The 59705-nt window shown below is 40.3% G+C and overlaps 2 protein-coding genes across 4 annotated transcripts; one reads left to right on the top strand and one right to left on the bottom strand.

Annotated features, from left to right (window-relative positions):
- Positions 1-12470: 12470 nt before the first annotated feature.
- On the bottom strand, positions 12471-18104 carry SMIM20 (small integral membrane protein 20). Of its 2 annotated transcripts, none has more exons than XM_080344399.1 (3): positions 17972-18104; positions 14287-14343; positions 12471-12983 (listed from the first exon to the last, which is right to left on the bottom strand). In XM_080344399.1, exons 1-3 carry the CDS (start codon positions 18078-18080, stop codon positions 12946-12948), a joined length of 204 nt encoding a protein of 67 aa, XP_080200525.1. In that variant the 5' UTR covers positions 18081-18104; the 3' UTR covers positions 12471-12945. The 2 variants fall into 2 exon arrangements, with proteins under 2 accessions (XP_080200525.1, XP_080200524.1); XM_080344398.1 differs by having other exon boundaries at positions 14287-14370; positions 17972-18097.
- A 261-nt stretch (positions 18105-18365) lies between these two features.
- Positions 18366-55642, top strand: SEL1L3 (SEL1L family member 3). Of its 2 annotated transcripts, XM_080343150.1 has the most exons (24): positions 18366-18856; positions 23339-23906; positions 25495-25621; positions 28445-28566; positions 29917-30032; positions 32740-32795; positions 33777-33909; positions 34505-34637; positions 35246-35392; positions 35807-36018; positions 37582-37761; positions 38877-38996; positions 39636-39776; positions 40856-40918; positions 42964-43140; positions 44749-44876; positions 45516-45599; positions 47327-47417; positions 47524-47608; positions 49688-49797; positions 51030-51157; positions 52787-52889; positions 52985-53057; positions 54357-55642. In XM_080343150.1, the coding sequence occupies exons 1-24, from the start codon at positions 18788-18790 to the stop codon at positions 54521-54523; spliced, it is 3333 nt and encodes a 1110-aa protein (XP_080199276.1). In that variant the 5' UTR covers positions 18366-18787; the 3' UTR covers positions 54524-55642. The 2 variants fall into 2 exon arrangements, with proteins under 2 accessions (XP_080199276.1, XP_080199277.1); XM_080343151.1 differs by lacking the exon at positions 52787-52889.
- The last annotated feature ends 4063 nt before the right edge of the window (positions 55643-59705 follow it).

Genomic DNA, 59705 nt, shown 5'->3' on the forward strand with positions numbered 1-59705 from the left:
ACAGAACACTTGTCACATATGCATTGCAGTTCGGTAAGGTCATTGCAATGTTACCATGGCTTCTCAGAGCTTTTTTAAGAAGTACGTCTTTACTAAGTAGCAAGTCAAATTCCCTAAAGGCCTGTTGACCTTGTATTTTCCATAACTGTATGCAATGCATCCATCTCTCTGAAGTGGCTCTGTTCCTTCAGGGAGCAGGCTTGAATCTGGAGTGAAAATGTGAAGTCTGGGTTGACTTGAAGAGGCCTTTCACCCTACCCCACAGAGAAAGACTTGTCGATGTCTCACTTTGAGCACATCTCTCACTCTCATCCATGTTCTTTGAGGGCAGCACCTCTGTTCATACCGTAACATCCCTCTGCTGCATGACTTCCATGCTGGTTGCAGGTCTGATCAGATGTGCCTAGAGAGAAGCTGCAACCAACAGAAAGGCCACCAAAAAGCCCAGCAGCAAGCTGCCCTCCAGATAACCCAACATATCTGCAAGCTGATTTACCATGAGATCTTACACACAGCCATGCTCTCCCCACCTGAGTCCAGCATGCCTATGACACTTTGCTTAGGCAAACTGGCATATTCGGTATGCAAGTAACTACACTTAATGCGTGACATCCAAGTCAGTTTGGGGGTTGAACTAGATGACCTTTGAAGATCCCTTCCAACCCAAACTATTCTATGATTCTAAGTTTCCTGCTCAAAGGACTGATGTGTCTTGAAAAGCCTAAGCGGAGATGGGAATAAACTATCGGCATGTCTATCCAGGCTCAAGCATGAAAGTTCACAGAGGAATTATTGTCACAGCCACATCAGAGAATGATGAACCTTCATACTCAGCAAACAGAGCCCAACACTGTCTTCAGGCAGCAAGGCACAAGTGTGACCATCTGTCTTAAGAAGTTACCTGGCAAACTCTGTGAGAATAAACCAGAAGAGATGGAGGAGGAGGAACAGCAAACCCACTGAGGCTCATTCATCTCAGGTGATAAACCTGAGAAGCAATTATGACTACTTTAAAAATATATCATTTCTATAACAGGCACAGAAAGAAATCATTGGCAGCAGATTTAGAACTCCTGGTATACAAAGTGACGTGTAGTCCATGAGAGTTCATAAAGCACATGCGCTACTCCTAAGATCATCTTCAAAGGTTTGCTTATCCTCCTCACAGAAATATATTTTGGGCTGAGTTATTTGCCTTAAGGATATGGTCAAATGTTTCTGAAATCGCTAGAGTCCAAGATTCTATAACAGAAAAAGCAATGGATGATTGTGTCTTGGAGCAAATGCTAGCACAGCCTCACGACTCTGCTGAAAGCTGAGATCCAGCATTTCTAGCTGACGTCTCTAGAGTGGTCACAAAAACGGCCAAGAGATTTCTCAGACGAAGCACTTAACAGCCAACACCTCAGTTATCCGGGGACTGAGGTAGAAGAAACACTGTCAGTGTCCAGAAGTGTCTGCAAGGAAAGTCCACTGAAGAAAGGCTGTGAGGGCTCCCTCTCCGAATCCTCTGAGCATCACAAGCCTGCCAGGAGATCCCCTGCAGGCACACAACCTGCTCCAATACTTGCACTAGGCAGCGGGGAAAGCCAACAGGTGCCACCCAGGACGGTGCAGAGGTGAACCACAGGCAGTGTGAGCTGCTTCCTCATGGACCAGTGCTTTGGGAGCCCTGTACCTCAGCACGTCTGGCTCCCTCAGTAATTCCTCAGCTGTGTGGGACCAGTAGCACAACTTAAGAGAGTTCCAAATTAGGGAAAAGGGGACAGAATTTACACCTGAGGAAACATGTGCCAACTGTGCCTGGGCTCATGAATTCACGCACAATTCCTGCACATGAAGACCCATCCAGAGAAATGTATGTGCCAGCAGCTCAGGCTTCCTCCCTCCTGTGAGGAAGCACAGCACTGAGCTCCCCAAGCAGCCACCCCCCGAGCAAAAGCTTCAACCCTGTTGCACTTTGGGGACCCACTGAGCCCAGCCGGTTGGGTGGAAGCTGCTGGAAGAGGAGCCATAACAGGTAGTTGTGAAGGAGGCAACCCTGCTGAAGAAAGACACTGAAAGGATGCCGGCATAGTTTTACTAGCTACAGAATAGTATCGGTCTCAAAAGCAGCCTCCACAGAAAAGGGTCAGACTTCATCAATTCTCTAGTCCCTCACAGCAGACACCTTTGACAGGCCAAGTTAGGCTGGGAAAACCCACTCCGTTCCCTATATGAGGCCAGATTTAGACATCTGACTTATATCATGGGCCCAAAGCTTACTATGTCAATCTGAACTGATAAATAATCCAGAAACTGGCAAAAGCAAATGTTTGGAGAAAGCTTTGAATATAAACCAGACTTGAACTGAAAGCTACAACCACGACTGCAGATAAATCATTCAGTCTTTCTGTTGCCATCAATGTACATGAGACAATCCTCACTGCATAAGTCCCCAATCTCTGCCCTGTTATCCATGTTCAGAAACAATCTTCAAATGCAATTTGCATGGCACTCAACAGATTGAGGACTTTTTTTTTAAACAAGGTGAATCAAACATTCTCGTTCCTAGTTGTGAATAATTCTATAATTAATTATTATAGTTACATACAATACCTTTGAGGGGCAAAAGCTAGCACTATTCTTCTCTGAAATAATTTATTTTCTTGGTTACATAACAGAATTGAATGCAATTTTTCTTCTCTTTTACCTTTTTCCTGGGAAAAAACGTTTGCATTCTTCATCTGTGATCACTCAGGCTACTGGTTAGTGGGGTTTTTTTAAATAATAATGCACAAGAAGAATAGAAAAACAGGGTTCCCTAGAGACTGAACCATGGTTTTATATCAAACAGCAATGTGCTTTCACTGGAAAATAAACAGTACAGAAAATACTAAACCAGAAGTTTCATTTTGCATTCGGACACTTAGGAGTAGGCAATTATCCAGCTGATTAGTCTATGTTTGGGGAGTTCTTCTGGGATCCAGGAATAACAATATTTTTAGTCACAAATATTGTAAAATTCAGAACAAAAGAACAGGCAAAGCAACTAGAATATCACTTCTTGCTAGCACCACAAGCATTAAGAATATTCTTAAACATGCCACTCACCAAGAAACAAACATCAGAAGGAGCTGGAAATTACAGCTTTGCCACCACTCCGCTTTGACACTGTCACTTTCCACCTCCTTGCAGAAGTCCGGCAGCACCTTTCTGAGCACCACCTGCGTCAGGGCACACTGTAACGTCCCACGGGATCAGCCAGCTCGCTCTGACATAAAACTAGGCTCAGGTGCTGGAATCAGCCCAGGGGCAGAGGCCCAGCTGGCAAATCTAAAATGACTTCCAGCCCAAGGGAAATGTGAGAGGAGTGTTCGGAAAGAGCTTGTGTAGAGGGCTTCCAAATGGTAGTACCCCTCCTCCAGAGAAACGAGAGTACCACCTAGGCTGAAGATCAATAGACAGTTTGGACTGTTTGAGGTGTGCTGCAGGGATGGTTCTCTTCTTGTCCTGGACTGGGCTGAGCAGCCACCATCCGTTTGCTTATGAGTAAAAGGAGTTTGCACAAATGTGACTACAGCTCTTGCTTTGCTGCATGGAGAGAGGTGTGATTACCACTTGTGCCCCACTGCACGGCTGCCTTCCAGCTGCCAAAGCTGTCCTGCCAGCGAGGCTTCAAAAGGGAGCACAGCTGGCCATTTTTCCCAGAAGTAGCTCCTCACCCCTCCTGGCAGTGCAAAGCCCGTTCCAGCCATACTCACACCAAGCAGTAACTGCTGGGTACCATCCCCTCACCTGGGGTGGGAAAAGCAAATACAGAGCTCTAGCTTTTCTGTGCACTATGGACACATAATGAGTGTCTTCACTGGCCAGGCCTCTACTCAGATAAAGACTGAGACTTCACCATGATCCTCCACATCCCTAAAAACACTTGCAGGCTGAATGGAGCCTCCTGGCAAGACAGGCTAAATCCAGTCAACAGCAAATGTTCCTGCCCAAGGAATGTCTTGGGTCCTTTCCTACACATAATTTCTCTCCAGAAACTCCTGTCGCTTCCTACAATAGTCAACATATGGAGCAATAGTAATTCCCCAGATACCCAGCCTCTGCAAATTTAAGTGCATGTAACCCTTCCTTGGATACACTATATGAAGTATAACTGTGATGTTTTCTGTGATGATACAAGATGGCAAATACATTAGAATTATGAGGAAGCCTTTCAACACAACAGCAGGCATTCAACTCAGACATATTCATATGAAGCTGACCATAAAAAAAATAGACACAGATAGTTTTAATATACAGATAGTTTCAAGGGTTCTCTTCTGCCATGTTTCTGAGAAAGAAGTTTAATGGTAACAGGATATGCAACACATTAATTAACACAAGAGAACAGAGGGTACAACTTCTGTTCCCACCCAGGTAATACGAGCCAAGCAGACACAAATATTACCATAGTGTTTGTATGCAGTAGAGGTAATATTTCATAAGCTGTTTCGTACACAAAGAAGGCACGTACGCAAAGAAGGAGCACCTCCCTTATGAAGAAAGGCTGAGGGAGCTGGGTCTCTTTAGTTTGGAGAAGAGGAGACTGAGGGGTGACCTTATTAATGTTTATAAATATGGTGAGTGCCATGAGAATGGAGCCAGGCTCTTCTCGGTGGCAAACAATGATAGGACAAGGGGTAATGGGATCAAGCTGGAACACAAGAGGTTCCACTTAAATTTGAGAAAAAACTTCTTCTCAGTAAGGGTGACAGACACTGGAACAGGCTGCCCAGGGGAGTTGTGGAGTCTCCTTCTCTGGAGACATTCAAAACCTGCCTGGACATGTTCCTGTGCAACCTCACCTTGGTGTTCCTGCTCCAGCAGGGGGATTGGACTAGATGACCTTTTGAGGTCCCTTCCAATCCCAAACATGCTATGATACACCCAGAACATGGTCTTGAAAATACCAGAAGATATTTCACCTAGTTGGAATCTGAGAATCCCACTAGGGATCTGTTTCAGGACAGACAGGCCATAAGTGAAGAAGGTCCCTATACCATAAGTAGGAACTACAATATTTCCCTTGATTTATCTCCAAATCTGGAGGAGACACAAAATTACTGAATCCTGAAAGAATTAAATGGTAAGAATCCTCATACCTGTTATAGATATTTGCCCCAAGAGCCAGGTTCCTGGCTACCAGAACACCTAGCATGGACACTTCTACTATTGGAGCTGTCTGCAAATGAATATAGGAAAAATAATCTAGAGGATGAGGAATATTCCATGGATTTAGGGCTAGAATTAGAACCTGGGCTTGAAGATTCATAATAGTCTCAAAAGGGAGTAACATGCAAACTTATTTTATCTTGGAAGACAGAAAATAACAGGAACAAAGTATCTTTCACTCTTCTGTGACTTAGAGATGATCAGAACTACGCCTAGAACATGCCACCATGGGAAGATTCCTCGAAAAGGGTGGGATGAAGTGACTGACTGTAAATAGCGCTGGAAATTAGATAAAGCCATCTTTAGAATTTCTAGAATCCAACAGAGCATACAGATCACTTTCCAGATAGCTCCCAAAAGAAAAGATGTGACAGTTCACAAATGAATCACAAGGAGCCATCAGTATCATTCCACTAAAACCATTAGCAAAATTGAAATATTACATTTTTACCTTTATCTGTTTCTCTTCTATGATTCCAAAGAATTGAAGCAAAGGGAAAATCCTCATCTTCTTGGAAGCAGTCATTATCTGGGTGTCATGCCTGCCTTGTCTGGAGCCTAAGTGTTATGCACACAATGACCTGCAGAAACCAGAACCAGGTATAAATTCCTTTGCACCCCTTGAATAATTTTGTTAACTAATGTAGATATGACAATTCATTTAATAACATTTTGTAAATAAGCTTGCTAACTGCCCTTACTCTTCTGCAAGTTTGATGAGTAATGATTTTTCTGACAAAATAAAGCCAGCCTTGTGTTCCTGCAGTATGTTTACAGCAATTTCCTATTAGCCAGGGCTGGTTCTTAGGAGCCAATTATCAGTGACACAGAGACAGGATGAATATAAACTTCTGAGCTTTTGAAAAGAGCCAACAGCAGCAAACACCTCTCCTTTCTGCCTGGGCTGGAGATGCATGTTGCTCTCATGATGTTTAGGTACAGACCTGGTTTAGACCCAGTTGTTCATTTTATATGCATTATGATGCATCTAGACAGAAAGAGTATGAGGATGTCTGGGTACTTCTGGGACTTCTTTTGGAAAACATCAATCTAGCTGTTATTCTTTCCAGAAGAGCACACAAAAATCATGGCAAACTCTGAAGCAATGAAAAGTGGGGACACAAATGGAAATCTCCAAAGTAGAACATCAGAGTATTCATCTTCCTACTTAAGCACGTAACCAGCTTGTCAACATGACAAAAACTCAGAGATAGATTCCATCTGGATGTTAGCAAAGCATTTGGAATGATATAATGTGGGAAACAATTAGTAGCTGCAAGAATTGTAAAGCAAGTATGGAAGTCACTACAGAGGAAATGACCAACAGGAAATCATTGGCCTGAAGAGATTTTACTGGTGGTGTTGCTCAAAGAACTGTCCTGGGACACATTTAACGTAATTGCCTGGCACAAAATAGCAGTATACTGAATAAATATTTTGTTTAAACAAATTGGGAGGCAACGTAAGTGCACAAGACTAGCTGGAATGGTAGCTACGGGACAACATTTAACTGCGCTAAGTGCAACAGGGAAAAATAACAAGAGTTTTTGCTACGAACAAAAAGCTTGTCTGCTGAAAAACAGCTAGGAGAAATTCTGACACCTGTTATTAGGATTGCTAGAGTTCATGTATGGGAATGCCTCCTTTAGATCCTCACATCTTCTTCCAGGGTCCTTCAGTGAGTGCTGCCTCTGACATCACTGCTTTGATCCAGAAGCAGAGAGAGGTAGGCAGGGAGTAGGCAGCAGAGGCCACAAAATCACGTAACCCATATTAAAAACACACAGAAAATGCAGGGAGAAGTAATACCCCATAACTTCTTAATGTGGGACATGGGATTTTGGACTGAACTATGAGAAATTCTTTGTTAGGTGGGACAACCAGCAAGCCTGTGTTAGCCACACACAGGATGACTGTAAGAAGGACCAGGGGAATGGAGCTCATTTCAGAAGAAGCTACAAGCAGGCAGTGAAGATTCTGTTACTAAGATCACCTGCATTCCAGGCTTCAGAGGGCTCCTAATGGTGCTGTTCAGCCAGTAATGGCATGAGTTGGAGTTCTTGTTCTTATCTGTAGATGGGGGGAGATCTGGATCTACAGCTGGCCTGCTACAATCCCTGGCACCCCAAAAGTCACAGATCATAGACTGAGGAGCAAATGTTTCTGCTTAATATCCACAGTGGTTTCTCTTAATCCAGTGTACAAGAATAAATACATTCCTATACTGTGCCTGAGCCATCCATTTTGGGAGTGAATGGGTGGCTGAGGAGAAGGACTACTCCTACAGAAATTTCTGCTGAAGTAATTAATCTCTGCCCTGATTAGTATTGCTGAAAGTCATTGCACTGGATTACAGGAAGAAGCTGATAGCAAAGAAGGCACCTTTTCCTGTGATCTGAAAGGTACTTTTCAATATGAGGCCCCTTCCAACCCAAGTTATTCTATTATTTCTGACCTCTCAAGGTAAGCTAGAGCAAAGGATAGTTGTATCATTTCTCCTTAGATATCTCTTCTCACTGTAACCTCCTTGACTATGAACTTTCATTAGAAAAGTTTACCTCCAGTCTGCTGGGGAGGAAAGAGGCATCCCAGGTTGTTCTGTGAGCAGCAGAGCTCATGCAGGCTGTATTCCAACAGATTTGCACCCTGTGTCCCTCATGCTCCTGCCCATTCAACTGACCAGTATGCCTTGTCTCCTCTTCATATCCACCACCCTGCCTCCAAGGTGTTTCTCCACTCTTTTCCCTGCAGCACCTCCAGTTCTTCCTCACCTCCTTTAACTGCCACTTGGCTTCCTCTGCTCAGTGCTTGTGCCTCTGTTGGAAGACTTTTAGCTACTTTTTTTTCACATGCAAAGGTCAGAAGGGGGAACTCATTGTTACAGAAGACAAGGGAAGTGGCAAGTCAAAATACTGAAAATTGCTGAGTCTTGTAAAATTCCACCTGAGCCACTAGCAAAAGCTGACCAATTTTCTGCCTTTTTCTGTATAACTGTAGTAACATTCACATTGGGTTGCATTTCAGCTTACATGCAGAAGTTTATACTCAGATTTGGAGATCTTCTAAAAAAATATTTGTATTGTGAAAACCAGGTGAGTTTTGACTCCCCAAATATAAAATTTCCATACCCAGAGCATAATACTTCAGCAGTATAAAGTTCTTGTAAATTTTAGAAGTTGTTTCCTTTTGGAAAAGATTCTTAAAAAACATTTAAAGTTCTTGGAACTAAAATATCTGAATCCTACACAAATCCAGACCTATTTTTCCTGACCATGAAGAAAACTTCTCAGACAAGAATAAAAGATGTTTTCTACAGCATCAAAAAACCCCCAGCCCGTATTTACCTTCATCATGCCTTGCAAGGAAGAGAAGTACTATTATTGCTATTTTACATATGGAACTGAAGCTCAACTGCTAAATTACTTACCTGCTGCCAGACAAAAGCATGGTGGAACAGGGAACTGTCTACAACAGTCCTAATTGCCAAGACAGCATCTTAAACACTGCACCATTTTTCTTGCAAGGCTCACCCAGTCTGCACTACGCACAAATAACACCTCAGACCATAGGTTAATATGTGAAAAAGAAAGCTTTATTATGCTTTGACCTGCACTTTGTTTTTTGCTCTCTCCTGTTATACATTGTCCTCATGGAAACAGCGTATATTCTGCAGCACTTTCTCAGAAGCTGGAAAATCATTTCCTTCCACTAGCAAACACACTATTTAGGCCGTGTGGCACCACAAAAAAAGCCAGTGTAGCTTTTCATTTACTGCTGTGTCTGCATGTTAACGTGAAGAAGGTCAGTAAGAGTGTACACAATACTGAGAAAATGAGTAGTTAATTATTGCTAGACTACAAGAAGGGAAAATACATTATTTATTTTGGTTTAGAAAACTGCAAATCACGAGAACTCCTCCTTTTTCTGGACTGTTTTTTGTGGGAAGGGCGTATGTACAGTAACATTTGTGACAATCAGTTGAGGCTATTCAGTGTGCTTTGAGCATTACAGAAAAAAATCCCCTTATCAGTGGGAATCACATTTTTCATGCTCATGTGTATAATCTGGCAACTTGCCAATACCTTTTGCCATACTTACTCCTCCTAAAGTGTTTGTGCTTGAAGGTTTCACTGCATCACCAACAGTTTCAAAACTAAGCTGCATTTAGACCAAAATGGCAGATTTGCTCTTCATGGTACAAGTTTTAATAATTTCAAAACTTACCAGCATACAACAACAGGCCTAAACTTAGTACAACCAGATCCTTCTGTTGTGATGAGAAAGCACCATTGGAAACTTTTCTCCAGTCCTCCAAAGGCTGAAGTTATATTTGCTGTTCATACTCCAGCTAGAGTAAATAAGTAAAATGCACTCATATTACAGAATAGATATGATAACTGTTATGAAAACATTTTAAGAAGGCATTTTTAGCAAATGTTTTGTCACAACCTTTCTATTGGAACCATCAAAACAGGTGGACCAAAACTAGCAAATTGGTTCCTCTGAAAAGGCAGACTAGTCCTTCCCAACTACTAATAATTATATAAAATCGTGCATAATTATAAACACATGTAACATTTTTGTGTGATTATGTTGAAAAATAATAGTTGCTGCAGGCTACAGAAGTAGCAAAAGCTCTTACTTCCAGAGCAAGATAGGGAAAGAGTCCTGGGGAGCACAGTTTGCTATAGGAGAGGTTTATGTCCAGTGTCCATAAGCAGAACAAAGCATTGTCACAAGGCCCAGAAAGGCAGCTGCAGGAGCAGGACTTCCCACGTGAGTCTTGGGCAAGTCTCCAGGTAACTGGAAAATGCCAAAGCAATCCCAGAAAATTTCACTGTAAATTCTCAGCAGACAGAATACCAAAGATCTGAGAAAGACATTCAGTATCCTAACATTTGAAAGACATGGTCAATCAAACCACTTTATTAGGTGGACCTCAGGAAGAGAGAAGCAACTTTCATTACAATCAATACACGCCATTTGCAGAGTTCAGATTCACTTCAGTAGTATTCTGTATAGGCATTCTGTATAGGCAATTACAAAACTTACACAGCTTTTTTGCACTGGAACGAACGTGAGATCACAACCAACAGATGTGCAGTATCATTGAGTTCATGTACTGAAATGTTTTGCAGCGTTTAAGTATGAAGGCAAAAGGCTCAGCACCTGCTGGCAACGAGCACTGTACTGAAACCATCTAACATTTTTCTAGACAAGATTCAGACTCACCAAATTGTTCAGCTTCACGAAGTAAATAAGTAGCAGAGATCACCTTAGCTATTAACTCCAAACTGAGTAATTTAATCTCCTCTATCATGTAATTTATCTTGAAAGAGTAGTTGAGTTGTTTCACACTACCATGATGTATGGTTTTTAAGCATTTGTGTCACCAAGTGACAGAAGCAGCACTATTGAACAATTCCTAGTTTCTCCTAAAATTCTTTTTTTTTGCGGCTAGTCAGTTATAGATGGAGTATCTGCATTTAAGCAATGCTACGTTTCCACTGGAAAGGTATTTTAGATGAAACAACTTGGTTGAAACTGTTCGATATATCAGTATAATGTTTTGTTCAAGAAAACAAAATCCAGGGCTCCCCCATTTCTGCAGTCTCAGTGAAGAAAGCTTTAAGTGGTAAAAACTTCTTTGTTATTCAGATTGATTCTTCTTTTCCTAGCAAACACTGAACTAGCTTTGTGACAGTGTTGCTCTGTGCTATGCAGTGAAACTTCTCTCAACATCCCTACCGTGAATGTGTAAACTCACTTTGACTTCAGCCATCATGTGAAACGACCTGAGAACTCAAGGGAATCAAATATGGTCACATTTTCCCAGCAAGCAAACTGAAAAAAAAAAAAAAAAATGTAATGCTTACAGTGATAATAGGAAACTAAAACAAACCCCTAAACTCAGAAGAGGAAACATGTCTGAGTGGGAGAGGAATGACAACAACAAGTAGGAAAGAAACAGCAAGTATTAATAACAGAATGGCAGTTTGGAAAAGAACACTGTGAACTTTGAGTCTTTCATCTGTCTTTTTAATAAAACTGTATGTCTGAATAAAAGAGCAAACATCCACTAACTTTATAAATAACACTCACTGCACATACATTCTTCATAACATATATGATCCTGCAATAGTCTTTAAAATGTTGTGTACCATAATGAAGTGCTAAAAATAAATCAAGAAAAGAAGAGAGTATATTACAGTTAAATGTACATGCTGCACCTGTCCTCAAGAGTAATATTGGTTAGGTTATGGACTGTAACTATAGCTTATAAACTGTTTTTTTCTTTTGAAAACACATAGTTTATTCAGAACCTATTATGATGACAGACATCCAATTTGGGTAAAGTTTTTCAGTAGGGGCAATCCTCTACTCATCTGTTCTAATGATCATTATACTTACCATGAAAAAATGCTTTTTAAAAAAGATTCTTTATCTGCTTTTCTACTCCAACATTTGGTGTTAACCTCCTGTATCAGGTATACCAGTCAAGGTGCTGGCAGCGAGCAAGATGGGCTGCAGCAGCTACCCCATGATGGCCCCAGACAGCTCCAGCTGGGTTCACAAAGGACCCACTGCAAGACACAGCTCAGCCCAGCAGCCAACTGGGTCGCACCTTTGTGAAAACACTGGACAAGTAAGGGAATGAAGGGGGGGAAAGTGAGGAACAGCAGTATGAACACCAAAGTCAGAAAATAAGGAAGGGGATGAGGGGCTCCAGGCACCACCAGAGCAGATATTCCCCTGCAGCCCATGGAGAAAACCAAGTTAGAGCAGATATCCACACCGTGGCCCACATCGGAGCAGCTGGGTACGTCCTGAAGGAACTGCAGCTCATGAAGAACCCATACAGGAGCAGGGGAAAAGCGTGAGAAGGAAGGAGCAGAAGAAAAACTGTTACAAAGTGACTGTGATCCCCATCCACCCCTCATGGGACCAAGCAGAGAGGAAATACAGGACTCAGGAGTTAATTTGATCCTGGAAAACGAGAGGCAATGGGAAGGTGTTATTTTAATTTTTGCTTCTCATTACCCAAAACTATTTTAACTGGCAATAAACTACATTAATTTTCCCCAAGTTAAGTTTGTTTTGCCTCCAACAGTAACTGGTAAGCAATCTTCCTGCATTTATCCAGATCCACATGCTTTGCCATGCTACTTTCTACCCCTGCTGAGCAGCAGGAGTGAGAGAGTGGCTGGGTGGGCACCTGGCCAAGGTTCATCAGTCACAACTACTTACAAAACAAAGAAAAAAAACCCACATTGGTTTAAAAGGAAGCAATTTTAATGTACATATTTACACTCTGCACTGATTTTGCTCAGTATATACTTCTATCACGTTTTCATAATAAAACCACAAAAAGTAATTCTCAAACTACGGAGGAAACTGCAGCGGTCTGCATGACTTATTCTGTTCATAATTTATTCTATAATTGTTTACAGATTGACCACAAAAATAATTCCTCTTCCCTTTTCTCAAGGAAATAAATATTTTATTTCACAACTCAAGAATCATTGATCTCTCTAAGTTTGTGCAGTATGCCCCAGCATTCTCTGTCAAAACTAGCATGCTTTTATCTCTTGGGATTCCAACCAGTAGTGTTTGTTGCTCCTCACGTGCCCACACAGCATATTCAGAATTCTTCTCCAGCGACTCCCAAAGACACTTCAATGAAAGAAGAAACAGCCGAAGAAGTCCATCTTCAGTTTTGCCTTGCAACACACTCAGCCGCCAACATTACTTTCTTCCAAATGGATCAGACCACACTTTTAACCCTACAAATCAGAGAATACCAATAGTTCATAACTAGACTGTTGAAGAAAAATAATAATAATAATAGGTCTGCAATCCCAGCCTGTGTACAAAACAATGAAAGAACTTAACAATTTCTGTACTGAACTCACAACTTCACTTGAGCTTGCAAAAAATATTTAGAAAGACAACCTCATATTGAACTTAAGCTTCAGATAATGGAAAAATCTATTACACCCATAAGTAAGGTGTGCTAATATTGTTAGAACAACCATCTAGAATTGCACCTTGCACTTGAATTTCTCTAGATTTCACTTTCAACTAGTGGATCTCATAACTTTTCATCAGCAGCTAAATTTAGATGAAAAAGTTACACTGAGGAGAACTAGCCATCAAGGATCTGCATCTTGGATAAATGAGCCAGTCCAGTCCTCTTTAATGTTTAATAAAAGGGCAGGTTTACCAGACTTCTATTTCACAATACCCTTTCTACTCCTCTTCAGCATTTCACCACTTTCCTGGAAAGTAAGGCCTGCAGTGACGATTTAACTGATATGTGTAGTACGGACAGGGCATTAATCCTATTTGGTTTTCCCCTGCTGCTGATGTTAGGCTTTTCTAAAAACAGGAATACTTTACCCTTTAACATACTCAGATATGAACTGTTTCATCAAGATAAGGACTGTCATGTATTTAGACGAGAAGCGTCAACCCTGCATCATGAATAGCCAGTTCCATTATCTCTGAAACAATAGACTGTCAAGGATATTCTGCGATACTTTAATTTTATTCCCCTTGTATGCTTTTCTATGCCTTCTACCGGCAACAGCAGAGATCAAAAAGCTACTGGTACTGCATTCCAAATTTTCCTTTATGTGTAGTGGATTTCTGCCTTACCCCTCCACCCGTGAGGATTGAAGGTACTGAAAAAGTGCTCATAAATCGTGTTTCGGCTGAACTGTAAAGCAGTATTCCACTAAACAGGGTGAAATAGTGTATTTTTTACAGCTAGAACCCAGCCCACACATGGCTCTTGTTTGCTCTGAGCAAGTTCAAAAGTTAATTTCCAGTGTGGAAACCAGCAGCTGTTTGAGAAACTGAATATAACAACTTATTTGGCCAGTTAAGTCAATTAAAACCAAGTTTTATTAAATTCATAATTTTCAAATGAAGAATTCGCCCAAAAAATATTTTCATAGTAAGTTTACTATTTATGTATTATTTGAGTATATTATTCACTGTATTATTTAAATCCGTACAAATATTCAGGTCTAACTTCAAAAATATCTTTAAAACAATCAAGGCAAACACAGGAATCAGGTATACCTGCAGGCTGAATATCCTCTTGAACAATACCAGCTCGGTTTATTGACTGTTCTTTCTCTGGAAAGCAGAACAGAAAGGTCATTTCTAAAAAAAAAAAATAAAATACCAAACATCTTGACTGCACCCAATAAAATAATATTGAAAAATTTTATTCATTCTGGATGCTACACAGTAAAATTCTAGTAAGTATCCATCTACGCAACATGAACGTAGTACTTGCACTTCACTGAGAAACTAACAGCTAATCTGTTTTGAGATATTACAAACAATAAGACAGTCATCTGAAAGTAATGACTACTGTTTAATAAAAGAGGCCAAAATACCTGCCACGATGCCATCACTTAAAGAAGGACAAGTACTTTTAGGAGCTATAACTCATATGCTCAACATAAAAGTCTTCAAAAGTTTTATTCTTTCTGGAATCAGTGATCCTTCATTTCCATCCCATTGGCCTGTCTCAGCCTCTTCTCTTTTGTTTGAAAGATTCAACCACTTCCAAGAAGAAAAACGGACAAAACTAGCACTTCCATTTTTTTCCCCTTTCCAGTTAAGTGGTACACAAAGCACAAAGTCAAAGCTCAGCCAGATTCGTCTTTTGGCCATACCACTGAATTTTGTAAGCCTTTAAAAAACTGTAGGGTACACACTCTCGCGAGAAACTCAGAACTAAGCTCACCTTAAAACTGAAACTTTTCAGCATCCTATCCCACTGAGAATGCGCAGGCACTACGTATTATTAGGCTGTCCAGGTACAAGCCTAATGCTGCTGGAGACTAACAGTATATCACAATAATTCTACTTGCAAGGGGGCAGGCACTAGAGGAAGATCCATATTCTCCAGTTCTGTTCACTGAGCATGGTAACTGCCATTCCATTCTTTTTAGCAGGCAAAATCTCAGGGTAGTGTCTAATTTCAAAGGAAAAAAATACAAAACCCAGACAGAGAAAACAGAATAAATTAGGGCAATGAATGGGACTTATTCTAGGACATGGAGGAGAAAGATATTTAGTCTCAGATGGAGGCTAAGATTGGAAGATAGGCAAAGATCAAAATGGGAGTCAGTCTGCAAAGGCTGGGAACACAAGTGGGGTGAACAGAAAGAGCTATTAACCGGTCAGGCAAAGAAACCAGTGCTGAGAAATAGCAGATGAGAAATACGGTGACAGGTCACGATATAGTCAACAGTGAGACTTGGAAACAACCTGGAAAACAGGTAAGCCAAAAAAGGGAAAATGAGGAGGAGCCAGTCTTGATGAGAGGACAGACCCTCACAGGATGGGGAAAGAGCTGATTCTCACAGTTCAGCAAAATCACAAAATCCACTGTGAAAATGCCCCAATATCAATCCAAATAGCAGCTGTCAACCCACTATTTTAATTAATCCAAGGAGAAGAGGTCTGTGCTGAAGATATCAAGGTTTCAACATTGCCAATAAACTATGCATTTCATATGAGGAAAAAACTTCTAAAGCTGCAGACAGGAAAATACAAGAAACATCAAGTCCACAAGCTGAGGTACTAAAAACCTATACAATGATAACACTTCTGTGTGAAATAAGTCAAACCCCTGTGTGTACGATTTAAAGTACATATTAAAAATTTGCTTACAAACAGTTTTTCCAAGTATCTTCCATTTTATTTGTTAAACTGCTAGGAATTCCACTGAAGATGTGAGACAATTGTGCAGAAAAGTCTTCTTCCTGAATGTATTGTGCCTAATTTGTGTAGAATTTGGAAAACACACATGAAAAACAAGACTGAAGAAGAAAAACATAGCATTTCACGTTTACATAGTTGAATGTCACCCTAGAGAACTAAAATCCATTCTTGCCTTTTGCCAGATTGCTGTGTGATGCTAATCTAAATGTCCAACTTCAGACCCAGCATCCCAAAATGCAGAAATACTGAGTATTTGCTGCAGCTGAAGCCAACAGGGGGTGTGACCTTCCAGAGAAATTCTGTTGTCATACAACTTAATAGACCGTACTCCAAAAAAATCAATCCTTTGTACCTCAAAGGTTAAAATGTTTCCAGTCAACTACCACAACTGTGAAATTCCATGTCCTTGTCTAAAGTATTATGACAAGGAATGCTTGTGCTTCGCCCATATCACAGTGATGAACATCACGAAAATCACATAGCAAATTAATAAAGGTGAGATCAAAGGAGAGTTTGAGCAGTATACAATCAGTAAAGTTTAGAATCAGGTACTAAATAACAAGTGTAATCACTTGCTAATTGCACATCACCCATTTTATGTGCTAAATGGAGATTAAAAAACCTCTAACCTGCCAAGGAACTTTTGCTTGTGTGATTCACAAGTACAAAAGAAGACACTGTCTGCTAGTTCTGTTCTTTCCTTAATGTTGAGTGACATTTCTAATATGCACCATAAGCAAAAATTAGTTAAGAATAAGGCTTTTAAATGAGAACACAGAGTAAGAAACCTATCATTGTGGACAGTTACCAACTTCACAAACATAGCTTCCTTCCATAAAAACTTGCTTGCAAGTTAAATTTTACTTCCGCTTTGATGCAAGGCTGAAGTCCCTCGAATAAGATCTATAAATATTTACTCTTTTCCTTTTTTTCTTCCTCAAAATCTCTTCAGTTGTCTCAGTAAATTAACCACATGCTTCCTCAGGTTACCACCAACAGCTTACTTAGCTTTATAAAAGTTGAAGTGAGGGGATGAGACTGGCGACACCAGAACTTTTCCTCACTTCCTCAGGCAGTAATTAACAGAAGTTTACGAGTAACGGGTGCTCCCCCTACCACTCCCACAGCAGGGAGCACCCACCTGGAGCCTCCAAGACTTCACACCTGAAGCTTCAGGTGCCTTCAAGTGCTCAAGAACTCCCTGATTACAGAGTCAGTCACAGCTTTTCTCTGTTTCTGGCAGGAAAGGTGGGTTTTCCTCAGCAGTCAGTTTCAGAGAAAGCTCTGCAGACTGAGATGCACATTTAGAAAATCATCACTATCAGTAAAGAATCTGTTACCATGTTTTAAGTTAAACTTTTCAATTGCGGCTGGAAAACGCCTCCAACAACTTACAGAATCATAGAACGGTTTGGGTTGGAGGGGATCTTTAAAACTGATCTAGTCCAACCCCCTGCAATGAGCAGGGATGTCTGCAACCAGATCAAGTTGCTCAGAGCCCCGTCCAACTTGGCCTTGAACACTTCCAGGGATGGGGCATCTACCACCTCTCTGGGAAACCTGTACCACTGTTTCACCACCCTCATTGGAAAAAAATTCTTCCTTGTATCTAATCTAAATCTACCCTCTTTCAGTTTAAAGCCATTACCCCTTGTCCTATCACTACCTGCCCTTATAAAAATCCCTCTCTGGCTTTCTTGGAGGCCCCTTTGGGTATCAGCAGGCTGCTGTAAGGTCTCCATTGAGCACTCTTCAGGCTGAACATCCCCAACACTCTCAGCCTGTCCCCACAGCGCGGGTGCTGCAGCCTTCCTGTCACAACTTCTTACACCGCATCTAAATCCTCTCCATCACTTCAGAGAACAGCTACAGGTAGTTCTTAATCACCTGCCTGCCAATAACTTGAGACAAGAATACCACGGGTTCTGTTATTATTCTTAAAGTATTTCCTGGGCGAGCAGAAAGTTCTCCGGGAGCTCCTCGCCCGGCGGCAGCCCCAGCACAGCCCCGCCCCGCCCGGACTCACTGTACTCCTCGGGCAGCAGCAGCGGCCGGAAGTAGATGGGGTAAAACGCCGCTGCCACCACGGCCACGAAACCGCTGAAGATCCCGAGCGTGCGAGACAGCGCGGCCATCCCCGCCAGTGGCCACAACCCGGAAGCTATGTGACTCCCGCTTCCGGGGCGCTCCGGAAGCGCAGCCCTGAGGCACCGGCCGATTCCGGCTTATCCCGGCAGGAGCGGCGCGCAGCGCCCCCGCGCGGGCCGGCGGGGCAGAGCCCGGTGCCGTTACCCACCCGCCGCGCTCCCGTGTCCCGCCTGGCCAGGAGATCGGCGGTACCTCCCGGGCAGCCCCGGCGCCCGCCGCGCCGCACCTGGCGTCTGTGAGAAGGCTCTGCCGCGCCCTACCGCCTTGAACCCGCCCCGCGGCCGCGCCGCGCTCGCCAGCGGAGCCGAGGAGCCCCGGGCGGGGCCGCGCTGGCAGCGCAGGGCCGAGGCGTGAGGGTGGGGACGGGCACGGCCGAGCCCCGGGGCCGCGCTGCCGCCGGGACGGAGCACACCGCCCTGTGCCGGGGTCCCGCCCCGGGCGCCCCGCTCCCGGCGCTTCCTTTATCGGGGTGTGCGGGGCTTTGAAAGGCCTCTCGGCGCGGCGGGGGCTCCGCAGCCCCGCGGGTCTTGGGTCCCGGCTGTAGCCGGCCCGGCCCCGCCGCGCACTCCGCTCACGCCCGCACCTGTGGCGGTGCGGGGCCCGGCCCGGCCCGGGAGGCGGCCCCTCCCCCAGGAAGCCGGATCCGCCGCATCCTTGTCCCGACAGCGCTGGTCAGCGCCGCCGCCGCGGCAACATGTGGACCCCGGCCGAGCGCCCTGCAGCGCCCCGCCGGCCCCCTCTGCTCCTGCTTCTCCTCCTCACGGTGAGTGCCGCCCGGCCCCGCACCTGACCCGGCTCTGCCCGCCGCGGCGACGGCCCGGGCCGTCCCCCGGTGAGCGCCGAGCTCCGCGGCGCTGCCCGCGGCTCCGCGGTGCAGCTCCGCGTTGGGCCGGGCCGGGCGGGCTGCAGGGTGCGAGCGCGGGGCGGACGGAGAGGCGCAGCCCCCGGGCGGTGCCGCGGGGGGTGTTCGGCGGAGGGCGGGGGGCCGGCCGTCCCGCGCTCGGGCCCGGGGCCACCTTATCAGGCCTGGCCCGGCTTCCCTCCCTCCAGCCGCAGGGTTACGCTGCCTTATCGAGCGGGAACGTCAGGTCGTTAAATCAAAGAAGATTTCGATCCAAGGTGACAAATGTCTGGGTTTGAAGGAAGGGGGGTGCCTCTGACAGGGTCCTACAGGTGCAGGTGTGAGTGTGGTGCTGCATCGGCTTACAGAAACAGATGCGTTTTGAGGGCGTCTGTTCAACTACTTTTTCCTCTTTTACACTCCTAAATACAAACTCTGGACAAGGTCTTCGTATGCCTGTACAATATTGATGCTGGTTGGGACCTGATCAACACCCTTTTTGACGTGTCTCCTTCTCACACATCTTAAAATCTAGCATGACGTGGCGGGCGTTCACAGGTAAAGGGCTACAGTTATCTTCAGGCTTTGTGCAAACAGGTGCAGCTTCATAGGGTTATGTGGAATTTCTGCAGCATTGAATTCAAGGAGGGTCCTGCTGAGATCTTATTCCAGTGAGTGAAAGAATGGTTTCTCGTCATTTCTGTAATATTAGACTACTGAACATTTTCAGCTCCCTACCAGTTGTTGTGATTGCCTCCCCCAGTGATTTTTTTTATCCCACCATCTGATGGATGACTTGAGATAACTCCTTCAGATTCAGCAGGTTTTAAGAAAAAGTTCAAGAAAAAGCTTTTGTGGCTAAGTTACCACACACAATGAAACCTTTCTTGTTGAACTCTGTCTTGTTTATGGTAACATTTTTAATCTAATATAGCTGGCCTCTTTACTGTGCTGGAAAAACTTTTATATTTAAATCTCGTAATCACATTCATTGTGTAATCCTTTCATCCTAACTCTCTGTAGTCAGAGATTATGCACAATTAGCACTGCCTTGTCTGAGATAACAGGGAGGGAAGAACTAGAGTTCCTCACTGAGTAGGATCACTTAGATAACAAACACACTGTGCAGTGCGCTGTGTAGAGGCAACCCAGCGGTGACAGAGACTCGACCATGGTCCAGAAGAGTTTACAGTCCGTGATCTCTGCCATGGCCGGATCGGTGTGGAGTCACTCCGGGGTCTTTGCACTATTCTACTTACAGGATGAGCCTCCCGAAGAATTTGTTAGCTGTGTTGTAACAGCAGACCCAAACATGCTTTGCATACTTTTTGTAGCTTGTGTCTCAACTAATACCCAGGCACCAAAAAATACAAAGAAAAGTTTATTGGGTAACTGTGGGATCCATTTAGCAGAACAGGCACTAAGGGAAGGGCAATAAGACCTTATTTGACAGTAGCAATATTGCATGCTGAAGTGCTCTAGGAACATCATGGAGTTTAAGGCTGTGCCACCATCCAGCAAGACCTGGACAGGCTGGAGAGTTGGGCAGGGAAAACTGTAATGAAATATAACAAGGGAAAGTGTAGAGTCTTGCATCTGGGTAGGAACAACCCCAGGTTCCAGTATAAGTTGGGGAAGGACCTATTAGAGAGCAGTGTAGGGGAAAGGGACCTCGGGGTCCTGGTGGACAGCAGGATGACCATGAGCCAGCACTGTGCCCTTGTGGCCAGGAAGGCCAATGGCATCCTGGGGTGTATTACAAGGGGGCTGGTTAGTAGATCGAGAGAGGTTCTCTTTCCTCTCTATTCTGCCCTGGTGAGACCACATCTGGAATGTTGTGTCTAGTTCTGGGCCCCTCAGTTCAAGGAGGACAGGGAACTGCTGGAGAGGGTCCAGCGCAGAGCCACAAAGATGATTAAGGGAGTGGAGCATCCCCCTTATGAGGAAAGGCTGAGGGAACTGGGTCTCTTTAGCTTGGAGAAGAGGAGACTGAAGGGTGACCTCATTAATGTTTACAGATATATGAAGGGTGAGTGTCACGAGGATGGAGCCGGGCTCTTCTCGGTGACAACCAATGATAGGACAAGGGGTAATGGGTACAAACTGGAACACAAAAGGTTCCACTTAAATTTGAGAAGAAACTTCTTCTCAGTGAGGGTGACAGAGCACTGGAACAGGCTGCCCAGGGGGGTTGTGGAGTCTCCTACTCTGGAGACATTCAAAACCGGCCTGGACACCTTCCTGTGTAACCTCATCTGGGTGTTCCTGCTCCTGCAGGGGGATTAAACTGGATGATCTTTCGAGGTCCCTTCCAATCCCTGACATTCTGTGATTCTGTGAGTTTGTTCTACAAGGAACTGGCTTTGGTTTGCAGAACTTACTACCTTGGGATCTCCACCACAAAAAGCAGCAGAATTTCTGCCATTTATTGAAAGTCAAATGGCCACATTCAGAAATCAGTATTAAAATTAAGGTGCTCATGTCAACTTTGATAGCAGTATTTGTGCTTGTGTGTTATTGCATGATGTGGTGGTAACTTTTCCAACAGACACCAGCCTCCTATTGCTATTCCTTTTTTAGCACCTTTGCTACACATCATTTTTTCAATATCCATTTTATAGAATGGAAACGAGGCAGAGAGGAAGGCTGTTACTCTGAAGAAACTACCCATTGTAGAAAGCTTAGATACTGACATTGTGGAGTGTTTTGCTTTTTTATAGCATTTTATTTGTTCAAAGTGAATACTTTGGTGCTTACACACACATTTATGAGTGCTCAGCGTCACCATATGTCTGGCTTCCTGTGTATCTTGTCAGACACAAGAAGATAAAGAGTACTCAGTTGTTCTTGTGGAAAGTGGTTTAAGTGACAAATTCAGGAACACCTAGCGACACTAAATAAATCTAATTATCTAGAGTTACCAAGCTGCTAAGCAAAGATATCCAGCTTTCTAATCTAAAAGTTCCTTCATTCAATTATGTTTTCCAGCTTCTAGTTCTAATAAAGTTAAGATTTTGGGGTAAATAGTCTCCTCTGTGCACAGCTTTCTTCCACATGCAACTCTAGAATTCCTTTGTGCCTTTAAGGAGGCAGGGTTTTGGGGTAGAAACAGCATTTGGTCACATAGTTAAATCCAAAATCTTTATCTATAGAAACAAGGAAGTAGGATAGGTAAGCTTAGTTCTGACTTTTCCTAATGCTTACACCTTCACAGGTTTTGCTGGCTCATTTTTTTTGGTGTAGCTTTCAAGGAGTGTCAGGATGTTCTTAAGAAATAAAATGCAAATTAGTTGGAAGTTTCACTGATCCCTATATTGGACCAAGGGCAAAGTCTTGTCCTTGGTGCACAGCACATAATTCCAATAACTCAAAACGTACTAAAGACTTGGCCAAAGCTTTTAAATATTTTGAGAATCACTGTGAAAAAAAGCTGTCAATCCAAGGTAAATTTGAGTTTGATTTGTTTAAGCAAAGTTAAAAGTCACCCAAGACAGATCTTCTTATTTTAAGCAGTCTTAACAACCAACTTCCCTGGTAACCATATGTGACAATTCTGAATATTTTAGACGGATCCAGGGACTTGGCAGAAGTGTTGTGCTGGTGGCTGCCCTCTGAACTGAGTAATCCTCAGTATCCTGGCAGTGCATCAAGCTGGAAACTGACTGCAGAGCAGAAAGAAAAGAAGCCGTTTGAAGCCTTAGGCACAAGAACTTCAGCACAGAGAATAATCCTGGTGTGTGTCTAAGCACTCACTCCTAAAGTATATTATAGGGTATGTAGCTATAGAGAGCAAAAACTAAGCAAATACTGTTTGCTGGTCTTTCTGCTCAGATTTGTAAGTCTGTCTTCAGGACAGGAACATTTCTGGAATAAGCTCCTAAACTTTTTACAAACATGAATTAATTCTCAGGAAACTGTTGTGAGCTGACTTAGTAGTTATTCTGCTCTACCTGCATGAGACGAAACAAAATTAGCTAACTTTTTTAAAAGGTATGGAAACAGGCTGTGGCAGCACAAGTGAATGATAGGATGACTAAATGCCAGTACGTTTTAGTATATACTCTTTAGGCCTGATCCTAGGAGCGTCTGTAAACAGCATGACGTGTAAGTCAGTATCTTAGGCGGGATTCCACTTGCGAAAGGGCTGAAGGATACACCCTGTAAATATTATTTGTTTATAGAAGCATGTGTAACTTTGACATAGGGGAGTTGTTACCATTAAAACCTCAATCAAGCTCTCCAGTAACCCACCTGTACTTGCTGTGTGAAAGAATCCCAGTATTTTGGAGTTTGAGTATGGTGTGTAAACCTTCTGCTTGTGCAGTGTTCTGGTATTGCTGTGAGTATATTATTAATCACATGAACTTGGACTCTCTGGTTAACATGTTTTGTGGTTTTTTGCAGAATTTTCTATCGTCCTCTGGAAAGGAAACATTACGGACGACGCCAGTTACTCCACAGTTTGAAAAAAACATGAATTATGTGGACTTTATTCATTTAAACATTTTAGAAAAGAAAGTTCTTAACAATTCTGAGGTTTCAGTTCAGTATTTATGTTCTAAGCCTTGTATCGTTAATTTGGAAGCAGTAGCTTCTTCTGAGTTCAGGACTGGTGTACCAGTGTACAGAAGGAGGTGGAAGGATGAGAACAGCCTTTATATTAGTAGGACTCGACAAGTGCATTTGAAATTTCCAAGCATCATGGTTTACAGAGATGATTATATCATCAGAAACTCAATAATCGTGCACAGCGTGATATTATACGCATGGATTAGTCACAAATCAGTTAGCAGCTATGATGTTGAGCAGAATGAAGACTACCAGGATGCAGTTGCCAAGAATTACACTGTTTTAGAAGCAGTTCCACCATTTGAACGCCCATATAAAGACCACAAAGTTTGTCTTCAGTGGGGTGTTGACTACTTGTGGATGCTCCAGGCAAACAAGATACCTCAGTGTCCTCATGAAAGTGGTAGGTGTAATGTCACTTTTTTTCCCCAAGGAAACTAGTAGGACCCAAATAACATCTTTGGTAAGCTGTTAGAAAGTGCATAACTCTAGTAAATAGTAAAGGTTATGTAGAATTATTTACTCGGCCAACATTGTTGAATATGTTGAATATGTAAGCTTCATAACTGTGAGTCTGGAGCTGGAAGTGACTGAAGTCATCATGTCTTTCAGAGCTGGTTTGTTTTATCCCAGCCAGCCTGGAGATTTGTAGCAGCATGGCCATCTATTTTCTGAGTGTATTCAAACAGGTTTATTTAAAACCCACTGATGTCAGTGGACATGATTCCTGTGTCTTCAGAGAGAGTTGTTCAATTCTTTATTGCATTATTTCAGGGTCAGTCCTGCGGTTCTTACATAGATAATTCTCACACGGGTAGTCTGCCTGATGGCCACACACTCAGAAACGTGTGAATTCTTCATAGTGCAAAAAATTTTCTAGTACTTTTCTTTTTTTCTCTCGAAGCTATTATGGACAAGCACTTTTGCTTTAAAAATTAGTAGTTTTAAATAACAAAATTTGTCTTGCCCAACTTCAGAAATTACTGAAACCCACAATTCTGCTTTCTAGATTTTCTCAGAGTTCTTCTGATTCTTTTTGTTTCTGCCTATCGCTAGCTTTATGTCTGCTGACAATTTTTTTTGTCCTCAATATATATTCAAAGCAGAACCTAAAAGCAAAAAGGTTATTTTCTTCTAAAGGTTTCTCTTCTAGAAAATCCCATAATGGTATTTGTGTCATTTATTTTCACTACATTGACATGTAAATGCACTGAAGCTGAGCAGGAAAGCACTCATGTTGCTGCCTTCAGGGACTTTGTAAAATACTTGTTGGAGGGCACGTTATCTCTGACAACAATGTGAAACATCTTATGCATTATCTAATTGTATTATAGATGAAATAGGAGGAAATAACATTCAGATTATTTTTTAAAAATCAGCTTGTAACAAATGGCTTGGGGTTTTTTGGGCGTGGGGTTGGGATTTCTTTTTGTTTTGTGTGGTTTCTTGTTTGTTTTTCTAGGAAACTTGATTATATGTAATGGCCTTGAAGATCTTTTTCCTGTTTCTTAGCAGAGGCAGCATTATTAGATTTGCTACAGGATTATGCATATCAGTTAAGAACAGAATTGATATCTATCCGTACATACAGTATAAGCTGGAAAGTTTAAAATGGAGAGCAAGTCCAAGAGTTGTGGAGTAATGTCACGTAGGCATAACCAAAGATAGGATGAGATTTTAAACAAAGAACATAAGTGAAGGTGTCTTTCTTACTAACTGCCCCTTTAAGTATCTTAGATTTAAATGAATCTGTTCTTTCTCTGCTTCTAGTACCAGCTGGAAATTGAATTAATTTAACTTTTCATGGGTTATTCGGTCCAAAACTGTAATGTATTTAATAACAATGAGTGATCTTGTGTTTAGGGATTTATTGATGGTTTGCCTAAATTTTTATCTGTTATGATTCAAATGTTTGACTGAACAAGTGTGAGCTAATTAATTAGTTATCAATGCTTGTTTTCTGACAGATTAAGAAAGATTGTATTTTGCAGATGGCGTCCAGATTCTCAACTTCATATACGCTTCCAGTGGGGAGAAAACAGGAATCGTGAAGAAATTTGAGCAATTTGAAAACAGAGAACTTGAGACAGTCAGACAACATCAGATTGATTATCCCATGTAAGTGTAGGTAAATAATTGAAGCAGGTTATAATTGATTATCGAATACTATAGAATGTACTTAAACTCTTAGGCTACACCACAAATTAAAGAAACTCTGCCTACTAGTTTCAGAAGAGGCTTAAAAGGAAACTAGTTAGCTATTCCTCTGTTTTTTCATTTCAGTTTTGGAGGGGATTAAGCTGAACTTCAGAAAGATGCTTATGATATGTGTCAGTGCAGTGCTTTGTAAGGGGTACCAGTAGTAGGTATAACTGAGCTGGTTAGGCACAGGTAGGAGGGTAAGTTAGCTGATACGTGCTGTCATCATCAGACTGCTCTCTCATGACTAGCTACCTTAAATACAGATCACATTTTAGCATTTGCAGACCAAGTGCAGAGTAGGGTTACTAGCAAGGGCAAGTAGTGTGGAGCAGCTTTTTCCCTATAAATTCATGCTCTAGTTTATTTTGCAGCTGACAAGCCCTTAGTGATAGTCCCCTGCCTTGATAAGTCTTCCAGCTTGAGCTTGTACTGTTTTCTTCCACCCTCCCTATGTAAACTCTCCGAGTTGGAGAGGATTAAAACCCCTTAGCCCCTGCTCGCCATTCGGTTACAGAGGAATCAGTCTGGGAAGATCATCTTTCTCTACTCTTCTCCCCATTCCCCAAACTGTCACAACTCCAGTCATATTTTGCAACTTTAGGGGAAAAAGGATATATAGGGATACAAAAATATATCTCCCTTACAACAGATGCTGTTACCCCAGCAACATTATTACAAAAATAGGAAATGATCGCAGGAACTGGAACTTGCCAGCTGGTTTGTGTTTGGCCTGTGACCACAAGAAGAGTGCCAAAGAAGACTTGCCAGATAGCGCAGGTTGCATACAGACTACTGGCCCTCAAGCTGTAGATCTGAAGTCATAAGTACTGAGCAATTTTTAGTTCCTGGCCGCTTCAGGCTGGGTGACAGCCTGGTTTGTACAGCCTGCTGCCCTTTGCTCACCAGCATGGTTGCGTTCTGCTTCTGGCACTGAGGCACTGGTTGAGAATACATGGCATGAATTTATGCAGCTCCTTACTTGCTCCACACAGTTTCACCCTCTCCTGTCTTTGGGTGATGCCTCCAGTGTTAATATAAAGCATTGCCTGTGTCTGGCGGTTGCATGACGGCCTGGAGTAGCTCTATTAAGAAGAGGAAACAAGTTTTCCTTCATCTCTCTGTATGTGATGGTGTTTCCCCACCGCATGAAGAGGCCAGCAGAAACAGATAGATCTACCTGAAGTTACTCATTTGATTGCAGTCAGGGATTTGTAAAGAAAGATGACTGGGGGTGGACAACAGCAATATGAGGCAGTTACCAGTGGACAGCCTGCAGCAAGGACAAGCTGGGACTATAAGGGACTGCTTATGCTGTACAGCATTCTGCAGCAATGGGGGGATGTGAAATGAGTCAGCATTGTCCCAAACTGTCCCAAGAAATTTGTCTAGAACAGTTATGTGCTCAAACTAGTGATCAAGAATTAAATGGAGACTGCAGCATTTGATATATTGCCAGAGATGAAAGATGAAAAGAAAAGTACATAGGCAGTATTTTTGGAAGCACAGTGTTTGCCGGTAGGTGTTAACAATCAATATACACGTGATTACAACCGTTCTGTCTCACCCACATACCATCTCTGGAGGATATGGTGTTATTAGCTATTTAAAGTGTAGACTCCATTGGGGAAAACTTCACTACCCTCGCATCTTTTTTTAAGCAGGAGGGCAGGTGTCAGGCTTCCAGACCTATATCAGTTTAGTTTAGGAAAAGATACAAGATACTTTATGTTCAGTGCCTTCTTGAGATAGAAGTAAGGCAAGCTGACCCCATTATAAAGTATTAAATATTGTCATTTTTTTCTTAATTATAGAAATATAAAACCCAGATAATATCTCCTTCTAAAAGTCACTAAGAAAAGAGGACTTCTTTATCAGAGATTATAGTAATCATAATGCTTTGCTGGGTTGTACATTAGAGGTACGGTTTTCGAAAGCCTTCAGCATTGGCCTAATGGCTGTGGAAATGTTATGGAAATAAGTGCTCAAGTTTCTGTTAAGAGCACTGAAGTAGATTTAGTCTGGCACAGAGGAACTCCTCAGAATTAGATACTGTGGTATAAATTCTGCTTTTAGTGCCTCAGCCAGCTTTGTGCAGAAATTTCTAAGTAGGTAGCGTTGTCAGGTCATCTTTGTTGTTTTTTTTTTTTAAATTATTATTATTTTCAACCACTCCATAGTTTGCACAGGCTCCACCTTTATTTATCCTATGACAGCCCTGTGACAGCTATTCAGATCTATCTGTACTACCTGGAGGCTGGATTAATTTTTAATTAATGTGCTCCCAAGCACATTTTCACAGTTGGCATTTGGTACAGAAGAGACAGCTTCGTTTTTACTGGCTTCCACAATCAAGATTACAAGACGGTGCATTTGAGGGTTTTGTACTGCAGCCTGCATGCAGGAGGTTGGCTCCAGGTTGTCTCGGTCTTGTTTTCAGTTCCCTATTGATGTAGGATCTGGCAGTTGCTCTGACCCACTGTTCTGGAATTGATTCAGATAACAGTCCCTTAGTCTCCTCTCATGTTGTTACCACAAAAGTGCACAGTTAGAAGGAGATCACGAATCCAAGAGTCTTAAGTGCTGTTGCTCTGAAGGTTTGCACTGCACAGGATGTGCTCTGTTCTGAATATTACATATGTGAAACAGGTTTGCTAAATAAAAGTGAAATGCATGCTTTTCAAATTATTTAGGGAGATTTCTCATCAGGACTGTATTTTTTGCTTATCTTTGCTCATGCAGGTTCACCGTTTCGATCTGGCTGTATTTACTCCATTACTGTGAAAAGGATCTGTGTGGAATACTCTATTCTATTGATCTGAAAGAAATGTACAGTACTCCTGCTGTATTTCTAAATGAGGAAGGTAAGGGATATTATCAACCCCCCTTCAGAAGGGGTGTATTATAGTCTTTATAGATCTGTACTTACTAATAACATTTGTATTATCAGACCTATTTTGTGAAACTGATCCCTTGCAAAATGCTGCTTTTTGACTATACTGTCTCAATAGGAAGGTAGCTACTAAATTAATAGGGTAAAACTGAGAAATAGTTGCGTACCATCTAGTCCTGGGTAACTTCCAAAAATGTCGTCTTTGTCAGGAGAATACACTGAATCTTACAGGTCAGGAACATACACTGGTATTAAACAGTCTTATCTCAAGGAAGAGCCTTTGTTATTATTATTTAAGTATTATTTTAATATTGTTCTCAATTCTTTTATGCACACTACATCAAAATTTTTGTAAATTTGAAATAGCCTCAGAAAAAGTCCAAACGATCCGAGATCTTGCCCGTATTGCAGTGTTTAAGAAGCGTTGTCTATTTCCCTGATCCAAAAAAAAAGTTAAGAGGTAGCACTTAGTCTGGCAACACTTGCAGTGGAAGGACATTCCTGCTAGAAGATGGCTCTTCAGCCTCAGATAGAGAATGAAATTCAGCAGCTGGAGGCTGGCTGGCAGGCTCACAGAGGGAATAAGTGCAGACCTGGCTTTCTCACAAGACATGACGTCTTTTCCCCTTCTTTGCAAGTTTCACAACTAAGCTTTTCCTCTCTGTTATTTTTACTATTTCTATTTTCTGTGTTTTGTAACCAGTCTAAGATAATTAATCTGTCCATTATGAGCTGGATGCTTTTCTTTGAAGAACAAACAAAAATGGCAGCTCAACTCTACGTTATTGGCTTGATTGAGAGTTGCTTGGAAAGGTTATAGGGCCAGTTTTATTCTCAGTGTTAGACTAGATTCTCAGAATAGCCTCTTCAGGTCTTAAGAGCTCAGACTGTGAGTCTAGTGTGTGCAGGTCCAAGTAGCAGAGGGCAGAGTCATGTTGTACTTGATCAGTGCAGTCTCACGTGTTGAGTAGATACTGTTGTCTGCTGTTCCCCCCTGCTGTTTGCCGCAAGTCCTGTCTGCTTTCTGGTGTTTGAGATCAGCTGTGACACCCTCCCTGTTTGCCTTATGTTTAGTGTGTTTATCACTCAGGTTTTGAGTCTGTGGTTTCATGTTGGAACCCGGGCATTTGCATCCAAGATGTGTAACTGAAATGTGGAGTATGTTTCCCTGGGATCCTGTGAGACCTGATGTATGGCTTGGCAGGTGCCCAGATCTCTGTTGGTGATGAAGAAGACAGAAGTGCTTTGAATAATAAAGCCCATTCTTGATGTTGATATTTCTGTTGTGTTTATTTCCTTTTTCTTCCTTTGTTGCTGTCAGGTTATGTGCATATTCAGATGCACCTCATGAGAGGAGATGACCTTGCTGTGAAAACTAGCTTCAGCCTTCCTCTGAAGCAGTGGTTTCGACTGGATCTCTCTTTTAAGGGCGGACAGGTATATTTGCTACTGAATTACAGGATCAGGGCTGAGATTTGTCTACTTTGATTATGTCTCTGACAACCCCCTTAACAGATGAGTCTGAAAGACTGTAATTTGTACATACATAGCAAAAGGACGAAAAATTTAACACTAGAAATTGTCTGGGGATGTTCAGACCATCTGACTTTGGGAAATCAACTTAGATGCTCAAGATAAGAGCCAGGAATGAATGTGTATTCGCTTGCTATCTTGGCACACGGTTGTTCTCCAGAGACTTTACTGACTGGAAACCAGGACTTCTGGTTTAGATACCTTATCTAGATACTCTAAGTTATTAGACGTGGTGTGAATAGCTCTGAGGGACTTGGCACTTGGTGGCTTAGACATTTTTACCGTTTTGATATGAAAATGTAAGCGTCTGGGCTTCTGTGCAATAGCATATCTCTTGCCTAGATGTATTAGCTAACAGGAGGCATGTGCAGTTTCCGTGTTTTGTGTATTTGACAAAGTAGCCTAGGATTGACTAATTAAAAAATAAAAAATATTGCAGTATGCCTCTATAGTAGATAAAATACATAATTTTCATTTTAACAAATCACAGTTGTTCTTTTCACAAAAGCAGCTCTGAAAATGCAGGCTCCCTGCCCAAGTTCTTGTCTGAACCTCCAGCTATTAAGATATTAGGGTGTGAAAATAATAAAAGAACCTTAGTCTTCTGTTTTCTAAGCTTCTTTCTCTTTCAAAGTGTTTGAATAGATTGCATTCTGAGCTGGAAAAATGATTGTGAATTAGTGGCAAGAACAACTAAGAAAATTTGAAGTATGAGGTAAATGATCGATAAAGCTGAAACAATGCCATACTGAGCAATGAACAGGCTAAACTAGTGCTGTTCCTTTTGCACCCCATGTTTTTTTTTCAGTATGTAAGTGGTGAGCAGATTGATTGTCTTGCAAGAAAATCAGGTAGAAACATGTATTTACTTTTAATATAATATGCTTTTAAATATGTTGTTCAAAAATTTAAAAAATGTTTTATAGAATCAGAACTGTCTTTTTCTGCTTGTGTAAATTGTAGTTCTGGTTTAAGTTCATGAGAAAGGGAAGGGCCTGCGGATTTTGAAGCTCAGTTTCAGGTGCAAATGTGAAAGTTACTGCCAATATCGATACAAGAATATTAGTCTTGACTTGTTGGAAATTTGAGGATTGCTTGTACAATTGGATTAAGAAAACATATTCTTCCATCAGAGAGCAGAGGAAACTTATTCAGGTGTGAGATAAAACCTGTGGTCAATAAATTTCCACTTCTAGACAAAATAAGAGAGCCATGAAGAGTTTAATGAGCACTCTTGTGGAAAAAAGAGAAAGTAGGACCCAACTTAAAAACATTTCACTACTTAGAGCCATTCTCTAGGACAGATAAAGCTGTGCTTCAGTTCTATCTGGTTGATGTGTCTTCCCGTAGTAAGTTTTCAAATGCTACGATCCTCAAAAGGTACAGAAGACACTCTGTATTTAGGCACTTTGTGTCCAAAGAAGAGCAATGAAGCTGGTGAGGGGTCTGGAGCACAAGTCTGATGAGGAGCAGCTGAGGGAACTGGGGCTGTTTGGCCTAGACAAAAGGAGGCTGAAGGGAGACCTTATTGCTCTCCAGAGCTCCCTAAAAGGAGGTTGTAGCATGGAGGGTGTTTGTCTCTTCTCCCAAGTAGCAATTGATAGGACAAGAGGAAATGGCCTCAAGTTGCACCAGGGGAGGTTTAGATTGGATATTAGGAAAAAATTCTTCACAGAAAGGATTGTCAGGTATTGGAAGAGGCTGCCCAGGGAAGTGGTAGAGTCACCATCCCTGGAGGTGTTTAAAAGTCCTGTAGATGTGGTGCCTGGGGATGTGGTTTAATGGTTGACTTGGTAGTGTTAACGGTTGGACTTTATGATCTTAAAGGACTTTTCTAACCAAAATGGTTCTGTGATTATTTCACTTCCATTGATTTAGGTACTTTTAGTCCAGCATGATCTGAGACAATTAGGTAAGGTTGGGAACTGAGGCATCAAGAAATTAAGAGCCAGATTTTAAGAGCATTGAAAGATGCAGCTGAGTCCTTAAGAAACACTTGAGAAAATTTTGCAGTTTTTTCATGAGTCCTTAGACAACTTTTTGCAATACCAACATGTATGAAAATCTTACCTTGTCTTCCTTCCTAGGCATTTGAACTCCTTTAAGCATTCAGGCACTGAAAGTCTACTGAAAGAACATCTCCTGTAGAAGCAGGATTTGAACCCAGACTTTTTTTAAAGTCATGGCCTGTTACATTGACTTTATGGTTATTCTTCACCCATAAGCTACAATTTCTTGAGGAGATTAATATTCTCTTCATTTAGCATCTTTGTTATATATAAGCAAAACAGCCTTTCACACTTTGGAAAAATGAAAGCTTCAGCAAAGTACAGATCTCTTGTAACTGAACACAGGAATGAAATACATAAAGTAGGAAACGTGTGCTATTTTTGCTACTTTTCATCGCATATGGGTTGGCCGGGACAGACCAGTGCCAGTGCTTTCCGTGACACTCTTCTGACATACATCAGATATGTGACACCATCCTCTTTAGGGCAGAGGCGATACAACAAGCTGCAGCTATAATCTTCTGAATTATCAGTTCAAATGGCTTAATAAATGTACCTTGTAAAATTTCTTTAATTATAATTAATATTTTGTGCTCTTATAGATAGAAGTGAGCAGCATTGGGAAGAATTTGAAAATACATCATCACCAGTCTTTTAAGTAAGCAGCATTTTCCCCTTTGTTGAGTAATATGTGTCTGTGTGTTCAGATATGGAAAATGGGAGGAGAGCACAAGTTTGTAACTGAGATTCCAAATTATTTTCAAAATGTCAGTGGTCTTTTTCCACTCTATGCTTCCAAAACCAGTCTGCACTACTATACTTGCACTGAGCATGAGCTGAATAATTTTTTAATTACCATGAGCTAGTTGAGTTAACGTGCTGCCTGATCTAGTACTAGGGTCTGATAACCCTCACTAAAAACTGATTGGAAGATCAGTGGCATTAGGATCAGTCTTCAAATTAAGTCTTGGTCTTACTGAAGTCAAGGGAAGTTTTCCTATAAGAAAGCTAGGATGCTACCAGTGAAATTGTTATCTGCTTTGTCTAGGTAGAGGGTACAATTTCTACCAAAAATGTTCATGCTCTATCATTTATTTTAAGTAATGGAATACTTTTTTTAAATGGATCTTAAATTGTTCTGTTTCACTGTAATTTAATATTGATTCTTTCTTGTGCAAATAATTTTAAGAAACTTTTAATACGCAAACTATGCAACAGTAAATTGCATGGCAGACTTCAGTGTTGTTCCTTCTCTGCTATGGTTTACAAACCAGAAATTGTAAATTTGTAGGTAGTAACTCTAGGATACAGATAACTTAAATTTTCCTATGCAAATTTTAGAAAAGAGCAAGGAATAGGTTGAACTTGAAATCTTTAACGTTGTATAATGATCTATAAAGCACCAGGTTAGAAAAATAAAACACCCTGCTGGTTTAATAGGTTTGTAGTCAAGGGAGTTGTTAAATTTCCTCCAGAATTTATCACACTAAATTGCAGAGTAGATATTGAGAGGCAAGAAAAGAAAAATATATTGGCAATGAGTTTAAGGCGGTCAGTTACAGAAATTCCAAGGTACACATTTTTTTTTCTTTCATAGTAGCTCTTGATAGGCAGCTTACTTCTCTTTCATGTTCTCAAGTTTTAGGGAAGATTTATATTATGATGACACTGCAGGATACTTTGTTCTTGGAGGCAGTGGATATGTGAAAGGAATTGAAGCATTCTTTGGACCTGTGAAATACTACCGTCTCAATGTGTTGGAAACAGAACAGGTAAACAAAAGTAGTATTTGGAAATATTTAAATATTAGCAGCCAGCTATGACTGTATTTTATTTTTTTTAAACTGAAGCTGTTACTGAGTGATAAACTTGCTACAAAGCATAATACTACTTGGGAAGATGTAACGAAAATACGATAATTTTCTGTTGAAATTTAGGAATGTTAGCTATCACTTCAAATGCTGAACGATAAGACTTTTAGAAGTGATTATGTAAAGCAATATTCCTAAATCTGTATTTAAGTAAGAACTTATTTTCAGAATCGCTTTGTTTCCCAAAGGTTTTGATGATACAGCATTGAGCACATTTGATTGGTTCATGGTTTTGTTGAAATTCGTGGTAAAAGTCACATAGACATGGTCAATTTTGGAAGCTTACCCATGGTTTCTTGGATTATGCTGTTTAAAGTAATGGTCTGTTGTGGCCATTATCAGGTTGCTTGGCACATTGACATGATGCGCCAGAGAAGCTAATTGTCATAAACAGTCTGTTTCCTTTTGTTATTTGCCTGCAACACTTCTTTCTAGTCAAGCATAGACAACAACAGACACTGTAGATGCCATTTATCTATCATTTGCCTTTTTATAGATTTCTAACCCTCTTCATGACAAAGAAACAGTGGAACAAATCGAACTCTACTATGAGAGATGTATGGACATTCAAGAAATAGTTTATGAGTACAGATACCTCGTAAGGCAAGGTGAAAAAGCATCAAGAAATTGTAAGTGTTGACCTATGAGATATGACTTTTAAAATGTCATCTTTGGAGACTTTTTCCTCTCCTTTTACCAGGATTTGGATAATGATCATGAAAAGTAAACTTTGATTCAGTGATAACAAGTAAAAAACAATAATTTGAGGAGTTTAGCCTTGTTACAGGTAGCTACAACTGTGGTTTTGTCCTGGCAAAGACTTTTGTGCTACGGAATACAAACTTAAATCATGTTCTTGGTATTTCTTCTCTAGTAAGACAGGTGCATAAAGGGACAAAGAAACACTTTCAAGTTTACATGTGAGCTGTTCAGTTGCCTGCCTTCCATTTCATTCTCAAATGACCCTAAAGGCACATGTATTTTAAGCCCTTTCCCAAAATTCGATCACGTGCATTGTGACCAGAATTTGGATGAGAGTAGAAGGAATATTAGGTATTTATAAGTGGCCTGTGCTATCTGTATCTGTATGAGTTTTTAGCACTGCTTTGTGTTAAGAATGTCCTGATCTTGTCCATGAATTTTTAGTTTACCCTAGAAACATTTTTTTTCTACCAGAAGTTTGTTTTAAAGACCAGACAAGTCGGCTTTCATGTCTTAAATATGTTGTTTTCTCTAGGTTACTATGAAAACTATTATTTGGAGCTGATCCACAAATATGGAGAAAAATCCAAATGCAAAGCCTTTGTGTGGGGAAAGGAGCTCAGGGAAAAGTACCACACTTTGTTCAAACTGTTACAAGAGATGGATTTCACTGCTCCAGATGGTAGTCATGTTTTATTTTATTATTCTTAAATAATCCACATTATATGTGTAGTGAGTTAGTATACTTTGACTTCAGTTCACGTTTTGTGCTTTTTATATCAGCAAACTTAGTAAAGCAGTGTCGTGTGGCTTTTGTGTTGTGCTGCAAATGAAGGATGGCTTATTGTGTAGAAGGAAATAGGGATGGTCTTACATTTTTAGTGGTTAGTTACTTTGAGATGGTCTTTTGGATTTTTTTTCACCCTTACTATTCTACAGTACCTTGTATCTCTAGGATTTTTGATTGTCTGCATTGAGAAGTACATTCAGCTTGAGAAATAACAAAATCTATCTCAGTTCCATTAAATTAAGGGGGGGAGATCAATTCCTGATTTTAACTCTTGCAATAACTGTGTGTCTTATGTTTTAATTATAGTGTCAGAAGATGGAAGAGATACAGTTCTAGAAGTTGGCCGGAGGATATTTGAGAAGGTTACAAAGGATCTGTCCAGTGCCAATGGCCTCAGCAATGTGGGCTCCTCTGTTCCTCTCTTGGTGGATTCCAGTTGTTGCAGATACCATAAAGCTTCCTATTTTCTTGCAGTTATATTTGAAACAGGGCTCGGTGTGTCTGTGGATCGTACAAAGGTAGTGTATTAAATATGTTTGGTTATGTCTGTGAAATCAATTATCTTTAAAGGCAATTTAGAAATGGGATGACTTTATGATCAATTTAATTAAGAAATGTGAAATGGCCTCCAGATCCAGGCTGTGATTGAAGGGATTCTCCAATACAGCTATTCCCAAATAGCCTGGTGGCAGTGAAGCCTTTATGAAGTCATGGTGGTGGGAATCCTCATCCTGCTCATCCAGAACAAGGAAATTAATTACTTACTAAGACCTAAAAATGATGGTAAAGTGAACAGCATGGAACATACTGCTTTTCCTAGTCACTGAGGAGGTAGGATGAGGTAATAACCCTTGAGTCACCCACAGTCATTTTTAGATGGGTATGAAAAAGGTCTCACGTCAGGCAGATCTCCTAAAGCAGAAAGGTTGCATTGCATAGTCAGAAAAGAAGTCCCATTTTGCAGTGTGCAGAATGTGTCACTGGGTATGTTACGGTCAAATGATAAATACAAAATATAAAAAACATTTTCTTTAGGAAAAAACCTGACCATGCTTCAGCTGAGCAACTGCAGAGCACATGAACTCCTGACCTTTTAGGCAGATTGCAAATAGCTGAAATGTCTCCCTGTGATTCTGTTACAAGGTCAAATAAAGGGAAGGTGTTTATATATCGCTGGAAGAGGGTTATGCTGAAATTGCCAACAGATATTTAGTTGGGTTATAATAGTGTAATACAAAATGCTTATAAAGAACAGCATATTTGCCTCATGTGGTTACAGGATACTAATCAGAAGAACCCCTCAGAGGCCGATCTGAGATTAAGCTCACTCCAGTTTCTCAAACAAAATAAACCTTAGACAGGAGCCTTTTTATACCCTAATTATGGAGTATACCTAGTGCTAATTATGGAGGCTAAGTAATTTAATTGTTGGATCCCCTTCAGATAGTGTAGGAAGTAATTTAATATTCAGTGCAGATGGGACACCACTGTTTTTATTACTGTGCAGGTGAAAAATAATAGTAATGCTGAAAGTAGTTTTGGCAAATGTGTCATACCTAGACTATTTCTAGCACAAATTAACATGTTTCTCAAGGGAGCTTTGTGCTGAAACCTTGTCAGCCACAAGTCCCATCCTTTTAGTCTTGTCAGATCCTTAGGGTAAGATTTTCAGGTGCTGTGTGTTAGCTTTCACGTTTTTCCACTGAATTCGGTGCCAAAACTCCACTTGACATCAGCGAGACTATTTAAGTCACTGCTGAATATAAAATGTGTCAGAGTATAATTAACACTATTAATAAAGTGGCATTAAAAATTGCTGCACACTTAGTGGTGGCAGAATAAGTGCAATTATTGAAAAGTATTTAGACAGTCTAGCTTTTCTTTCAAATCCTTCTATATATATAGAAGATACTTTAACTCCTTTAGGGCTGTGCGTAATTATATAGCTATATTTACATGGTATAGCTGGTATATCAGCTACAAGTATGAACACTCTGTTCCTTGTAAATCTCCACCAAAGTGCTAAATTTACGAGATGTGCAGTCAATTCACTATTGTTTATGTCTTTTGATTTTTGCCAGGGACTGGTGTATAGTTTGGTTGGCGCTCAGGGGGATGAGAGACTTGCTGTGATGAATCTTGGCTATAAACATTACCAAGGCATTAATAACTATCCACTTGATTTGGAGCTGTCGTATGCCTATTACAGTAATATTGCAATGAAGACATCGTTGGATCAACACACTATAAAAGGGGAACAGGTGAAAGAGTTTTAAGTATATCTGAATTTGTTTTCTATTCAAATGACTTTTCATGTACTAATTATGTGGCCAGAACATTTTTTGTCATGATTTACAGATATTAGCTCATCTGATTGATGTCCCTGCCCATGGCAGGGTTGTTGGACTAAATGATCTTTAAAGATCCCTTCCAACCCAAACCATTCTATGATTGTTACAGTAGGTATCATTACTCTGTCTCTTAGCAAGGGGGAGACCATATCAGTGTTAGGCTCAAATCCTCAAAATTGTCCACATGCCTATTTTTCAGTAAAGTCTTATTCTTGGGCCCTAATTCCTCACTCAATATTTTTTTAATTATTCATATAATTGGATGTGTTTATTAAGCAACTGATCTTCTGTTTCCATAGCCAAACACCATGAAGTTCCTGCAAAAGTTGAATTGTCCTCTCCATATTTACACCTTTTATATAATCAAATGTAAAGATTTGGCTATTAAATAGCAATCTCATGAGAAAAAGTTACAGTAAAACAATTTTAGAATGAGCTCCTAAACAGGAGGTAACACAATTTTATCTGTAAGGTACTTTATCAAGGTAGGCCAGTACTAGAATCCTAGATTATCAGAAAGAATTATTATTGTACAAAAAATAGAGAGGTTTGATTGCTGACAAATTAAAAATCAGCAGCCAGCCACCTTGATAAGAGTACTGTAGGGCACGTCTTTATCAAGCTTTCTGCCAGACTTTTTTATCTTTTAAGAGAGATCTCTATGGAAACTAAAAAGCCTTAAAAGGCTTAAAAGCGTTTATTTACCATTATTAAGTGCCTTTAAAAACTACAAAGGAGAGGTGGTGTTTTGTTTTGTTTTGTTGTGTTTCAGTTGTTGACATCTTTGCATATCTTGCCAGTGCAGAATGCACTTGCAATTTTGTTCTGTATCAAAGCAGTAAATGTTTTTTACACTGGATGTAAGGATGTTTCTTAAGCAGAGGGGTGGTGAGAATTTAAAACCCAGAACTGATCCTGAATTTTTAGGGATGAACAGGCAACGGGCAACATTTTTGCTTTGGCGGCAGGTGTAAAAATTCATTTTGTAATTTATTTTTTGTTGTTGTTGTTGAACTACTCTTCAGGCATTTGTTGAAACTATAAGGCTGATGGATGATGAACTGCTAAAAACTCAAACAAAAGAAGATGGTGATGTCTTTATGTGGTTAAAACATGAAGCAACAAGAGGAAATGCAGCTGCACAGGTATAAAGTAATGCATTTCCCCTTTCTTGGTTTTATACACATCACGTATGTACATCTGTAGACCATGCAGGAAAGACGTGGAGGAGAATGAAGCAGACAGATGTTTTCTCTTTCTATCCAGAATTTCTTCTCTTTTTTTTTTTTACTGAACTTGAACTATTTTATTTCGCGTGTTTCTGTCTGATGATATCCAGTGACCATGGAAAAGTTGTAACAATGACGCTAGGCAGAAGGGAAGAGTTATCAAGACTTAGCAACCTCCTTTTCAGATCATTTTCCCTGGGTTTGTGTTTGACATGGTGCAGTTGTTTCTGCAGATATGAGACCAGCAGCAGTATTTTGTAATACTGAGCCACTTGCATGCATCAGATCTGCCTTTATCACTTGCCTCTGCACTTAAATCAAGCCAGACTTTCATGGTACTGACAGCTGTGAAAAATAACCCTGCTGTAGATTTATTATCAGTACATTTCACCACTGAGAATATTCCTTATAGCTAGTTGTTCTCAAACTGTTGAGGACGTGAAACCAGTTTATTCACATCTTTAAAATCCATTTAAGCCTGCAAAAGTCTGCTCCTGCAATTCCAGTTTCAATACTAGCATTTGTAACAGTAGTGCTTCTGTTTTTTTCTTTTAGCAACGGTTGGCTCAGATGCTGTTTTGGGGCCAGCAAGGAGTGGCAAAAAATCCTGAAGCTGCAATAGAATGGTATGCAAAGGGTGCAATAGAAACAGAAGATCCAGTGTTAATATATGATTATGCCATTGTGTTATTTAAGGTAAGTCACGTTTCGTACTTTCACTTCAAAAAAAAAATCATTCCTATGATATGGATGTTTGTAAGTTACCTGCAGTGAACCACTGTGAGCGTGGGTGCAAGTGCTTTTAGATTTACTCTGAAAGTCAATCAATAGTTATGTTGATTTTTACCAGATATGCACATACATTTTAAGAAGAGCAAATTAAAAGCAGTTTAGTCACTTTGTTCCTAGCCAGGTTTAGGATCAGAATACCAGCTAAATTGTAATCCTAATTTTTCCTAATGGCTTCTCATCCCAAAAATCTAGCCAGCTAGTAGGCATAAGCCTTGGTGTAGAGATGTAGGTCAGAGTTCAAGCCTTTCTTAGAATGCCCTTTATTAGATTTCTGGGAAATTGCTTTTGAATAGGAATTGATAGTCTCTGCATGCGGTTAGATTTTTTTCCTGCTAGAGCAGTAGACCGCAGAAGCTAAACTGAGGCATAACCTCACCTGAGTCAAATAAGTTGTATCAGCTAAGTGGTGTCACCTGTAAGACATTCAACAGTACTAAAGGTTAGAGATAGTAGTGAAGAACTGTTAGGTCTTCATTCCTTTAACAGTGGCTGTTCTCTACAAAACGCTTTCTCAAGTTTTGCTTGTGTTAATTTTGAGCACCCGTAGTCTGTTTGACCCATGTCTGGAATTAATTTATATGGACAATATCAGCATAGCACCTGTGCATCTATAGCATCTTTTTCACAAAAGCTGAGAGCTCATACTCATTGCCAATGAACAACCTATGCACCTTTGAATGTCATTCATTCTTCCTTAGTTGCTGAAAATTAAAAAAGATGAAAATTATAATATTATTTATCCATAAAAATCACTTGGATCAATTAGTGAAATATTTTTTCCTAGACTGAATCACTGAGGTATTGTAAAGCTGTAAATGAAGGATAAGCACAAAGCTGGGTGGTTTTTTGTTCTAGCCATTTAAAGCTGAATAACACCTAGTAGATAATAGTATCAATGTTAAAATGCATTTTGAATATGTATATTTGAATTTTCATCAGTCTGTATTTCTAAACAATGATTGTTTCACATATCTATTTCCTAGGGCCAAGGTGTGAAAAAGAATACAAAACTTGCTTTGGAATTGATGAAGAAAGCAGCAGCCAAGGTAAAATGTAATAAATATTTTATTGTATAAGTCCTATACTGGGTGCTAATAATTATGAACTCTATATAAAATGCATATTATCATAATTATGTGTAAGTACTAGTTGGTTTTTTTGGTGTCTTCACCATGAATGGTGAAAACCCTGTTTTCCTGTATTGGGAGACTAGACCACTCAAAAACAGCCAAAATTTCTATGGAAGAAGAGGAATTTTCTGTACTTACATCTTTTGGAACCTGATGATAGGTGACTTCCAGAGTGAATAGCTGATCCAAGAATATGCTTTTGCCTCATGTTCCCAAGCATTCTCTTCTAGACCACAGTAGGTATGTTTTTTCGTAGGAGTGCCTACCAGGCTCGAGCTTTTGACATGATAATCTGTACAGAGTCAGGTGTAGATAACTGCTGTCTTTGAACATCCATGCCAGCAGGCTGTGCTGTAATAGCAGAACACCTTTAAGTTGTAACTTGCATGAAAAAGAGTAAAGACTGAGGTCTGGATTGTACTTCTGCAGTCTGCATGGAGTGATGGTGCATTCCTGCAGCACAAGAGCTGAATGCAGAAGAGTGGTGGCTTCCCTGAGCGGTGATGGTTTGTGGCCAGTTCTCTCTGCTTAGAGTTGGGACTCCTCCAGGGGATGCTGGTGACTGGAAAAACACTGTATGCTCTCTGTCTGGCCAGCTCTTCGCTACTTCAGGGAGAAGACCTGGTTGTCCCAAAGCCTTCTGTTTTTTTATAGCAGGGGGAAACATTGACCAGCACCACAGAGAAGAGGGGCTTCACTCCATTTCATGATCTAGTACAGTCAGATTACCCAGGCCATGATCTGGTCCTTAGTATAAAAATAAAAGAGTACCTAGACCTTAAGTATCTTCCTAGCTCTAGGACCAGAACTAGTTAAATTACTGACAATGACAGTAGGACTTTGCTGCTGACCACCATCAGAAAAGAATCGTGCTGGTTCTATCATTCCTTTGAAACAGGAGAGAGTAGCTGTTCTACTGCCTGTTTGGGAAAGGCATGAATAAACTGAGTGGTTTTCAGTGTGATCAAAATTCCCTGGATTCAGGATCTGAGGAACAGATTGCAGGAAACATCCTAAAGACAGCAATTTCCTTACTCTCCTTGAACCCAGATACTTATGTTTTCATGCTCCAGTTCACATTTTCTGTACAGAAATAACACCATAATTATTGAAAAGTTTAACTGCTTTTGCATTTTAATGGTTATGCTAGTAACATTGTTCAAATCTGAAAGGAAAAGGAATCCTTACAGGCCAGAGGGCCTTTGTAAGCACCAGTAGTATGCAGTTCTCTCTACAGAGATTACAGAAGGAGACTATGCAGTGTAGAAGCCATCAGTAGCGTATTTGTGCACAGAGATTTTTTTAGGTAGCTTTTACCTTATGTCACTGTTCTGCCATGGCTGCTATTAAACATACATTATAAAATAAGAGTAAATGGCATGTTCACGTTTGTTTGAGTAAATTGAACTGCTGCCATACTTGCAGCCACCATATGATCTACCAGTTTATGCAGGGAAACAGTGAGTCATTGCAACCAAAATAAAAACTGTTCCAGGAAGATCTCTTGATCCATAATTATTGATGCAAAGATGCAACTTAGCAATAGCGCATAGCACTGTATTAAGCAGATCTATATGCTGTTGGTCAAATATATTTGGAAAACAGCATCATAAAATTCTGTGTTCATTGCTATCTATTTATTCTTAGATAAATAGTCACAGTTTCTTCTTGTCAACAAGTATAAATCTGAATGCAGATACAGCTGAGACTGTATAATAAGATGACACTGGAGTCATTCCTTGCTCTCAATATGAGGCCACAAATCAAAATAGCATGAAAAAAGACAATGAACCTTTTTATCCCTTAGTCCCAGGTCAGTAATAATCCTGGCTGGATTCTTGTGCCAGGTCAAGATAGACAAGGTCATGGGAGAACCCAAAGTTGAGCAGCAGGTTGGAATTGCAAAGTGACCCAAAGCAGAATCAAACTTGTGACCTGGGTCTGCCCTTCTCCTTCCTCAGGGCTTGCCCCAGGCAGTGAATGGATTGGGATGGTATTACCACAATTTTAAAAGAGACTACAGAAAAGCAGCCGAACACTGGTTAATTGCTGAAGAACTGGGAAATCCAGATGCATCGTACAATCTTGGTGTCCTTTATTTAGATGGAATTTACCCTGGAGTACCTGGTAGAAATCAAGTGAGTAAATATTAAATAGCATTTTTTCTTACATGTGGGCCCAGTTTAGAAGTTTCTGCTTCATTCTGGACACTGTTGTGTTCACTCTGAGTTGGTTTTGGTACCTTTTGTGACAAAGAAGGGTGTTACTGGGGAATTCAGTTAGATTGCTTACAGAGACATGTTACTCACATATCTCTGTCATTATTGTGTGCATATGTTTGTGTTCCTTTAATTTAGAAACAAAGCAGGTGTGGGTTTAGCTTCAGGGACTTCCTTTGCTTTCCTCCTTCCAGTGACACCAGCCAGGACATGGTGTGCTCTCACGTTGTGTGATTGTTTTGGTTTCTCTCAGTTTTAGATTGGAAAGGATACAGGGAAAGGATGCTTTCCACAACAGACAAAAGCAGCAGAACCTTGTTCCTGAACTTGTAATCAGCTATGCTACATTCACATAGCTTCTGTGAACCTCAGAACTGCAGTAAAACACCTTCAAGCCAGAACTCCATGTGTAACTGTTTAACATAGTCCAGATAAACTGCACTATTTTGATTTGTCTTTCTGTGACACAGTCCATTTATTTAATTTTGCATCTGTCAGTAAGAAAAATTATTTTCACTAAATATAAAGGGTCCACTTTGGTTATATTTCTTTAAATTAACTTCGCAAAAAAATGTTCTGTGTAAGTAGTTCATGGCCAACAGCACCAATAGTGAGGTTGAGTGTAATAAATGCAAGCAGACCTTGTGCTTAGAGCTAGAAGATATTTCTGATGTGGCCTTTGAGTTCTGGAATCTGGACATACTCCAGCCAGTGAGCATTTCTGCTGCTGGCAGCAGCAGTGCTGACCAACATGGGCATTTGACAAACATGTTTTCCTTCCCTGTGGACCAAAATACACATTTTGGAGTGAACTGATTATAAGAGTATACCAGGTTTCCATATTCAGCAAAGCTGTGGGAAAGAAGCACTTTGTTATACCTGTGTTGGATGCTCCGAAGTCCATGCTCACTCCCAGAAGACATAGATCGACAGTTAAAAATTTTGCAACATAAATAATTTCAGGCTGTATGCTGCTTTGATTGACATTACAGATGATTGTTTCTGAGTCACATTGCCGTCCTGCTTCTGCAGCCCTGGCCCTGCCTGCTCAGCCTCTGTTTTGTGGGCAGGTTTCAGAGGCTCGAGCGCTGTGGTTGTGCGAGGCTGGACAGACACGCTGAGTGTCACCGCTGCTCCCAGCCTTCACTTGGCCATCACCAGTGTAGAAGCTCTGTTCTCTGGGGTCCCTTATTAATCTTCCTACTAATGAATAATTAATTTTACTGTTGTCAGTGCACACAAGATTTGTATGCTACCAGGTGTTAGTTCCACAATTAGACACTTTTCTATTTGACATTCAGTGTATTACTAGAATTCAGATTTTTTAAAACCTCTTTCCAGCCCAAACTATTGAAAAGTGAGAAGAAAGGAATTCAGTTCACCCAGGTACATTAAAAGTAGTTAAACTGGCTTGCCCTCATTAGCCAATTGCCTCTTTTAATTCATCCAATGATGTGAGTGGCAGGAAACAAAACTCAATAAACATTAGTAATGCAGAGTTGCTAATTGTGTCTTGTTTTTTCATAGACAGTTGCTGCTCGCTATTTCTATAAAGCTGCCCAAGGAGGACATGTAGAAGGCACTTTGAGATGTTCTTTGTACTACATTACAGGAAATATGGAAGACTTCCCTAGAGATCCGGAAAAAGCTGTAATGTAAGGAATTAAACCATTTGTTAAAGGAGAATATATTTCTGGTGGGATAATTTCAATTATTGGTGATTTTTTTTAAGTCCATAGTCTAAATGTCTTGTATTTGCTGGTGCTTACCTCTAGCGCAGAAGAACCTTTTGTTGAAAAGTTTGATCCATGTGTGAATCTCTGCATTACTTAAATGACATGTAGATTTTGAGAGATGTTGAGTGCTTTTAGTACTTTTTTTTTTCTGGAACAACGTGGGAGAGATTGTTTCTAACAAAGCCATGCTTATTTGATTTTCAAGAAATATCAGGCTCCTGATATGGTATAACTGGTATCTTGCATCAATAAAAAGACAGATAATTAGTTACAGCACTTTTTAACTTATGTTTGTTTTATTTTAAAAAAAGCAAAAAAAAGCCAAGGAAAAAACATGGGATGTCTCTGAAATGCTTGTGGAGATGAATGGACAAAATGTTCTCATTCAGTCAACAGTTACAATACTGATGCAGCAATTACTGTGAAATCCCATAGTTTGCCTTATGGATGAAGTCAGAAGGGGATCCTTATCTTTTTGTGTCCTTAGAGTCGCTGTGAGTTGGGATAACATTACTGGAACACAACTGTTCATTTTTTATTGTTTGTTTTTTCCTACAGCTGGGCAAAACACATTGCAGAGAGGAACGGCTACTTAGGTCACGTCATCAGAAAAGCTCTCAATGCTTATCTGGAACTTTCATGGTATGTTTGTTTTGTTCTCTTCAAGTTCACTTTCTGTTTATCATTTAATTCATAGCATGATAAAATAATTAACATTGGGCCATCACCTGAAAAAAAAAACACAAATAGCAGCACCACTGAAATCAGTAGCAAAATGCCCATTGGCATAAAGGGAAGGAAGAGTTGACCCAAATCATAATTCAACAGTTCTGACAGAATCAAGTGAAATAGGGTTGTGTTTGCTGTCTGTGATTTTCATCCTGTAGTACTGTAGTGTGTAACGTGCACTGAATTAATCAGAGGAATGCTTTCACTTTTAATATTCCCTCTATACCAAAACCCTTTGTTTTCTCTCTTCTGTATAATTCTACATCATAAAAACTCAGGCTGTTGGATTAGATTTGTGCTTTTTTTGTCTATAATTAATATTATCTTTTCTGTAAAGTATAATAGGAGGACACAATATCCAGTGAGCCAACCAGGGAATTTCAAAATAGCCTGCAGGTTAATGCTCCATTTTTCAGTGGCCTGTAGGCATGAGCATCAGATACTGTGCATGCAAGAGTCAGACATCATACGTGATTAAGAAAATGACTCATTTAGTGCTGCACCCTCCCCCTGCTAGTACTTAATTAGGCTTCGGAGGTCTACAATGAACTGTCAGTGGACTGTTCTGGAGTAACCCGTTCCTAGTAGTAGTTGAATTGCCCTTTGAGACTGAAGGATCAGAAGAACTAACTTCCCAGCTTAGATATCCTGAATTCCCTCTGTGGTGCCAGGTCTCCATTGTCCCAGTTGTTTTTGCAGGACAAGTGCAAGGGAGACTTTGTAATCTTGCAGAAGCAGTTGGGAAACAGGAGGTTACACCTGCTAATTCTGTGAGGGCAACTGTTTCCACAATTTCATTTAAAGTTCCTTTGCTTAAGCACCTGCTTTTGAAGCCAAATGTGTATTTAACCACATTTTCTTTCAGTTAAACAAACCATTGAACCCTCAAACTTGTCATGGTTTTAGCTTTGTGTTGTGGAGAAAAATCACTGGAAGCATGACCCCTTAATAGGAAGCTTTAATAGGAATAAAGTGCACCAAGTGTTTTATCTTGTAATTTTAAAACCAAACGCAAGATTTTCGAGACTTTGAATGCTTAGTCTTCATGATATTGAGTAGGTGAGTGCCAGAGAACATGGAAGAGATGCTCTCCCCTGGAATCATGAGCAGCGCTGTACCACTGTACTGCAATACCAAATCCTATACTTCAAATGCAAAATTAGCTTTTATTATTTGCTTTACAGTCAGCGAGGTGCATGGAGTCCATACGGGGACTGAGACTGTTACTGTATTTGCACATTCAAATATAATAAGAGACAATACCCGTTCCAGAGAGCCCATAGTCTAAAAAGAAAGGACAAGCAAGTCATAGAAATAAATGGGTAAAGCATACCAAAGAAGTACTCAGATGAATGTTTGACACATACATGCACAGCTAAGTTAATTACGGATTTTTTTTGAAGAAGGTAAGAGTCTTTTTAGAGTGTTTTATCTGAAACATTTAAAGACAAAATTGGGCTTAATGTCAATTCAACCTCATCATCAGTCTTGTGGTTAGAGTAAATGCACACTGGAACTGATCTAGCTTCAATGCAAGAGAGAAAAACCCTGCAAATTCTTGAGATCCAGCATGGTTGGTTCAACCAAGCATTACCGGTAGGTGTAGCTGTTTCTCACTAATTTATTTTATCTAACGTTAGGGATGAAGCTCTGCTGCATTACATTTTAGCAGCTGAAACTGGGATTGAAGTATCACAGTCAAATTTAGCACACATCTGTGAAGAAAGACCAGTAAGTAAATGTATTCACTGCTCATTATCCTAAAAAGAACACTTTTTAATAATAATGTGATCCTAATCTCTTATCTGTGATAAGAATGGATTTATTTTCTTTCCAGGACCTAGCAAGGAAATACCTAGCAACTGATTGTGTTTGGAGATACTACAATTTCTCTGTTTCTCAAGTCAATGCACCCTCATTTGGTATGCATAAGGAATTCTTTCTGAATTTTAATTTCACTTTTTTTTTTTTTTTAATTTCAAGAACTATGTTTTTTACAAGTTCTGTGTGAGTCAGCAAGGTGAAGGAAGAGTAATCCCTGCTTATCATACATTTCCCTTTTAGAGTTTTGATTGGAATATCAGGGGTAAAAAAGGTATTTTGAGTGTTGTGTTTCAGCACAGCTCTTCTGAGAATTTCCTCTTTATGGCATAAAATAGATAAAATTTGAATAAAATAAAAAAATCTAAGGCCTGAGTAGGGGCTAGATTATTTCAGAGCCTGAGCGATTGACTCAAGGTTTAAGAAAAATAGCAGTAAACTTTAGGGGCTCATGCTGTTTAGTTTATCAAAGAGAAAATCCAAAAGCAAATTTACTTCATGTCATAATTGAGTCATGCGAAACAAATGGAGGCTAAAGGATTCCTTATCTAATTTATTATGAGTTCTTCTGTTAGGGTACAGAGTTTTTCAACATTGGCAAAGCTTACTTTGGGGTACTAAAGGATTCTCTGTTTAAAAAAAAAAAAGTCTTACTGAAAGAGAAGGTTTATCTACATATGAGTTACATTCCTCTGGCCTTATATTGTACTACATCTTTGGTGTTAGTTACTAAGTCACTTTGGTGATTTGAAAGAGTTATTCAGTATTTGAAAACATTGATCCAATTGTCTCACAGGAAGGTTTAAGTGCTTTGTAATAGGCACGTGGAAGAGTGGAGTGTAAAAATAATTCAAGCTATTAATTTAAATACACAGCAGTGTGGCAGCTGAATGGACACAGCCTGAAGCTGCGGGAGCTGGCAAACCCGTCAGCTTTCCTGAGGAGTCTGTAGATGCCTTAGCAAGGTGCAGTTTGTATGTCACACATACAAATGTTAGGTTAGAGAAGCTTCTGAAGGTCACACTCATGGCATGAGAGTGTGATTCCATTCAAGTAAAGGAGGGAAGACTTGCTGGCTTCAACAGGGAAAGGATTTTATTACTCTTCCTCACATGAGTAGCATAAGGGGAGTTTTGTCTCAGACCCCTCTCTGCTGTAGTGAAGGATCAAATCCCCAGCATAGGGCCAGGGATGGAGTCCAGCCCTGGCAGCAGATGTTCCCAGGGCTACATTACCAGTGCAAGGCAGGGTGAGCCTGAGGCCACTGCCTGTTGCGGGACTGTTCTCCAGGCCAGGCTGGAATGACACAGCTGGCCTGGTTGAGGGGCAGTCTCTTCTTGGTGATCTCCTGCATCCTTCATGCTCTTCCCCACTGCATCTGTGCCAGCCGCTCCACGTAGTCTTTCTGTCTTTGCTGTTGGGTCAGTGACCGACTTGCTTCCTGGAAGAGCTCAGCTATAGCCCACTGTAAAAACAGCTGGGATATCTAAGTAGGTGTCTTAGACACACAAGGTGAGACATAGAAGTGTTTGAAACCGCTTGGGGAAAGGTTAGATAAGTATGGGCATCGTGCAGGCATATTCTTGTCTGGATCAGTGCCTACTCTGTTGACACGTTTCATTACTGTGCACTATCAGAGAAAGATGTTTGTAAAATATTTGCTGGGCTTTGCTTCCTTCTAGACCAGGAAAATTGTTTACTTTTCATTGTCCCGGGTTGGATTTGAAACTAATGAAATTATCATCAGCAAAGTTCTGTAACTTTTGGAATGGGTTCAGCCAACATAGTGAGAGGTACAGAACAAGCACTTAACTTGATGAGACTTAAAAACAAGCTAAGTAGGCTTGAATAATAAGGCTTCAGGTTGCCCAAAGACAGGTTCAGCAAGTGAAGAAGGAAAACAGTATTAACGTCTCTAAGTCATAGTTTTTGTAAAAGTAGCAACATCATTCACTAAAGTCATTAAAGAGAAACCATGAGAAATTTCATCCAGGATATTTTCAGTAGTCAATCTGATGTAAAGGATCCACAGAGACAACCAGAGAGAGAATACCTTTTTTTTTTTTTTTTGTTTAATATGCTGCTTTAAATAGTTACCATGAACTTCTCCATCACATAATAGTTGGTTAATTCTACCTCTGCAAATGCTCTAAATGATCTGCTACTGGTTTCTTCCACAGCATATTTGAAGATGGGTGATTTCTACTACTATGGTTACCAGAACCAGTCTAAAGACCTGGAGCTCTCAATGCGGATGTACGCACAAGCTGCATTAGAGGGAGATTCACAGGTGGGTCTGCAGTTTTAATGTGTTTACGAAAAACCATCAGTGTAGAACAATCTGAAGATTCACATGAGAGTGGTTATTGTGCGTAGCTATATCTGTGCACTGAAGAGATCTGATAGAATAAGTTGTAATTATTTCAAAATACCATGTTGCTGTTTCATTATAACAAAGGTCAACCTACCATAGATGGACAGTTCAAAAATTAGACTTTCACTTTTGAAAGCTAAAGGTGAATGGCCTGATTGAGTGCTACCCTACCTTGACACAATTGATTCTGTTGTCACCTCGGTATTTTTGCTCCTGCAAGGGGAAGAAATCCTGCTGAGTTTTATTCCAGTCCTCTCCTCTGCTATTTTAGGAAATAAACAAGAAGACTGATCCATTTCCCTCAGTATATTGAGTGAATCCTAGGGTGAATTTTGTTCACCAACTAAAGCTTCATCTTAAAATGTTTTATAATGTCACATTACCAAAGACGTGCAGTGTTTCAACAATGAGCATCCTGCCCTCAAACCCTCCTGAAGCATCCTAGGTGCAACATTTGCTTCTTCTTGTCCTTATGATAACATGCCCAGACAATATCTTGTATGTGAATTTATTAGAGGTAGCATAGTTGGCTTCTGTTTTGAGAATATTGGGACAAAACATTACTGCTAAACTAGCAAAGAAGGGAGTCATGGATGATTACTTACAAGTATGAAAGCCAAACTGATGTGGAATCCTGTAATAAGTCTCCTGTGTATTCATCTTTGTGCCTCTGAAAAGACATAGGAATGCCTAAGACTTTTCAAAACTGTAAGATTAAGGTTTTAAATTGTGTGGAGCAAATTCCTGCTCTCAGTTTCACAATTCACATTGCTATTAATCTAAACAGTAGTAGAACAAGAATTCATTTCCTTTTGGTCTATGTTTCCCTAAGAGATAAAAGATTACAGCATGATATGGTGGCTGTGTTTAAAGAGCAACTAAAAAGAAGAAGGCTCACATCTCTTTCCAGGTGGTTTCTGAGAAAATGGTGTCAGAACAAATAAACATTAATTCTTCTGCATTTTCAGTATTTACCTGGATATATCGTTAAGAGAGAAGGTTCTTGTAATTATTCAGTGATCACATTGTACTAAATTAATTTATAGAAAACAGTTATAATTACTTAGATACTTGATGCTTACCTCAGACTGTAAAGATGTACATGAAAATTGATTGGTTAAAAAGCATGTACCATTTTTTATTGTTAGGGTTTCTTTAATTTGGCCCTTGTCATAGAGGAAGGCAACTCCATACCTTCCTACATTCTGGATCACTTGGAAATTGATCAGGCATTGCATTCGAGTAATACTTCGCTTCTTCAGGAACTTTATTACAGGTGAGTCTTTTTTCCCCTTAATCAGCATCTTCTGTTTTTCCATGTGAGTAGTGTTTACTCTGGAAAACAGCAACTCCTGTAATTATTAACTTTGTTCGTTTGTAGGATTTAAGGCAGGTTAAGGTCGACATGCTTGAAATGCTTAAACTGCCTAAATATATTTCAGTTTATGCCTGTTTTGAGATACCCCATTATGTGTAGTTACCTGAAATAGCAGGGATCCAGGAGATCTTTTCCAATTCCATATATTTAAGTTTCTAAGTTAGGCACTGACAATTTGTAAAGTGTCCAAAACAATCTCTTAATGATAAATACAGCATAATTTCAATGTGCAATTTGAAAGTATGTAATTGGGATAATAGCAGTCCCTCCTCTTTATTCTGCAAAGATGTTACTGCCCCCACTGTGCCCCCCATCCTGGCACAGATGTTGTGACACAGAATATTAGATAAGGGAGAAGGTCACAGGTCTGCTGTCTGCACTGTTCATGCACACACCACCAGGAGACCTCTGGTTCTGGTGCAGAATTTAGGTTTCCTTCACCTGGGTCAAGCAGCATGTGTTGAAAACACAGTGGGAATATGAAGCTTACACAATATTTGATGGATTTTTGGAATTTCCTTTTGGGTATTTAAAGAAGGGGGAGTTGATAGGTAATACATGAGGCTGTGAACCAAGAATGTTTGTTTGCTACTGAGTGTTGTATGACCCAAAAAAAGTGGAGATGATACCAACATTAAAACCTCATTTGTCAATTCACCAACAACTGACTGAAATTGTTCTTCACTGCAGTTAGCCTGAATCTGTACCCTAAAGTATGTCCACTCCACATGAAATTACCAGTTAGATATATAGGGCTTCTGAACCAGCTGGTACATCTGGGACTGTGAGCTTAAGTCTGAAATCTGCCTTCACTTGGACTGAATCTGTCTGTTTTGCAGTGAGAATAACTCCAGACGTGACAGCACTGCAGGCATTTCCCGTCATCATGATGTGCTCTTGTCTAGAGGGGCACATCCTTACAACTCCCCACCCACCTCCTTCCTCAGCTTGGTAGAAAAGAGTCAGTTGTAGCTTCAAATAGGTACCCGTGACATCCCTGTCTAAACTCCCCTAGTTGGAGAAGTCCTAACCAATGGAACAGCACAGCAGCTTAGCTCACCCCACAGCAGATACCTCATAGCTAGGCAGCTAAAGCACCCTTTAGGCTCTGACTGCATTATGTAGTACCCCACTGTCTCTAAAGGCAGTTCAGGCACCAGTCTCCTGCATAGACAACTAGATGTTGCATGTCTAGTCTTGAATCAAGGCCTGCTGCTGTTGACTCACATGAGTTAAAAGAAGTTATCTTGGCTATGACCTTTGTTTGACAAGGGCAGCCTGGATACCTAGGCCCATTATTGACTAATAAGAAAATAAAAGTATACTCCTAGGGTAAGGTATTCTCTGCCTAGAGGTGTTAATCTGGTATTTCTCTGAATTTTTACTTCACCGTCTGTGACATACTGATGATAATATCTGCTTGTTTTTCTGGGTTACTGAGGTTTGCTGCAAACCCACTGGAGATTGCCAGCTGACAGATACCACAAAATTATAGAGGACTAATTAGTTGTTTTAATCTTCTTGTAGGTGCTGGAATAGTAGTAACCAAGAATCAATTAGTCCATGCTCATTAGCATTGCTTTATTTTTACATGAGAGTTTTCTGGAACAATATTTTACAATCTACTCTGGTATGTATCGTTCTTTTGGTGTATGCACAGTTCATTTGGAGCACTACCTTGGCTTTGCACTGCTCTAATACATGTTTTTAAACTTACTGTCACAGATCTACTTCATGGGAACCTTTCTTTTATCGATTCTGGTTGCATTTGCAGTGCAGTATTTTCAGACTTTTTCTGGTAAGTATTTGTCATAGTAAAACTGAAGAACAGAGTGATCTTTTTATTTTGGTAAAAACTTGAGCAGGAGTTCTAGATTGGGTGGAGCTACCTCTGAACAGCAATCTGACACACAATTCATTTTTTGATCATTGAAAAGGTGTGGGTGGTGTGAGGCGGAGGTTTAAACCTGTTCATTTCCAGAGAATTTCCCTCAATAAAGGAGATTCTTAATAAAAACATTAGTTGCAAGAGATTGTGACTGGAAATAAGAGACTATTTTCCATGTCTCAACATGAAGCATTGTTAGAGTAATTACACAGTTTTGATTGTCTCCACAATATGTGATGAGACTTGCATTCCCTGTTTCATAGCACTAGATCTGTCCAGATACAAAGTGGGAGAAAAAGTGAGGTTCAGAGAGCTGGGACATTGGAGTAACTGAGGAGAAGGCAGTTCAGCCTCTTCAGACCAGTAACAGAATCAGTAAATATATTTAATCAGCACTTGCAGACTCCTCCTGTCCTAAACTAGAAGGGTTTGCTGTATATTCTGTGCTCTGATAGGACAAAGAGTCTTAAGGGACAGAAAACCAAATGCCAGATTTCAGTGTCTTAAAACCCCCATTATTTTCTCACCATATTTAAGGTTATATCAAACACACAACTAGATTGCTCAGGAAAGGGGAAAATAGACCCTGCAGTCACCTGCAAAAGTAATGAGTTGTCATTTAAAAAGCATTGCCAGCTTCAGCCAAGTGTTTGACTTTAGATTCTGAGTCAGGAGCTTGAGCAGGAAGTTTTGAAATTAATATCACCAGTTACAAAAATAATTTATTCCACTAAATAAATTTTCTTATGTTGTAGTTTAACCCCAGTAGGCAGCTTAAGCCTGTGTCACAAGATACTGTTTTCTGACATATTTCTGTAATAAAATACAGAAAAAATTAATTTCCATGTTGACAACCCAGGAATAGTATTTTAAAAAACCCACATTAAATATAAAAAGACTATTTGAATTTTGTAACTCCAAGATAGCATTGAAGACATGTTGCTGTGAATAATATGCTGACTATGGAAATAATTCTGAAGCTCTGCTTTCCTTTCTTACTAGTTATAATTGATGTAACTTGGGATTCATACTACATATGTACAAAGTATATAGTTAAAGTCACAGGTATTCTTTCAATATTTCACAATTTTTGAGTATTATCTTAATATTGTGATTTTTATATTGACATAATATTTAAGTATTGATGAATAGACTTCCTAGACACAGTAGGGTCTTTTTTTAATAATTTTTTTCCACATTTTTCCAAAGCCCATAATTCTCCTGGCACAAGATCAGAACCTTTGTTGGATGAGCCTTCTTCCTTGGGGAACAGCAGTGAGGATGCTGCTGGACTTGTACAGCAAGATGAATCTACTTTTTCGAACGATTTAGCACAGCAGGATTCAAACCCACAGAATCCTCATGTTACAAGCTGAAGTCTTTTTCTTAAGGTTGTCATTCCATCAGGAATATGGCGTGTGAACAACTGCAACTGTAGGAAGTGGCAGCCAACCCAATTAGTGGCACTAATAATGCAGTCCAACAGCCAAAATCGTAGGGGAAGTCACTGATATAATTTCTCCATCGCAGAGGAAAACCACCTCTACAAAATATTTAGCAGTCCAAACAGATAATGCAGATTATCTCACTATACCCAACCCGTGGTCATACTGTGTTTCATTTAAGGACTGGAAGAAAACTTGCAAAGTCTTTGCCTAATTGAAGAATAAGCAAACCTCCCACTGGTTTTGATGAAGAGGAAATTTTTCTTAGATATCTAATATCTTACTAAATTATCTTTACTGCATTTCCACTTATTTTACTGATGAATTTACCAGAGTTTTCCAAGTTAGAAGCATGGAACTGATATGAAAGTGAAACCCAGTCGCCGGCACTTTCCAGGTTCCATGACACACCCACCAGGACTTCAGTACATGCAATGATAACAATACTTCTTTGGCATTTTAAATTCCATCATAACTCCTTGATGTGGAAAGAGTTTTGTTTTGAAAGAAAAACACCAGAAAGATTTGCAATATGATTATAACACAGTAGTTCTGATAGCAAACCCTTCAAAAATGTCAAAGTTTCATGAGTGTCTGCAATTCCCAGGGGGACACAACAGTTAATGTTTCCCGCTCTGCCAAAGAAAGTAGCTTCCCTAATGAATAAGTTAAAAAAAATAAGTGTGAACAGGCTATACAAAGTGAATGGACAATTTATTTTTGGATTCTTGTATAGATAACAGTGGAAAGGATCTACTTTATTTTCTACAGTAACTCCTAAAGACACCTATTTAAATGACAATTTGGTAAATGTTAGGTGGGATATAGAGATAACATGTCTGGATTGCAGATGCCTTCTTTCTGATTTAAAGGTGTCCATTAAGTGGCTCTAGGCAAGGTCTCACCTTTAGCGCAGGTGTGCATGCACCTCAGCAAAGTGATTAGATGACAGACTACAAATTGGATCAATCTATGCATTAATGAGGGTTAAATCCACTCTCCTTGCACTACATTATTTACTCTTGTAAATAAAAATATTTTTCTATTTCAGCCTGTACGTGAAGTATTTTTTTAAAATCATCTGTCCGATGAAATTCTCTTATCAAAATATAATGCTGTTACAAATTCTCAATTATATTAAAGTGTCTATTTTCTTAGCTTCAGATCAGACAAAACCCTTTGCTTTCTTTGAGTACAGCATTCTCACAGCAGATCTGAAAGAAGTTGTTTTTCAATCAAGACATGGGATTTTTCAGTATGAAACAAATTAATTAAAAGGAGAAAAAAGCCTTCAAGAGAGATTGTATACAAACATTGCTATGTATATATAACATACCACCAGGGTAGGTATCTCTTAGAGAAAAGAGAAGATGCAAAAGGGTTTAGAGAAGAGTTGATACTTTGAAACAGCAGTTCCACTTAGGAAGGGGGGGAAAAAAAATCCAGATGTTGAAATCTTTTTCTTTTCTCTCCTCACTGCACATGTAACAGAAAGTGAATTAAATGTGCCACGTTACTTTTTTTCATTTATTTGAGCAAGAACAATGCAAATGGAGCACTTTTTGTTCTTAGTACAGTTGTATATAGAGGCCATGTAATGCAGTTTGTTGTGCTTTTTATACATAGCTTGGTATTCCTTTCTACTAAGTATTTTGAAGTGCTACAAAGGAGCTTCACTTTTACCTCCTAAACAGCTGCCAACTTGCAGCGGTTATATGCTTTGCTTTTGGTATCCATTGCAAACGGACCACCAGCATTTTTTGAGTCTGTGTTGAGTTGCAAAACCTTCTGCAGCTCAATTTGATTATATCAAATTCCTTAACACAAATGTATGGATATTTTAAGAATCCTCTCAGCATTACAGTTATCACTTAATAAAAGAAAACAGTGCAACAAAACACAGGCACAGTGTTATGCACAAAATTACACGTACAGTTAGAATGCTCACAAAAACCCTAACACATAGCAAATCTTGCTTGTAGTGAGCTACACACATAAGATGGATTTTACTACGTATGTCATATGTACATAAGTGACAGTTTCTACACAGAGTGCTGCTAAATATGAATCCCAGGGAAGGCTGGTGGTGGTGGCACTATTACAACCCATGTGTTAACATTTTGGGGTTCTCAGGGCAGCAGTGGTTTAGGTTGTGTACAGATGAGTCAGAGACAGGTGTTTGCAGTCAGCATGACTGCATTTTCCTCTCCAAAAGTAAGCCCATATTCTCAACTTCAGTAATTAACTAATTTGAGGAGGTTTGCCAGAAACGTCATTTTACATCTGTATTTCAGGAGGCAATTGCTGAAGCTGCAACGTGTTTCCTGACACCAGCAGTTAATAGTTAGGTCTTTGTTTATTGTTCTCTATTACATCAGAAGTTCAACCAAATAATAGTTTAAGTATGTTAAGATAAGCAACTCTTCACAATAAACTGGCAATATTTAAGGCTGAAATAATAATAGTTACATTATTATCCTTCACTTATTGTGAGTTCTAGGAGGCTATTGTTTGACAACCTAGAGAATCAAACAATTCCTGGAGAGAAAGAGAGGATGGTTAGTTAAATAAAGCAGCTACATAGTTCTCCTACATCTGGAGGAAGACAGGAGGGATGGAAAAAAAACACACAACAACAAACAAAAAACACGACCACCTACACCATAGAAAAAATAAGTGGGCGTCCTTGGGTGGGTGATTTTGTGACCACAGCACGATGCTGCTTCCTGGTCCATACAGTGAGAAACAAACATGACATCCCAATATACAGGTGTGAGTGCATGCTTAAAGTTCAATATTAATACATGCTGCAATATCATACCTTACAAATAAAAGTTATTCAGTGATAATAAAGGGGGAAATTCATGGAAATTAGTCCTGGTACATTGATGCTTATCTACTAGTATAAGTCCATCCCCTATTGGGACTTTTGTATTCCTGTTTGAGCTACAGGGGAAGCATAGACAGAATTTCAAAGCACATAGGAAACATGGATTATCTGTGGAGATATTTGTTTTATAGCAGATGTGTTGCCTGTGTGAGCTGTCCTCATTGACTGATGGACTATGACATTTAACACTGGCTGTTGGCCCTTATCTTGAATGAAACACAGCACAAAGGTACAACACAGATCGAATGAGCTTCAGCTGAGGGATTTTACCCACACCCCCTCTCCTCCCTCCCATAAATCCATGAACTACACTAAGAGATTGGGATGTAGCAAGAGAACAGAAGGAAAAGAAACAGCTGGAATTTTTGAAGAATGAGCCCAAGTGTAAGGAAGCTAAAGAACAAGGGAAGTCCAAGCACACAGTAGTTTCCCATGCTGTTTTCTAAGACAGGTGACAGGAGCAAGTCCTGAATAATCAACAGAGCCTTGTAAATGGAGAAACATCAGACACTGGGATATAGGAGTCCTGGAAATGCACTGGACCTTTAATGTTATGAAAAGACCTAATTCCTGTGCTAGAAGGCCCAATTATTATTTACGTTAACAAGTAGTAGCAGCAAGTCTCTGCCTAAATACAAGGCAGGTTCATGTAAGCGAGCTTCAGAACCAGAAAAGATTTGGCATGATGAGTAACCAAAAGGAAGAGGAAAAGATCACTTACATAATGGCAGTATGTGCTCACATTACTGCAGGCAAATGTTTGGAAAAACAAAACCAAAACCTGAAAATCACTTGCTCTTAATTAAATATTCTGAAGCACTGAGGTTCCAGACTTAAGTTGTACCAGTGCTATGTGCCCATTAACTTCAGAGACCTAGGTTCTTTGGTAAGTGCTATCAGACACCTACCACCTTTGGGCATCCTGATAACCCCTTAGAAAATTGGCTGCCACAGATGCATTTATTGTATTCAGTGATCTCTGCCAATGTATTCCTTGACCTTGCTTCAGTTCCCAGTCTGCATTTGCAGATTCTTGTTGTTCTTCCTCATTTGTCCACACTGACGTCTCCTTACTCACTCATCAACCTTCTAGATGCTATAGCTCCTAATACTCAGCATTGCTATTTGCTCTTATCAGTTCTGCCAGGTGAACAGGAGAAAGCACAAGCCCATTAGCAGACCCAAGCACTGTTTTATGATAGTTTGCTGACATAGGAACCAAGATACCTGCAGGGCATTTCTATCTGTTCATTATGGTGTGGAGTCATTTACACAGCAAGTATCTGTGCAAGTCAGAAACAGGCTCCCTGGCTAGATTATATTAAGGCTCTGCTCTCTGGCTGTGAGTAGTTAAACTCTTCCTGAGAATCTGTTTGCCTCATGTGTTGCTTGTTGGGACCAGTCCTAGTTCACAAAACACCTGAACGGCGAAAGGCCGTTGTCTAGGAAGGTACTATCTGAATGGGCTCAAGTTAGGCCAGGAAGCACACTGCAAATAGTGGAGATGATCATGAGCCAGGGCCCAAGCATATCCTTTAGGCCTCGTTTAGATTAACTGTGCAAATGAACTGAGATTGCTGACCTCTCTGATTTAGGCTGTGACACTCCATTCCACACCCAAGTGCTCCAAGATCAGTCTTTCTGATGTCAGCCTGTCAGTGGGTCCCTTCCAGCAGCCAGAACACATCTGAGGGCTTGCTCTACTGGGATCATTGTACTCAGCAGATGTTTGTAGACCACAGAACAGCCTTTCCAAAACACACCAGTACTGACCAAAATAAGGCAAGTCTCCACTCATGCTCTATCTCATTCCAGAAATACCAAAGCATAGTTTCCCCTGTGCTCTAGAGAGTTGGTTAATGGCAATATCACTGTCCATGCCTCCTCATCCCCCACCAGCTCTGTCTGCTGCCCTGCCCAGCAGCCAGGATTTACAGGCTCACGTCTGCTCATCGGTGTTCCATTGTCCTTCCAAGCCAGCTCCTGTTGCACAGGGACAGCTCTTGCGATTTCATTTTCTAGGCAACTCCAGCATGCTACTCCCAGAAAACAAGTTAACTCATAAAATCCAGTTAGTTACAATACCAGTAGTAGACACCCAGGTGCACCTACTATAATGAAAACAGCTGGAGTTGTCTACCTTAAACAAATATGAGAAATTGTGAAGAACCAGAAATCTTTCCTCTAGGTATTTTTCAAACTTGCTCAGCTGTGTCTGGTCCC

The sequence above is a fragment of the Nesoenas mayeri genome (assembly GCF_963082525.1).
Source record: "Nesoenas mayeri genome assembly, chromosome: 4".
In the NCBI taxonomy this organism is placed as follows: domain Eukaryota; kingdom Metazoa; phylum Chordata; class Aves; order Columbiformes; family Columbidae; genus Nesoenas; species Nesoenas mayeri.

Bases quoted from the DNA above. Each gene is read 5' to 3' on its own strand.
- SMIM20 (XM_080344398.1), bottom strand. From the start codon at position 18,080: ATGGCCGCGCTGTCTCGCACGCTCGGGATCTTCAGCGGTTTCGTGGCC. The intron at 14,371-17,971 runs GTGAGTCCGGGC...TTTTTTTTTTAG, and splicing joins GCTGCTGCCCGAGGAGTACA to AAATGACCTTTCTGTTCTGC. The intron at 12,984-14,286 runs GTATACCTGATT...TCTGATTTGTAG, and splicing joins AGAGGATATTCAGCCTGCAG to GGTTAAAAGTGTGGTCTGAT.
- SEL1L3 (XM_080343150.1), top strand. From the start codon at position 18,788: ATGTGGACCCCGGCCGAGCGCCCTGCAGCGCCCCGCCGGCCCCCTCTG. The intron at 25,622-28,444 runs GTAAGTGTAGGT...TTGCTCATGCAG, and splicing joins CATCAGATTGATTATCCCAT to GTTCACCGTTTCGATCTGGC. The intron at 43,141-44,748 runs GTGAGTAAATAT...GTTTTTTCATAG, and splicing joins GAGTACCTGGTAGAAATCAA to ACAGTTGCTGCTCGCTATTT.